Source organism: Gossypium hirsutum, chromosome A01 (assembly GCF_007990345.1).
Source record: "Gossypium hirsutum isolate 1008001.06 chromosome A01, Gossypium_hirsutum_v2.1, whole genome shotgun sequence".
In the NCBI taxonomy this organism is placed as follows: Eukaryota; Viridiplantae; Streptophyta; class Magnoliopsida; order Malvales; family Malvaceae; genus Gossypium; species Gossypium hirsutum.
In genome coordinates this window covers 67951956-68024044 of record NC_053424.1, presented here as the reverse complement: position 1 = coordinate 68024044, position 72089 = coordinate 67951956, and positions in this window count along the sequence as shown.

The window sequence follows — 72089 nt, the reverse complement described above, 5'->3', positions numbered from 1 at the left end:
ACCTTTTTATACCTTTGGTTCCTACCTCTCTATAGGTAACGGGTCAAGGTCCATCTTCAACAATCCATTTAATCCACCTTGAGCAATATAAGTCCCGGGGCAATACTTCATATAGTATTGAATCGTTCTTCGCTTGAGTTTTATTTTTCCATTCCATTTTAACTATTAAATTATAAACAATATTTCTTTATTTCACCGAGCCTATCAAACATCTATCCAAACCATCTTTTGAACCCATTTTCTCAACTTCCGCTATAAAAAATCATCTAACTCCATCTATCTACAAAATTGAACAAACTTCTCGTCGACGATCGGGCAATCAAGTGAATCGACTCAATCAACCGAGCTGGATCACATCATTTGGGCACACTTTTGGATCAGCTCCCTAAGCATTGTTTGCAAATCCATGCGAGCTGAATTAGTTCAATTTCATTTCGTTAAGCTCCGTTTAGCTCGTTTCTAGCTCACTCGAGCTCAAGTCAACTCACTCAAGCTCAATTCAGCTCAATCTTAACCCAATGAGCTTATTTTTAGCTTTCTTTAGCTTGCATTTGTTTTGCTGAAATAAACCATTTAATTTGTCATTAGTTAAATTAGTTGTTTATCTTAAGTTAGTTAATTTGTTAAAATCTGGACAAATAATTAATTAAGTGTTTTAATTATATCTAAATTAAATACTTAATTAATTATGATGTTTTAAATATGTCTAAAATTGTTAATATGTATGGCCAAATTTAATGTGCAAATTATTGAGTTCATATGCTGCTAATTTAATGTGTTTGAAATGCATTTAACTTGCTGATTTAATTTGCTGCAGGTTCATGAACGGATTGGTGCAATGTATGGGAGTGTGCATGCACAATTGAGGTTCAATGGATGGCATTTAAAGGAGCACATGCATTTGGGACGTTCATGCAAGAGGGAGTTGCTGAAAGTTCATGTATTTGAAGATTCATGGATCATATTTATGGGGGAAAATACATGGGACGTTTCATGCATGATTCATGCATTTTCAAGATGACCATTCAAGTATTTTAGGCACATTAATGCCTCATTCAGCCAAGGGAGATGTAGGATCATTAAAGAGCTGCACATTCATGGAATTATGGAGATTCTTCAAGGCTAAGGATGCATGAATGCATCAAGTGAAGCATCATGATGGTTCGGCCAATTCATGTACCATCTTCAAGCATGAACTGGATTTTAATGCTATTTGTGTGAACATGTTAAATACCTGTGTAAACAGAATTTATGTTAGTGTGAACAACATAGATGTCGAATATCAATAGGCATTTTAGGCTTATAAATAGCTTACTTGTTTATTGTAAAAGGTTACAGAATTTGATTATTGAAAACTTGATTGTGAGGTTTTGATACGAGTCACAAAAGCCCAAATTCTTGAAGGCGAGGCCCAATAAGCAAATTCCCAGCCCAATCAAGAAATCCATCTATACTTAGTTGAAAATCAGGCCAAATTGTCAAAGTGGCCCAAGTTGTAAAGTTTTATTTTTATTTTTATTTATTTATTTATTTATTTACTTAGTTTAAATTTTTATGTCAATATTCAGTCCAAGAGTCCCAGATAAAATGACCTTTGACCGAATTTCCATATTAAAATAATTAGGAGTTTTTTTATTTTAGTTTTCTAATTAGATTAGGACTAGTTATAAGGCCTATTTAAAGGCATGGCTGTCCACCTTGTTAAACACTTATCATTATTATTAAAATTTCAGATTTGTTGAGAGTAGAATTTTCTTTGAGTTTTCTCCAAGATTTTTCTCTTGAGTTTTCTTTAGAAGTTGTTTTAACAATCTTGTGATTGTGGGAGCCATCTTCAACCTTCTTCTTGCCATTGATATTCTTTGGAGGGGAGATTAGAGCCGTTTGAAGGGAGTTGTGAGATCTTTCGAGATTTCAAGGCTTCTTAGGACTTATCTTTTAATTTCTTACTATCAATTCTTTCTTTATTTCTGCTTGTGCCAAATCTTTATCTAATTTATTTTCTGTTCTTATTGTGTTTTCAGCCTTTTTCTATCTTAAGGAATTAGCCCAAAAATCCCCAATTTCTAGGGTTCTTGTCGATTCATCCATACTCTTTTTGGGAGAAATTAGATTGCCGAAATTTGGGGAAAACTATCTGGGTGTTCAATTGGGCAGAATCGCAACCTCTTCTAGGGTTTCAAGATTCCTTATTAACACTTATTTCTATTCTCTATTTGATTCTTTACTGTTTTGGGGATTTTATTTCATATCTGAAAATTCAAAAATCTAATCTTTTAATTTTCTGTTTCGTTTCAGATCTAATTGTTTAGGGTTTTCGTAGGAGTTTCTCGTGACTTGGCAACTCGATCTTGGTCCGCGCGCAACCCCGTATCATTTGGTATCAGATTTTGGGCGTTTTGGGTGTTCTTGGTTGATTTTTAAACTGATCTCTATTTTTTAAAGCATAAATGGCAGTTTTACCCAGAAAAATTGTTTAAAAAAAATTCATTTGAGTGGGTAAACGTTGTCCGATTGATCTGAAATTTTACATACATATTTTTGGCACTGTGATTGAATATAAAAAAATTATTCCCGCAAAAAAATCAGTCAAAAAAGTCAAAAAAATCAAAAAATACGAAATTCAATAAAAATTTAAAAAAAGATTTAGCGGGTTGAATTTGGTGCCCAAAATTTCCAAATCAAAAATTCAATATATAAGGACACTCCAGATTTAATTTCGTGATTTTTGGAGATCGGGAACACCTCGAACGAAGTTGTCAAGTTACTCCGCAGTTTTTCGGGTTTTCTGTTTTCAGCAATTTTTATTGATTCTTAGCTGTAGGTTTTCATTTGTTTCCCTTTATTCTTCCTTTACGTTATCTAACACCTTCTTGTTTCTTGTGTTAGTAGGATTTAAACGTGTGCACAACTTCTTCCTCGGTGCAACACGAATCAATTGGTGTCTCGTCAGTTTTTGGCATCCTAGTGCAAATTAGGATTCTTTGGTAGTTTGGTTCACACTCTCTAATTGGTTGATATAAACTCTGATAAAGAACTCACAAGATTGAATTCGACCTCATTGAGAATTTGATTTTTTCTTTTTGAGTGATTAACGGTGAGGTTTGATAACTTTTATTTTTGAGTGTTGAGTGTTTTGCAGGTTTTAAAAAAAATGTCTACAGGTGATAATACTAGTGACATATTTAAAAAATTCCAACAACAGTTGGACGAACAGGCTGCTGCACTTCGAGCGTTGACTGCTACTATCAATGAGGTGCGGTTGAATCAAGAGCCTCAATATCGAGATCAAATTAAAGACGATGTGGATAACCAGCCTCCTGCTCATAGGCGCGCTCCTCGGCGTGTCCCTAGAACTGATTATGATCTTCATGATCGTGGACAACCCTCTTTGGCAAAACCAAAGAGCGAGCAGCAACGAGAACATCTCTTTCATACTCGCTGCCATGTACAAGGTAAGCTTTGTAGAGTTATTATTGATGGTGAAAGTTGCTCGAACGTAGCCAGCACGACGATGGTGGAAAAGCTTTGCTTAACCACTACCAAGCATCCACGACCTTATCAACTACAAGGGCTTAGCAACGAAAGCCAATTTAAGGTCACTCAACAAGTGCGCATCGCCTTTTCTATCGGTAAATATCAAGACGAAGTCGTGTGCGACGTAGTACCTATTCAAGCCTGCCATTTATTGCTAGGAGAACCATGGCAACTGGATCGAAAAGTCACTCACGATGGTCGTACCAATAGGTATTCTTTCAAGCATCAAGGAAAGAAACTTACCTTAGTGCCGCTCACTCCGGAACAAGTCCATGAGGACCAAATCAAACTGAGAAATTCTGTTAAAACAAGTGAGAAAAAAGAAAAAAAGAATGAAAAAGAGCAAAAAGAGATTGAGAGTGAAAAGGAATGTGAAACAGAAAAGAAATTTGAAAAAGAAGTTGAAGAAAGAAGAGAAAATGAGTTAGAAAAAGAAACAAAAGAAAAAGACGAGGAAAGGCTAGTGAGGAATGTTTCCACTAACCAAGATATGAATTTTTCTTGTGTTGCTACTTTTCAGGTTCCTGAAAGATCGAAAGATAACTTTCAACTTCAATACCTCTCAAATGAAAGACGCTTTCATACGATCAACTTAGGCAAAGATGAAATCACACTACATAATCCCGAAGGTAAGCGAGGTAAGGAAATTTTAGAAACTGAGTCCAGTGCAGATTTGAAAATTATTGATAAAACTTTTGGTGACTTAGTTCTTAAAAGATCCCCTCATTTTGATCTGATTAATTGTTACTCTTCGATTGTGGTTGATAAAGTCATTACGAAAAGAAGCGTGATTTGTTATTCTCTTGATTTACCTTGTGTAAAATCCTCGAATTTGTCCAAATCTGTTTTGGAGAATAAGGTAACGAAATTTTTCAAATTTGTTTTCAATTTATATTCGTGCCTTAAACAGTTTATGTGGTTGTACATGAAGTTTGAGTTCCATTTGACAAAGGTTAACTCAACAACGGAGATTCGACTACACTATGCCCCCGATGAGCGAAGGTTTGTTTTAAATGAAAAAGGTAAAATCGACCCTTATTCTTCTGCTTATTGAGGTAAGATGCTTGAAACCTTTGAAACACTTTTGTACTCCTCGGATAGTGATAAAGATCGTGTTGATGAACACTTAGATCGAAACGTGCTTGACTGTCCTATTTTATTTATTCTATCTGTTTTGATGGTTGATAAAAAGATTCTTGTTTTTGATAATGCATGTGTGAGGGAATCTATAGACCGTCGATTAATGCATGGTATGATTATGCAACTCTGTGAACCATGTGAATCTTTTCAAATACCTACTTGTGACGATTATGTTTACCATTTGATTTATTACTCGCAATTTATTCATGGTTTGTGGGAACAATGTGAGACGACTGAATGCCTTAAAACATGTCCATCTTTGTTTCAAATATTTGACGAGGCAGTGGTGAGTAAATTAGATTGTTTGCATGGTAATCTGAATCTGTCCATTCACATGCGTTATACCTGTTCTGTTATGCTTATGATTGGACTACAAGCTTGTTTCCGTTGCTATTTACTATCTCATGGCTATTCTTTTCAGTGGACTCAATTGCCATTAGTCCCGTTCGATAGAGGAAAGTCGAGTTCATTTGATTTTTCAGATTCGAGGACGAATCTTTTTGAGGAAGGGGGGAATGATACGAGTCACAAAAGCCCAAATTCTTGAAGGCGAGGCCCAATAAGCAAATTCCCAGCCCAATCAAGAAATCCATCCATACTTAGTTGAAAATCAGGCCAAATTGTCAAAGTGGCCCAAGTTGTAAAGTTTTATTTTTATTTTTATTTATTTATTTATTTATTTACTTAGTTTAAATTTTTATGTCAATATTCAGTCCAAGAGTCCCAGATAAAATAACCTTTGACCGAATTTCCATATTAAAATAATTAGGAGTTTTTTTATTTTAGTTTTCTAATTAGATTAGGACTAGTTATAAGGCCTATTTAAAGGCATGGCTGTCCACCTTGTTAAACACTTATCATTATTATTAAAATTTCAGATTTGTTGAGAGCAGAATTTTCTTTGAGTTTTCTCCAAGATTTTTCTCTTGAGTTTTCTTTAGAAGTTGTTTTAACAATCTTGTGATTGTGGGAGCCATCTTCAACCTTCTTCTTGCCATTGATATTCTTTGGAGGGGAGATTAGAGCCGTTTGAAGGGAGTTGTGAGATCTTTCGAGATTTCAAGGCTTCTTAGGACTTATCTTTTAATTTCTTACTATCAATTCTTTCTTTATTTCTGCTTGTGCCGAATCTTTATCTAATTTATTTTCTGTTCTTATTGTGTTTTCAGCCTTTTTCTATCTTAAGGAATTAGCCCAAAAATCCCCAATTTCTAGGGTTCTTGTCGATTCATCCATACTCTTTTTGGGAGAAATTAGATTGCCGAAATTTGGGGAAAACTATCTGGGTGTTCAATTGGGCAGAATCGCAACCTCTTCTAGGGTTTCAAGATTCCTTATTAACACTTATTTCTATTCTCTATTTGATTCTTTACTGTTTTGGGGATTTTATTTCAGATCTGAAAATTCAAAAATCTAATCTTTTAATTTTCTGTTTCGTTTCAGATCTAATTGTTTAGGGTTTTCGTAGGAGTTTCTCGTGACTTGGCAACTCGATATTGGTCCGCGCGCAACCCCGTATCAGGTTTCCTCCTATCCTATTTCGTACGAGTCTCGTTCTGACTTATCTAGCTCGCTAGTGGCGTCAACCCGACTTCTTGAACTTATCACCATCCTGGTGTGGCGTTCATCCACCTTTTTATACCTTTGGTTCCTACCTCTCTATAGGTAACGGGTCAAGGTCCATCTTCGACAATCCATTAAACCCACCTTAAGCAATATAAGTCCCGGGGCAATACTTCATATAGTATTGAATCGTTCTTCGCTTGAGTTCTATTTTTCCATTCCATTTTAACTATTAAATTATAAACAATATTTCTTTATTTCACCGAGCCTATCAAACATCTATCCAAACCATCTTTTGAACCCATTTTCTCAACTTCCGCTATAAAAAATCATCTAACTCCATCTATCTACAAAATCGAACAAACTTCTCGTCGACGATCGGGCAATCAAGTGAATCGACTCAATCAACCGAGCCGGATCACATCATTTTCTCTAAGCAAATTTTGAACATGTTTGATCAAAGTCTGTCACGTAAAAATTCTCATGTGTTTGACCCTGCAATCTTTTTGAACTCATGTGTTAAATCTTTATGTTTAAATATGCCTGCTCAATTGATTTGTGATAAATCTGCCTGTTTGAAAAGTTGCATGTTCGTTAAAAATTCTTTGTTTGGCATCCATGTTAAAAGATCTTCACATGATATGTGCAATTGTGTTCTTCATGAACAATCTTTGAGTTTTTGTGAAAAATTTCCATGTAGTGATTTGCATTCCCGATTAATGCTCTTGAAGTATAAACCTTTGCATTTTGGTATGCTCGGTTTTGTCAAATCAACATGTGTGTTTAAACTAGTGAAATATAATTCGTGTGGTGAGTTGATTATATCTTTTTCTAATATGTTGCTTGTTGGAATTCCTAAACAAGTTCGTGTGTTCAAGCCTGGTATTTGCTACATGAATTCGTTTTATGGAAACATTAAGCACTTTGCATCATTTGCAATCAAAATATGTTTGCTTGATGTTCAAACTTTTGATAAGAAGGTGAAATTCAATGATTTGGGTTTCAATTTTGATTCATTTATTAATCACCTTGTTTGGCCACATCTGAAATTTTCGTTTCATTTCGAGAAGGTAAGGCCAACCTATGTTTTTGGAATTGAATCAAATTTCCATGGTAACTTTCCTTTTCCATTTAAGTCCATAGTTTTCGATAATACTAACCATTCTTATTTTTGTGAATTCCACCCCTCGAGGAGCAAGACATGTCATGGTGCGTCACCACCTATTCAAATTTTTCGGAGTAATAGGTTTGTCTTACGTTATCTATCCAAAGAGAGAAGATTCATTTTGACCGAGAAAGGTAAACCCAATCCTCAATTGTCTTCTCTTCATATTCGTCAAGTGATACGAGTCATAAAGGCCCAATCCAAGTTTAAGAACGTGATGGGCTCAAATTGCCACAAGGCCCAATAACGAGATCAAAGGCCAGACAAATGCGGTCCAAACTAAATGGGACCATTCAAGAGCTTGTTAGCAAGGCCTTAGATGCATACACGAGAGAACAAGAAAATCAAGATTCACTTTCTTGTTTTCAAGAAAATCAAGAAATCGAATCTTGGTCCAATTTTGCTGTTCGAAGAGATTTCAAGAATCAAGAAAATCAAGATTTCAAATCTTGGAAATCTTGGTCCAAGAAACCAAATCTTGCAGCCAAAACGCATTGGATCTCCATTACGAGCGTCAACGACCCAATTTTGGTAGGAGATGGATCACGAGCCCAAATTCTTGAAGGTGAGGCCCAATAACCAAAATCTAGCCCAATCAAGAAATTTCTTCATACTTAGTTGAAAATCAGGCCAAAATGTCAAAGGGCCCAATTCGTAAACATCTTACTTGTTTAATTTAATTTTTTAATCTTTAGGAGCATTACATGTAAAATTCGGCCCAAAACAGCCCATATAAGTGCATGGCCGAATTTACCTTGTTATTTTATTAATTAGGTTTAATTTTTTATTAGTTACTTGTGAGATTAGGATTTGTTGGAGGCCTATATAAGCATTGGCCAGCCACCCTTTGTAAAAACATCTTATTATTATTTTTTTCTATCAAATTTCAGATTTGTTGAGTGCAGAATTTTCTTTGGGGTTTTTCTCCAAGAATTCTCTCTTGAGTTTTCTTTAGAAGTTGTTTTAACAATCTTTTGATTGTGGGAGCATCTTCAACCTTCTTCTTGCCATCGATATTCTTTGGAGGGAAGATTAGAGCCGTTTGAAGGAATTTGTGAATTCTTTCGGGAATTCAAGGGTTCTTAGGACTTTTCTTTATTTCTTGCTGTTTCGATTTGTTTCTTTATTCCTACTTGTGCCGATTCATTATCTAATCTTTTTTGCTGTTCTTGCTTGTGTTTCAGCTTTGTTTAACTCCAAGATCCTTCCATTTAATCGGTCTACTTTTGGGCAGTAAAGTTTCGAACCAAAATCCCTAAATCCTAGGGTTCTTGTCGATTAATACATTCTGATTTTGGGGAAATCAAGTTGCTGGAATTTGGGGTTTTTATTGTCGGTTTGTTCTTGGGCAGATTCGGCTGGTGGGATTTCACTATTGGAGTTCGACTTCATCTTCTTGAACTCCGAATACATTTATTCATTCGTTCTTTGTTCCTTGCTGCTCATTTTAATTGAATTTGGGAATTTTAAATTCAAATCTGATTCGGTTTAATCTTGTTCTTTGTTTTGATTTCAGATCTGATTTGTCTAGAGCTTTCATAGGAGTTTCTCGTGACTTGGCAACTCGATCTTGGTCCGCGCAAATTCCTCTATCATTTGGTATCAGATTTTGGGCGTTTTGGGTGTTCTTGGTTGATTTCTAAACTGATCTCTATTTTTTAAAGCATAAACAGCAGTTTTACCCAGAAAAATTGTTCAAAAAAAATTCATTTGAGTGGGTAAACGTTGTCTTATTGATCTGAAATTTTACATACATGTTTTTGGCACTGTGATTGAATATAAAAAAATTATTCCCGAAAAAAATCAGTCAAAAAAGTCAAAAAATAAAAAAAGATGAAATTCAATAAAAATTTAAAAAAAGATTCAGCGGGTTGAATTTGGTGCCCAAAATTTCCAGATCAAATATTCAATATATAAGGACACTCCAGATTTAATTTCATGATTTTTGGAGATCGGGAACACCTCGAACGAAGTTGTCAAGTTACTCCGCAGTTTTTTGGGTTTTCTGTTTTCAGCAATTTTTATTGATTCTTAGCTGTAGGTTTTCATTTGTTTACCTTTATTCTTCCTTTACGTTATCTAACACCTTCTTGTTTCTTGTGTTAGTAGGATTTAAACGTGTGCACAACTTCTTCCTCGGTGCAACACGAATCAATTGGTGTCTCGTCAGTTTTTGGCATCCTAGTGCAAATTAGGATTCTTTGGTAGTTTGGTTCACACTCTCTAATTGGTTGATATAAACTCTGATAAAGAACTCACAAGATTGAATTCGACCTCATTGAGAATTTGAATTTTCTTTTTGAGTGATTAATGGTGAGGTTTGCTAACTTTTATTTTTGAGTGTTGAGTATTTATTTTTTACAGGTTTTGAAGATGTCTAAAGATGACCATAATGATACACTTATGGAAGTCCAACAACAGTTAGAAGGACACGCTGCTGCAATCACACAAATAAATGCTACCCTTCAAGCATTGAATACTACTTTGAATGAGGTACGAATGAATCAAGAACTTCAATATCGAGATCCAATCAGGGAAGATAGGAATAACCAGCCCCATCGGCGGGGCCCTCGACGTGTCCCTAGAATGGATGATGATTTTCATGATCGTGGACAACCTTCTTTGGCAAAACCGAAATTCACAATTCCCCAATTTCGTGGTAAGAATGATCCTGACGCTTATTGTGAATGGGAATCTAAGATTAAACTCATGTTTCGGTATTATAAATGTCCGGATGATGAAAAGGTAGCATTAGCAACACTGGAATTTTCTGATTATGCATTAAGTTGGTGGACTCAACTTGGGGTAAACCGCCATCGGAATTATGAAGGTGAGATTTCGACATGGGATGAGTTGAAACAGATTATGCGTAAAAGGTTTATTCCACCTCACTACTATAGAGAAATTAAAACAAAGTTGAGAAGACTTATCCAAGGTAGTAGGACGGTGGATGAATATTTTAAAGAGATGGAGATGCTCATTCAGAGAGCTAATGTGGAGGAAGATGAAGAAACAACTATGGTTCGATTCATTGATGGTTTGAACAGGCCGATAGCTAATACATTGAGGCTACAAACTTACATTGATTTGGAAGAAGCAGTTCACAAAGCCATTGAGATCGAGCAACAATTAAAGGAACAACGGTTTGGTTCCTTCTCGACTTCGCAATATTACCGAGGTAACAATTCCAATTCTGATTTTAAGAGCTCAAAATCACCTTTCGTTACTAACAAGCCTTCTTTGAGTAATGGAAGCAAGCAATCAGATTGGAAAAAAGGGGCTCCTGTTAAAACGCAAACACCTTCTAAGCAGCCCAATTTAGGAGATTCGAGTGCGAAGAGGACTCGTGAGATTGAGTGCTTTAAGTGCAAAGGGCGTGGTCATTATAGTAGGGAATGCCCTAACACGAGATTACTTCTTCTGAAAGATAATGGTGAGTACACTTCCGACTCTGATAAAACAGATCCAGATATGCCAGAACTTATGGATGACAGTGATAATGGCGAAGAGTTGGTCAAACCACCAAAAGAAGGGGACTTTGCTAATTTCCATTGCTTTGTAGTTCGCCGAACCCTTAACATTCAGATGAAAGATGATGAGAGCCAAAGGACCAATATTTTCCATTCTCGGTTGATACGAGTCACAAAAGCCCAAATTCTTGAAGGCGAGGCCCAATAAGCAAATTCCCAGCCCAATCAAGAAATCCATCCATACTTAGTTGAAAATCAGGCCAAATTGTCAAAGTGGCCCAAGTTGTAAAGTTTTATTTTTATTTTTATTTATTTATTTATTTATTTACTTAGTTTAAATTTTTATGTCAATATTCAGTCCAAGAGTCCCAGATAAAATGACCTTTGACCGAATTTCCATATTAAAATAATTAGGAGTTTTTTTTTATTTTAGTTTTCTAATTAGATTAGGACTAGTTATAAGGCCTATTTAAAGGCATAGCTGTCCACCTTGTTAAACACTTATCATTATTATTAAAATTTCAGATTTGTTGAGAGCAGAATTTTCTTTGAGTTTTCTCCAAGATTTCTCTCTTGAGTTTTCTTTAGAAGTTGTTTTAACAATCTTTTTGATTGTGGGAGCCATCTTCAACCTTCTTCTTGCCATTGATATTCTTTGGAGGGGAGATTAGAGCCGTTTGAAGGGAGTTGTGAGATCTTTCGAGATTTCAAGGCTTCTTAGGACTTATCTTTTAATTTCTTACTGTCAATTCTTTCTTTATTTCTACTTGTGCTGAATCATTATCTAATCTATTTTCTGTTCTTATTGTGTTTTCAGCCTTTTTCTATCTTAAGGAATCAGCCCAAAAATCCCCAATTTCTAGGGTTTTTCCATACTCTTTTTGGGTGAAATTAGATTGTCGAAATTTGGGGAAAACTATCTTGGTGTTCAATTGGGCAGAATCACAATCTCCTTGAGGGTTTCAAGAACCCTAACACTTATTTCTATTCTCAATTTGATTCTTTGCTGATTTGGGGATTTATTTCAGATCTGGAAATTCAAAGTTCTAATCTTTTAATTTTTCTGTTTCGTTTCGGATCTGATTGTTTAGGGTTTTCGTAGGAGTTTCCCGTGACTTGGCAACTCGATCTTGGCCCGCGCGCATCATCGGTGTTTTATTAAAGGTAACTTATGTTCACTCATTATTGATAGTGGGAGTTGCTCGAATGTAGTGAGTAGTTATTTGGTGGATTCTTTAAAGTTGCCTTGTACCAAACACCCTAAGCCATATCACCTTCAATGGCTTAATGAATGTTCCGAAGTTAAAGTTACGAAACAGTCCTTGGTCACTTTTAAACTCGGCAATTATGAGGATGACGTATGGTGTGATGTAGTCCCCATGCATGCGGCACACTTGCTCCTTGGACGACCTTGGCAATTTGATCAAGATGTTACACACCAAGGTAAACTTAATCGATACTCCCTTGTATTTAAAGGCAAGAAATTCACTTTTGCTCCTTTAAATCCTACTGATGTATATAAAGATCAAGTGAGGATGATAAAATTTTGTGAGGGGGTAAGGGAGAAAGAGCAAGTACAAAAGACAGAGAGAAAAGAGGCTAATAGTAGTGGAAAAAGTCAAAATTTAAAAAGCCCAAAGGTGAGTGAATCCTCTAGTGGTAAAATGAGCGGAAAAAATCTTTTGGCAACAAAAAAAGATGTGAAGAGAGCCCTACTTCATAAACAGCCTTGTATCCTTGTGAGGTTTAGGCAAAATTATTTATCTTTATCTAACATTAACGAAAAATTGCCTAGTGTGTTTCAATCTCTTTTGCAGGATTATGAGGATGTTTTTAGTGAGGCCCCTAAAGGTTTACCACCTTTACGAGGGATAGAACATCAAATTGACTTAGTACCCGGAGCTTCAATCCCAAATCGACCAGCCTATAGATGCAATCCCGAGGAGACAAAGGAATTGCAAAGGCAAGTGGAGGAATTACTAGACAAAGGGTACATTCGTGAGAGCCTAAGTCCTTGTGCTGTTCCTGTCTTATTGGTGCCAAAGAAAGATGGTACGTTTCGTATGTGTGTTGATTGTCGCCCAATCAACAAGATAACGGTAAAGTATCGACACCCAATCCCTAGACTTGATGATATGCTTGATGAATTACATGGTTCAATAATATTTACAAAAATTGATTTAAAAAGCGGTTATCATCAAATTCGAATGAGGGAAGGGGATGAATGGAAAACAGCTTTTAAAACAAAATTTGGATTGTATGAATGGTTAGTTATGCCTTTCGGCCTTACTAATGCACCTAGTACATTTATGAGATTAATGAATCATGTTTTGAGGCTACATTTGGGTAAATTTGTAGTAGTTTACTTTGATGATATTTTAATTTACTCAAAGTCATTAGATGATCATGTTTTCCATGTTCGAACCGTTTTGGATATTCTACGAACTGAAAGATTATTTGCCAACCTTGATAAATGCACATTCTGTTGTGATAAACTAATATTCTTAGGTTTCATAGTTAGTGCTCAAGGTATTCATGTCGACGAGGACAAAGTTAAGGCAATTAAGGAGTGGCTGACTTGGTAACTGAGGTGAGATCTTTCCATGGTTTAGCCAGTTTTTATAGACGATTTGTGAAAGATTTCTCTACTATTGCTGCCCCATTGACTGAAGTTATAAAGAAATCAGTGGGTTTCAAATGGGGTGAAACCCAAGAAAAAGCTTTTCAAACTCTAAAAGCTAAGTTATGTTCTGCTCCTTTGCTTAAATTACCTGATTTTGCTAAAGCTTTTGAACTTGAGTGTGATGCTTCAGGAATTGGAATCGGCGCTGTTTTAATGCAAGATAAGCAACCTATATTGCTTATTTTAGTGAGAAATTGAACGGTGCACAGTTAAATTACTCGACTTATGACAAAGAACTATTGGCATTAGTTCGTGCACTTCAAGTATGGCAACATTATTTGCTGCCTAATGAGTTTGTCATACATACAGATCATGAGTCTCTTAAATGGTTAAAGGGACAAGGTAAGTTGAGTAAAAGACATGCCCGATGGGTAGAATTCATTGAAACATTCCCTTATGTGATTCAATATAAAACAGGTAAAGATAATGTAGTCGCAGATGCTTTGTCTAGACGATATACTTTAATAACTACATTGAATGCTAAAGTCTTAGGGTTTGAACATATTAAAGAGTTATATGATGATGATACTGATTTCAGCCATATCTATAAGAATTGTGGACATACTGCATTTGAAAAATTTTATCTTGTAGATGGCTTTCTTTTTCGTTTAAACAGGTTATGCATACCAAAGTGTTCCATGAGAGAATTGTTGATTCATGAAGCCCATAGTGGGGGATTAATGGGACATTTTGGAGTGGCCAAAACACTAGACATATTGCAAGAACACTTCCATTGGCCACATATGAAGAAGGATGTGGAAAAGGTATGTTCCAAGTGCATTACATGCAAACAAGCAAAATCTAAGGTAATGCCTCATGGCCTTTACACTCCTCTACCGATTCCTACTTCACCTTGGGTAGATTTATCCATGGATTTTATTTTAGTTTTGCCTCGAACAAAGAAAGGAAGAGATAGTATATTTGTTGTTGTTGACAGGTTTTCAAAGATGTCACATTTTATTCCTTGTCACAAAACAGATGATGCTACACATGTGGCAGACTTATTCTTTAAAGAAGTGGTAAGACTTCATGGCATCCCTAAAACAATTGTTTCTGATAGAGATGTCAAATTCCTTAGCCACTTTTGGAAGGTATTGTGGGGTAAGCTTGGTACTAAATTGCTTTATTCTACTACATGTCACCCCCAAACTGATGGTCAAACTGAAGTAGTTAATTGAATCTTAGGGACTTTATTACGAGCTGTTGTGGGAAAGAACATTAGAAATTGGGAAGAATGCCTACCATTTGTTGAATTTGCATATAATAGATCTATTCATTCTACAACTGGTTATTCCCCATTTGAACTTGTTTATGGTTTTAACCCACTAACAGTACTTGATCTTGCGCCATTACCTCTTGAACACGTTATGAATTTAGATGGCGAACAGAAAGCTGAGTTGGTGAAATCCTTACATGAGAAGGCTAGACAGCGAATAGCCAAAATAAATGACGCCAACACCAACAAAGCAAACAAAGGGCGCAAACGGGTTGTACTAGAACCCGGAGATTGGGTTTGGGTCCATTTGAGGAAAGAACGATTTCCTACAAAAAGGAAGACTAAGTTGGACCCAAGGGGCGATGGGCCTTTCCAAGTACTCGAGCGGATCAACGATAATGCCTATAAAATTGATCTACCTGGTGAGTACAATGTAAGTTCTACTTTTAATGTGGCTAACTTGTCCCCATTTGATTTTTTAGATTCGAGGACGAATCTTTTTGAGGAATGGGGGAATGATACGAGTCATAAAGGCCCAATCCAAGTTTAAGAACGTGATGGGCTCAAATTGCCACAAGGCCCAATAACGAGATCAAAGGCCCGACAAATGCGGTCCAAACCAAATGGGACCATTCAAGAGCTTGTTAGCAAGGCCTTAGATGCATACACGAGAGAACAAGAAAATCAAGATTCACTTTCTTATTTTCAAGAAAATCAAGAAATCGAATCTTGGCCTAATTTTGCTGTTCGAAGAGATTTCAAGAATCAAGAAAATCAAGATTTCAAATCTTGGAAATCTTGGTCCAAGAAACAAAATCTTGCAGCCAAAACGCATTGGATCTCCATTACGAGCGTCAACAACCCAATTTTGGTAGGAGATGGATCACAAGCCCAAATTCTTGAAGGCGAGGCCCAATAACCAAAATCCAGCCCAATCAAGAAATTTCTTCATACTTAGTTGAAAATCAGGCCAAAATGTCAAAGGGCCCAATTCGTAAACATCTTACTTGTTTAATTTAATTTTTTAATCTTTAGGAGCATTACATGTAAAATTCGGCCCAAAACAGCCCATATAAGTGCATGGCCGAATTTACCTTGTTATTTTATTAATTAGGTTTAATTTTTTATTAGTTACTTGTGAGATTAGGATTTGTTGGAGGCCTATATAAGCATTGGCCAGCCACCCTTTGTAAAAACATCTTATTATTATTTTTTTCTATCAAATTTCAGATTTGTTGAGTGCAGAATTTTCTTTGGGGTTTTTCTCCAAGAATTCTCTCTTGAGTTTTCTTTAGAAGTTGTTTTAACAATCTTTTGATTGTGGGAGCCATCTTCAACCTTCTTCTTGCCATCGATATTCTTTGGAGGGGAGATTAGAGCCGTTTGAAGGAATTTGTGAATTCTTTCGGGAATTCAAGGGTTCTTAGGACTTTTCTTTATTTCTTGCTGTTTCGATTTGTTTCTTTATTCCTACTTGTGCCGATTCATTATCTAATATTTTTTGCTGTTCTTGCTTGTGTTTCAGCTTTGTTTAACTCCAAGATCCTTCCATTTAATCGGTCTACTTTTGGGCAGTAAAGTTTCGAACCAAAATCCCTAAATCCTAGGGTTCTTGTCAATTAATACATTCTGATTTTGGGGAAATCAAGTTGCTGGAATTTGGGGTTTTTATTGTCGGTTTGTTCTTGGGCAGATTCGGTTGGTGGGATTTCACTATTGGAGTTCGACTTCATCTTCTTGAACTCCGAATACATTTATTCATTCGTTCTTTGTTCCTTGCTACTCATTTTAATTGAATTTGGGAATTTTAAATTCAAATCTAATTCGATTTAATCTTGTTCTTTGTTTTGATTTCAGATCTGATTTGTCTAGAGCTTTCATAGGAGTTTCTCGTGACTTGGCAACTCGATCTTGGTCCGCGCGAATTCCTCTATCATCAAGGCAAGTCATCTAAAAATTTTCAAATATCTTTGCTCAATTCGATTGAAGTTGAAAATTCCATTGATTGGTTGTTTGGAAATTATTTATACTTTGATGTGATGGATTTTTCCTTTTGGCATTGTGATGATGTGATTATTACGTTGGAATTTGGAGACTCCCCTCATGTTGTTCAAAAACGAAAGGAAGAGTTAGCATACCTTTGGCTATGGCATACCTTGCATGAGCAAGACAAGGGACCAAATGAGTTACTATATTCGATTAAAGAAATTAAAATGTTTTGGATGAGGAATAATGTGTTTAAGTGCCTACCATCATTTTCAACCAATTATCCCTTGATCCAACTTAGTTTTTATGTTTGTAACAATGGTCTAACGAAACTCTTTGATAAATTTACGTATGCTTGCTTTGTCCAATTGAGATTTTTGGCATATGTTCGATTGAATGAATATTTTATGAACTATCGAACACATTTGAATTTGACTCCTTTGAGTTTCTTTTTACCGGCTGTGGTAAGAATTTTTCAGGTTTGTGTGACATCTTCCATCCCATTTGATCGAGGAAAACCATGCACGAGTCAAAGTTCTCCCATGGATAAATAGCTCGACTTGAGGACAAGTCGCCTAAAAGAGGGGGGAATGATACGAGCACGCCCCGCAAACTTTATCGAGCAAGTCTGTCAAGTCGAGCAATGACATGTTGGCAAGCTGATCCAAGCTCGTTTCCAGCTCCACGAGCTCCGTCCAGCTCAAATCTAGCTTATTCGAGCTCAATCCATCTTGCCTGAGCTAAACCGAGCTCACTCCTAGCTCACTTTCAACTCACGAGCTAAACCTTAGCTCAACTTCAGCTTAGGAGTTTAGCCTCAGCTCAACTTTAGCTCACGAGCTAAAGCTTAGCTCATTTTAGTTTAAACTCGGTTTTGTCTTTAATGCATTAAATAAAAATTTGCACATATTTATTTAAGCATTAAACTTGTCTTATATTAATATTTGTTATTAATATGTCATTGTTGATACGCCCCGGCCTCGTTGATTAATCCGAGTCGTTTTCGTTGCCCGATCGTCCAAACGATGAAGTTTTGTTCGTCTTGATTCAAAGAGTTATATTTGTTCAATGAAGATGTTTATGGTTCATTTAAGGTTAAAAAGGAATTGGTTGGTAAGGTATTTCGGCTAAGAAGAAGGAAAAACAAATATTAAAGGTAGGGAATTTTTCGGTTTAAGGTGAAATGGAAAGAAAGGCTTAAAAACAAGAATGAACCAACACTAAGGAAAATGTTGACCCGAATCTTATATGTCTTTAAGGTGGATGAAACGGATGAAAAAGGACCTCGACCCACTATCTATCAAAGATAGGAACCTCGGTATCAAATGAACGCCACACTTTGGGTTGAAAGTGATAAGTTCGAGTTTTGCAAAGAGCAAGGTTGACGCCACTAACTAGTAGATAAGCCAACGAATCTTTGACGAAATTGAGAGAAGAAAATCTCACAAATCTTCAATATATTATCAAAATGGCAAAAAAAGTCCCTTTACAAGAAATTCAGCAACTATTTATAGCTTGAGTGACTAGTAGCCGAATAGACAAGTTCAAGACTTAATATCTAAGCAAACATTGAAATAAATTCAGCTTAAATCCATGTATATTGGCCAATGTAGATTCGGCTGAATGGTGACCAAAAATTAAAGCTTCCAAATTGATCAAATGAATTTCGGAGATTCATGTAGCAGCCAAGTTCACCTAATGAGTTCAATTGACTCATTCATTAGGCAACTCTTGATGAAAAACGACCAGCATTAAAAGAGGACTTGAGCAGCCTTTTTGGGGTGTGAATGGAAGGTTTTGAAGAGTCCCCATGGTGTGAACATGGCTGAACCGAACAGCCATGGTGTGAATAGCCTTTATGCTCCCTTGAGAAGAGAATCGGCCAAGCTTGGAGGGATGAACAACTTGGACACTTTTGGCCGAATAGTTGCCTTGAAAAACACTAAAATTAATCAACTTTAATGCATTAAACCAGCTGCACATGCACCTTCACATTCATTGAATCTACATGCATGAATCTGCCCAATGTATCTTCAAATTCGGGTGCACCTACATAAGACAAATGAACTTAATTAAAAACATAATGTGAACATCCTAATTAACATTGTGACAACTTGAATATTAATAAACATGACACATAAATTCGGCTGGACAGATTTAATGCATGTATAAATTTAGACAAACTAAATAAAATCAAGACATCTTTAATTTAACTAGATCAAGACAAATTAATTAACTCAACTTATTAATGCCGAAAATAATAAGACACATTAAATGACTTAAAGGCACAATTAACACCTAGTTAAATTAGTTAATTAGCTTAAACTAAATTAACTAAAATTTATTCCAGCAAAATAAAAAATGCAAAACTAAAGGAAACTAAAATGAGTTTATTGAGCTAGTTCGAGCTCATTGAGGTTGTAAAGAGCTGGAAACAAGCTAATTGAAGCTCCACAAAATAAAATTGAGCTACGTAGAGCTTGCAAACACGATGAGCCTCGCTTGTAGGCTGAAACAATAGCCGTTCCCGGGGGCGGGTCGTATCAATTGTCATTATATAAATTGATTATGTTCACATAGCTGAATTAATGCATGACATTAATGTGTTCACATCATGCCGAATTTATGAGTGTTCATGAGATGTCTTAATGACTTGTTTATTTCATGTAGGTACATTCCTTTGGACGGTACAATGTATGGATGAAGAAACATCTCTTTTGGGCATTCCACACTCATGAATGAAGAAGTATTAAATGCTGGTGCATGTACGGCTAGATGCAATGTTTCTACAAATTCATGCATGTGTCGAATGCATGTATGGACATTAAAGGCTAGTCCATGAATGGATCAAATGCATGGGATGATAGAATGCATGAATGGCTTAAGTGCATTTATGGTGGCTGTCTCTTAACTTTCCAAGGCACTTATTTGGCCAAGAAGTAGCTGCTAACTAATTCTATGTTGACCATAGAGCTCCTTGAACATGTTCACACTTTGAATTGACCTATAGGCTACTACACATGCATGGATGGGTTCAAGAACGTCCAAGGGAAGGAATTAACTCAATAATTCAACACATTGATTGAATTAAGTGCGTGCACAAAGGGGAGAACGAATTTACTAGGCTCATGCTGCCATTTATGAACTTACATGCCATTAAAGTGTTTAATTATGAAGATACATGTTCCATACAAGTGCATGAACGTCCCAAGGAGATGAATGCAACCTTTTGGTGCACATACAAGTCACTTGAAGCCTTTCTTTATGACTAAGCATTCATGCGCAAACCAAGGGGGAAGAAAGTGTCCATTCAGCTAGTGCATGAATCTGCCGAATTTATGAACTATTTTAATACATTAGTGTGAACGTTTTTATTATTGTGTGAACACCTAGATGCCGAATTTGAATGGTCATCTATGTGCCTATAAATATTTGTTTTCTTTCATTTGTAAAGGACTTTTGCCAAAATTGTTAATGAACATTTGTTCTTGTGAGGTTGCTTCCTCTCATATCTTGTACAAGTTTCGAAAGACTTATCTGGCTTGTGCTAGTGGCGTCAATCGTCTTGTTTGAACTTATCACCAATCTTGGTGTGGCGTTCACCTATCCATCTATCCATCTTTTCACCTTAACAATATAGGAACTGGGGTGACACTTCTTAGTGTTGAATCATTCCTGACGTTGAGTTTGTTTTCCATTCCCATCCTTCGAATTATTTTCTTGTTATACCAAACCGACCCATTTATCCATCACCCATCTTTGCTACACATAACGAACCTATTACTAAACTTACCCTTCTTGAAACCTTCCGCTTATTCTAATCCATTATTTTACTTTTATTACTAAAATCCGAGACACGAACGACTCTCTCGAACTACGATCAGGCAACTATGTGAATTCGACTCATCTACCTGGGCCGGATCACATCAAATAATATGATTATTCTTAAAAAGTCTTAGTCAAGTATTATTTTTTACTAGGACAACAATAATGCATGAAGACTAACATGTAGTTGATTGATGATAAAGAGTTTTCATTGATATGGAGTGTCAAAATCAATGCATGAATATGTGTGTTAGAGAACAACATATTGGACTGACCTGCTATGAGTATGTTTCTTGGATTATTATGTAATTGTCACAACACTACTCATAGTGATTAATATGTATATGATCCTCAGACTTGAGATCATCATTATCCCAACATCGTGAGCTGTATATTTTGATACAGTTAAATGTACACTGTAACTGGTTGTTTTATAAAGGTTGGTGTTGGATATACCACAATCTATGTAGAGGGATATGGTTGATCAATATAAGATAAGTCCCTCCTACATAATGGGAGTAATATATTAGGCCACTTGATTGAGTGAGACTAGAAATGCATGGCTATGCTCAAACAAGTTGATATGAGATGTCATACTTATTTGTGTATCAGTCTACTCAAGGTATCAAGAAACATGGGATGGATTATGCAAGTGTGACTATTCCATGACTTGTGTCCATTCTAGAGATAAAGGACTTAAGAATTAATGCATGAAAGGTTAATCACAAAAGGTTATGTCGAATCATGACTTCTTGTGACTTAGGTAGCAATGATGCATTGCTAGATGCCACTCACTGTTTGTAACATTAGAATCGTTCTAGTATTACTGCTAACATTACAAGAACCTACAGGGTCACACCCTATGGTTGAAATGAACGGAATAAAACATAGTTGGTATTGTGTTTGGTTGTCACATGAATCTTAATTTAATTGGGCAATCAAATACCGAACATATTATATGTACAAGGATGTTGTACACATAAGGGGAACGTAATTCTATTAATATATGAATTTGGTTCGTATATAAATTTAAATAAATATAGTTTACTAAAATCTTTATTATAATTAATGTAATTATAATTTTCGGTTAAAACATTATTATATTTATTTATTTTAATTATGATTATTATGTTCGGATTAAAATTTAATAAATTAAGAATTCATTATATACATACCAATTATAAGGGGAGTTACATATAGAAAGGGAGAAAAACCCTAAAAAGTGAATATATACACAAACCCAAAGCTTTGCTACGAGGTGTAGTAGCTGTCAAGCAAAATATCTCTAAAAATGGTTTTGGCGATTTCTTCCATTCATTTTCAACTGGGTGGATTACATAGAGGTCGAGATCATACAGATTGCGGCTTGGATTAGAAAGAAAAATAGTATTCTCATTACCGAGGCTTCACTGTCTACTTAGATTAAAGTTTCGGTAATTTTAAAACCTTTTTCACCCCGATTCGTTCCTCGCACATGGATCCATGGTTTGGATCGCCAGAATATATATTTTTTCCACTGTGCCATGGGGGTACCGGCGTTCCAATAGTGGTATCAGAGCCACTTGTGTGATATGGACTCGAGTTTAAATACTTGGGTGATGCAATTGTATGAGATATATGCTTTAATTTTATTACGATTTTTGACTGTTTATATCATCTAAGCATAAACTGATTACTGTTCCTTTCGATAATTGGTTAAATGTTAATCATGGTGTTATGGCCTATTCAGTTTTATGTTATTACTGTTAACTTTAAAAATCTGTAATGATGCGACGGTGGTATTTACAGTTTTCAGTAAGAGTTAACTGGCTAATGGAACAAGGGTTGTTTCGATATGAAACCTCAAGGATTCAAATCCTAAAAACACGATTTTGTTGATAAAAGTTATCAAATCATGAGGTTTCATTTGACTGGGGTACACGGTTCGTATTAGGGGGCTTCGCCCCCACACTTCTGGTGCTCCTTCCGACCACCTCAAATCCCCATCATCTTTCAGTATGTTTTGTAATAAATAAAACTTGATGGGCCATAAAAGGTTGAAAGGATATTTTATAACTCATTTAGCAAAATGTTGAATGATGTATGCTATTTTTGAAATGCACGGTGTTTGAAATGCTTAGTTATAGCTCGATGGCCCATTTGACAAAAGGTTGTAATTTTATAAATATGGCCTGCGTGTCGTGCCTTACTACTATTCTCTTGTATTTCTTTTCTCATCTTACTCCCTCATATAAAAAATGAGTTTCTGAATATTGTAATTTGCTAAAGTTACGTGGACTAGACGAGAAGGAAGATGGGCCAACTAATGTGGACCGACAGCTTGTGAAACGGCTTACACCTTTAGGTTTCCTTTTGGTTCTCCCATTGGCTTAGGTTGAACCACCATAGTTTATGGGCTATAACTATTTTATTTATTTATTGCTTTATCTATTCATGTATGAGATGCTATGGATGTCTAAAGCATGCAAATTTGGTAATAATAAACCCCATTAATTGATGAGATCAATTAAAAGGTTAAATGGACTGAAGTAGACCATAATTTGTGAGATACAACAGCTTTAATAAAATCCCTCTATTAAAATATTAAGTCAACATGGCCTTCCAATTTTTTCCCTCGTTAAGGCCTCGATCAATACTATGTAGGTTCTGCCAAAGCGAAGTACTAGTATTTATCTTGGTTAAATGCAAAGAATAAACAAGTGATATTCGCTGGTTAAAAATTGGTTAATGACTTAACTAGGTTACTCTAATAGGATTAGAAACCTAGAGGCAAGTAATTTGGATAAATCATAAGATGATTAGAACAAGAGTTGTTCACCAAATTGTAGGAGTTACATATGATGTAATTAGCAAGTGTTGCTTACCTAAATAACCATAATCTTGATTGTAAAGCCAAAGCTAACTTAAGAGGAGGTGAAATATGGATCCTTAACCCACAAGAAATACCTTCAAGAAAGTCTTTCCGAAATTAATATATGAGGGTTATTAATTTTGAAATAAAATAGTGGGAACATCATATAATAAAGTCCTTTTAATGATTGATATAAACTTGGTAAATTTATTCACATGCATATTTTATTGTTGTAGATATATTATGGCTGCAAACACTAATACACTCTCATTGCAATCAGTCCTTGAGAAGGACAAATTGAATGGTTTGAACTTTCTTGACTGGTTTCATAACTTAAGGATTGTCCTTAAACAAGAACTAAAATTATATGTCACTAAACAACCACCCACTAATGCCTCGAGGGCTGATAGAGATGTTTACAAGAAACATCTTGATGACATGGTAGATGTTGGATGTCTTGTGTTTGCTACTATAAATCTTGAGCTTCAAAAGCAACATGAGGACATGGTTGCTTATGATATGATAGAGCACCTGAAAGAACTTTATCAGGGGCAAGCATGGCAAGAGAGGTTCAATATCTCTAAGGCCCTATTCCAATGTAAGCTAGCTGAAGGAAGCCCAGTAGGACCTCATGTCCTTAAGATGATTGGTTATATTGAAAGCCTGTCTAAGCTTGGGTTTCCATTGAGCCAAGAGTTGGCCACTGATGTTATTCTGCAATCGTTGCCGGATAGCTACAGCCAGTTTGTCCTCAATTTCAATATGAATGAAATTGACAAGACTCTACCACAGTTGCTTAGTATGTTGCGAACTGCTGAAGGCAACATGAAAAAAGGTTGGACCCAAGCCCATACTGATGGTCCGTAACAACAAGGGCAAGGGAAAGGCCAAATTTTAGACAAAGCCCAAGGGCAAAGGTAGGCCCAATCCTAGAAAAGGAAAGGCTGCACTGAAACCTAAAGGTGGGGTGTCTAAGGAAGGAAACTGTTTTCATTGTGGTGTGACTGGACATTGGAAGCGGAACTGCCCTATCTATCTTGAGGAAATCAAGAAGGCCAAGGCAAGTGGAACGTCTGCTTCAGGTATTGATACAGGGTTGCGCGCGGACTAAGATCGAGTTGCCAAGTCACAGGAAACTCCTACGAAAGCTCTAAACGAACAGATCTAAAATCAAACAAAGAACGAGATTAAATCTGGAAAATTAAAATCTGGAATAAGAACCCTAAAAATTAGCAAGATCTAATCAAGGAACGAAACACTTATGAAAGAGGTTTCTTGAAACCAAGAACATGAAATTGATTCCCAAGAATGAACTCCCACAAGCTGAATCTGTCAAAGAACACCAAATCAGCAAGCAAATTAGATCGACCAGAATTTCTTGAAACAAATTAGGGTTTATGCGTCAATGAGAAAGAAAGAAATTGAAGGCATAAAACGGCTATTGAGGCTGAGAAAGTGAGGGCGATCTGCTCAATTGACCACCACGAAAGTTTCCCCTAAGTTTCCACAACCAAATTCACCCAAGAAGAATAAGTGTGCATTCGGCAAGAACCCTAGAATTTGGGGATTTAGGGCTGATTGTCGAACTCCAGCAAAGAGTGGAATTGATCAATTCTTTAAGATAAACGAGGGCTGGAAACACAAATAAAACAGCAAATATATTAGAATTGAGATTCGGCACAAGTAGAATTAAATAAAAGAAATTGAACAGCAAAAATTAAAGGATAAGTCCTAAAGATCCTTGAAATCCCAAAAGATTTCACAAATCTCTTCAAACGGCTCTAATCTCCCCTCCAAAGAATATCGATGGCAAGAAGAAGGTTGAAGATGGCTCCCACAATCAAAAGATTGTTAAAACAACTTCTAAAGAAAGCTCAAGAGAGAATTCTTGGAGAAAACCCCAAAGAAAATTCTGCACTCTAACAAACTGAAATGTAATGTATTGAATGATAATAAGATGTGTTTACAAAGGGTGGCTGGCCAATGCTTATATAGGCCTCCAACAAATCCTAATCTCATAAGTAACTAATAAAAATTAAACCTAATTAATAAAATAACAAGGTAAATTCGGCCATGCACTTATATGGGCTGTTTTGGGCCGAATTTTACATGTAATGCTCCTAAAGATTAAAAAATTAAATTAAACAAGTAAGATGTTTACAAATTGGGCCCTTTGACATTTTGGCCTGATTTTCAACTAAGTATGAAGAAATTTCTTGATTGGGCTGGATTTTGGTTATTGGGCCTCGCCTTCAAGAATTTGGGCTCGTGATCCATCTCCTACCAAAATTGGGTCGTTGACGCTCGTAATGGAGATCCAATGCGTTTTGGCTGCAAGATTTGGTTTCTTGGACCAAGATTTCCAAGATTTGAAATCTTGATTTTCTTGATTCTTGAAATCTCTTCGAACAGTAAAATTGGGCCAAGATTCGATTTCTTGATTTTCTTGAAAACAAGAAAGTGAATCTTGATTTTCTTGTTCTCTCGTGTATGAATCTAAGGCCTTGCTAACAAGCTCTTGAATGGTCCCATTTAGTTTGGACCGCATTTGTCGGGCCTTTGATCTCGTTATTGGGCCTTGTGGCAATTTGAGCCCATCACGTTCTTGAACTTGGATTGGGCCTTTATGACTCGTATCATTCCCCCTTCCTCAAAAAGATTCATCCTCGAATCTAAAAAATCAAATGAACTCAACTTTCCTCGATCAAACGGGACTAATGGCAATTGAGTCCACTGAAAAGAATAGCCATGAAATAGTAAATAGCAACGCAAACAAGCTTGTAGTCCAATTATAAGCATAATAGAACAGGTATAATGCATGTGAATGGACAGATTCAGATTACCATGCATTAATCGACGGTTTATTGATTCACTCACACATGCATTATCAAAAACAAGAATCTTTTTATCAACCATCAAAATAGATTTATCATCAATAAATAAAATAGGACAGTCAAGCACGTTTCGATCTAAGTGTTCATCAACACGATCTTTGTCGCTATCCGAGGAGTACAAAAGTGTTTCAAAGGTTTCAAGCATCTTACCTTGATAAGCAAAAGAATAAGGGTCGATTTTACCTTTTTCATTTAAAACAAACCTTCGTTCATCGGGGGCATAGTGTAGTCGAATCTCCGTTGTTGAGTTAACCTTTGTCAAATGGAACTCAAACTTCATGTACAACCACATAAACTGTTTAAGGCACGAATATAAATTGAAAACAAATTTGGAAAATTTCGTTACCTTATTCTCCAAAACAGATTTGGACAAATTCGAGGATTTTACACAAGGTAAATCAAGAGAATAACAAACCACGCTTCTTTTCGTAATGACTTTATCAACCACAATCGAAGAGTAACAATTAATCGGATCAAAATGAGGGGATCTTTTAAGAACTAAGTCACCAAAAGTTTGATCAATAATTTTCAAATCTGCACTGGACTCGGTTTCTAAAATTTCCTTACCTCGCTTACCTTCGGGATCATGTAGTGTGATTTCATCTTTGCCTAAGTTGATCGTATGAAAGCGTCTTTCATTTGAGAGGTATTGAAGTTGAAAGTTATCTTTCGATCTTTCGGGAACCTGAAAAGTAGCAACACAAGAAAAATTCATATCTTGGTTAGTGGAAACATTCCTCACTACCCTTTCCACGTCTTTTTCTTTTGTTTCTTTTTCTAATTCATTTTCTCTTCTTTCTTCAATTTCTTTTTCACTCTCAATCTCTTTTTGCTCTTTTTCATTCTCTTTTTCTTTTTCCTCACTTGTTTTAACAGAATTTTTCAGTTTGATTTGGTCCTCATGGACTTGTTCCGGAGTGAGCGGCACTAAGGTGAGTTTCTTTCCTTGATGCTTGAAAGAATACCTATTGGTACGACCATCGTGAGTGACTTTTCGATCCAGTTGCCATGGTTCTCCTAGCAACAAATGGCAGGCTTGAATAGGCATTACGTCGCACACAACTTCGTCTTGATACTTACCGATAGAAAAGGCGATGCGCACTTGTTGAGTGACCTTAAATCGGCCTTCGTTGCTAAGCTCTTGTAGTTGATAAGGTTGTGGATGCTTGGTAGTGGTTAAGCAAAGCTTTTCCACCATCGTCGTGCTGGCTACGTTCGAGCAACTTTCACCATTAATAATAACTCTACAAAGCTTACCTTGTACATGGCAGCGAGTATGAAAGAGATGTTCTCGTTGCTGCTCGCTCTTTGGTTTTGCCAAAGATGATTGTCCACGATCATGAAAATCATCATCCATTCTAGTGACACGTCGAGGGCCGCGCCTCTGGGGTTAGTTATCCCTATCTTCTTTGATTGGATCTCGATATTGAGGTTCTTGATTCAATCGCACCTCATTGATGGTAGCAGTCAAAGCTCGAAGAGCAGCAGCCTGTTCATCCAACTGTTGTTGGAATTTTTAAATATGTCACCATTATTATCACCTGTAGATATTTTTTTTAAAACCTGCAAAACACTCAACACTCAAAAATAAAAGTTATCAAACCTCACCGTTAATCACTCAAAAAGAAAAAATCAAATTCTCAATGAGGTCGAATTCAATCTTGTGAGTTCTTTATCAGAGTTTATATCAACCAATTAGAGAGTGTGAACCAAAATACCAAAGAATCCTAATTTGCACTAGGATGCCAAAAACTGACGAGACACCAATTGATTCGTGTTGCACCGAGGAAGAAGTTGTGCACACGTGTAAATCCTACTAACACAAGAAACAAGAAGGTGTTATATAACGTAACGGAAGAATAAAAGCAAACAAATGAAAACCTACAGCTAAGAATCAATAAAAATTGCTAAAACCAGAAAACCTGAAAAACTGCGGAGTAACTTGACAACTTCGTTCGAGGTGTTCCCGATCTCCAAAAATCACGAAATTAAATCTGGAGTGTCCTTATATATTTAATTTTTGATCTGGAAAGTTTGAGCACCAAATTTAACCCGCTGAATCTTTTTTTAAATTTTTATTGAATTTCGTCTTTTTTGATTTTTTTGACTTTTTTGACTGATTTTTTTGCGGGATTAAATTTTTTATATTCTATCATAGTGCCACAAATATGTATGTAAAATTTCAGATCAATCGGACAATGTTTACCCAATCAAATGAATTTTTTTCGAACAATTTTTCTGGGTAAAACTGCTGTTTGTGCTTTAAAAAATATAGATCAGTTTAGAAATCAACCAAGAACACCCAAAACACCCAAAATTTGATACCAAATGATACAGGGTTGCACGCGGACCAAGATCGAGTTGCCAAGTCACGGGAAACTCCTACGAAAGCTCTAAACGAACAGATCTGAAATCAAACAAAGAACGAGATTAAATCTGGAAAATTAAAATCTGGAATAAGAACCCTAAAAATCAGCAAGATCTAATCAAGGAACGAAACACTTATGAAAGAGGTTTCTTGAAACCAAGAACACGAAATTGATTCCCAAGAATGAACTCCCACAAGCCGAATTTGTCAAAGAACACCAAATCAGCAAGCAAATTAGATCGACCAGAATTTCTTGAAACAAATTAGGGTTTATGCGTCAATGAGAAAGAAAGAAATTGAAGGCATAAAACGGCTATTGAGGCTGAGAAAGCGAGGGCGATCTGTTCAATTGACCACCACGAAAGTTTCCCCTAAGTTTCCACAACCAAATTCACCCAAGAAGAATAAGTGTGCATTTGGCAAGAACCCTAGAATTTGGGGATTTAGGGCTGATTGTCGAACTCCAGCAAAGAGTGGAATTGATCAATTCTTTAAGATAAACGAGGGCTGGAAACACAAATAAAATAGCAAATATATTAGAATTGAGATTCGGCACAAGTAGAATTAAATAAAAGAAATTGAACAGCAAAAATTAAAGGATAAGTCCTAAAGATCCTTGAAATCCCAAAAGATTTCACAAATCTCTTCAAACGGCTCTAATCTCCCCTCCAAAGAATATCGATGGCAAGAAGAAGGTTGAAGATGGCTCCCACAATCAAAAGATTGTTAAAACAACTTCTAAAGAAAGCTCAAGAGAGAATTCTTGGAGAAAACCCCAAAGAAAATTCTGCACTCTAACAAACTGAAATGTAATGTATTGAATGATAATAAGATGTGTTTACAAAGGGTGGCTGGCCAATGCTTATATAGGCCTCCAACAAATCCTAATCTCATAAGTAACTAATAAAAATTAAACCTAATTAATAAAATAACAAGGTAAATTCGGCCATGCACTTATATGGGCTGTTTTGGGCCGAATTTTACATGTAATGCTCCTAAAGATTAAAAAATTAAATTAAACAAGTAAGATGTTTACAAATTGGGCCCTTTGACATTTTGGCCTGATTTTCAACTAAGTATGAAGAAATTTCTTGATTGGGCTGGATTTTGGTTATTGGGCCTCGCCTTCAAGAATTTGGGCTCGTGATCCATCTCCTACCAAAATTGGGTCGTTGACGCTCGTAATGGAGATCCAATGCGTTTTGGCTGCAAGATTTGGTTTCTTGGACCAAGATTTACAAGATTTGAAATCTTGATTTTCTTGATTCTTGAAATCTCTTCGAACAGCAAAATTGGGCCAAGATTTGATTTCTTGATTTTCTTGAAAACAAGAAAGTGAATCTTGATTTTCTTGTTCTCTCGTGTATGAATCTAAGGCCTTGCTAACAAGCTCTTGACTGGTCCCATTTAGTTTGGACCGCATTTGTCGGGCCTTTGATCTCGTTATTGGGCCATGTGGCAATTTGAGCCCATCACGTTCTTGAACTTGGATTGGGCCTTTATGACTCGTATCAGGTATTTATGTTATTGATATTAATTTATCAACTACTACTTCTTGTGTAATAGATACTGGTTGTGGTTCTCATATTTGTACTTCTGTACAGGGACTACAAAGGAGTAGGACTTTGGCTAGAGGAGATGTGGACCTACGAGTTGAAATGGAGCAAGAGTTACTGCATTAGCTGTGGGAACATATACTTTATCTTTGCCTAGTGGACTTGATTTATGTTTAGAGGATTGTTATTTTGTGCCCAGTTTGACTAAAAACATTATTTCAATTTCTTGTTTAGACAAAATTGGTTTTGAGATAATTATTAAGAATAATTGTTGTTCCTTTTGTCTCAATAATGTTTTCTATGGTTCGGCACCAATGATAATGGCCTCTATATTTTAGATCAAATGAATCCCATTTACAACATAAATACTAAAAGATCTAAAATAAATTACTCAAATCAAACTTATCTTTGGCATTATTGTTTGGGCCACATAAGTGAGAAACGCATATCCAAACTCCATAAAGATGATATCTTGGATTCATTTGCTTTTGAACAATTTGAAGTATGTGAATCTTGCTTATTGGGAAAAATGACTAAATCTCCCTTTACTGGTAAAAGTGAACGAGCTAGTGATTTATTGGGCTTAGTACATTCTGATGTATGTGGACCAATAAATACATAGGACAGAGGTGGATTTCACTACTTCATTACTGTCACTGATGATTTCAGTAGATATGGGTATGCTGATCTCATGCGCCATAAGTCTGAGGCCCTTGAAAAGTTCAAGGAATTCAAAAATGAAGTACAAAATCAACTAGGCAAAACTATCAAGACACTTTGATCTGATCGAGGTGGAGAGTATTTGAGCCTAGAGTTTGATGATCTTTTGAAGGAATATGGGATTGTCTTACAACTTACTCCTCCTGCTACTCCTCAATGGAATAGAGTTTCTAAGAGAAGAAATCAAACTCTATTAGACATGGTTCGATCCATGATGAGTCATGTTGATCTACCAACTTCCTTTTGGGGACATACACTTGAAACAGCTACTTTCACACTAAATTGTGTTCCATCTAAATCAGTTCAAAAGATGCCATATGAGATGTGTACTGGAAAACGTCCCAGTATGTCTTTTATGAAAATTTACGGATGCGAAGCTTATGTTAAACGTCAGACGTCTATTAAGCTTGAATCCAAATCTGAAAGGTGTATTTTTGTGGGGTATCCGAAAGAAACCAGAGGATATTATTTCTTTAATCCCACTAAGAACAAAATGTTTGTTGCTTGGACTGGTGTCTTCTTAGAGAGAGAAAGATTAAACTTGAAGAAATTTGAGAATCACGAGATACCACTAAACCAGAGATAGAACAACAGTAAATTCCACAAGAAATTGAGGAACAAGTAACTGTTGTAGATACATAACCACCGCGCAGATCTTTAAGAGAACGGCATACACCTGAGAGATATGGATTTCTCATTACAACTCATGGTGACGTTCTTCTTATAGATCAAAATGAGCCTAGAAATTATGAAGAAGCAGTGACGAGCCCAGACTCTAAGAAATGGCTTGAGGCCATGAGATCTTAGATGGATTCCATGTATGAAAACCAAGTATGAACTTTGATTGACCCACCCGAAGGGGTTAAATCGATAGGGTACAAATGTGTTTTCAAAAAAAAATTGACATGGATGGTAATGTACAAACATACAAGGGGCGATTAGTCGCTAAAGGTTTTCGCCAAATTCATGGTGTTGACTATGATGAAGCCTTTTCTTCTGTAGCTATGTTTAAATCCATCAGGATCTTGCTCACCATAGCTGCATTTCATGATTATGAAATCTGGCAGATGGACGTCAAAACAGCTTTCCTTAATGGGAAACTTGAAGAGGATGTGTACATGACACAACCTGAAGGTTTTTGTCAATCCAAAGGATGCTAGAAAGAGATGTAAGCTACAAAGATCGATTTATGGATTAAAGCAAGCTTCTCGAAGTTGGAATCTTCGTCTTAACGATGCAATCAAAGAGTTTGGTTTCATCAAAAATGAAGATGAGCCATGTGTTTACAAGAAAGATAGTGGGAACACTATCACATTCTTGGTACTGTATGTGGATGACATACTTATCATGGGAAATAACATACCTACCTTGCAGTCTATTAAGACTTGGTTAGGAAGTTGTTTTTCTATAAAGGACTTGGGCAAAGCCACTTACATATTAGGAGTCAAGATCTATAGAGATAGATCAAGACAACTACTAGGTCTAAGGCAAAGTACATACATAGATAAAGTATTGAAAAGGTTCAACATGGAAGAATCTAAGAGAGGATTCCTACCTATGAGACATGGTATTTCACTCTCGAAGGAAATCTGTCCTTCAACTCTATAAGAGAGAGAGTGTAAAATTCTATATGCTTTTGTTATTGGATCTATCATGTATGCCATGTTATGTACCCGTTCAGATGTCTCATATGCCTTAAGTATGACGAGCAGGTACCAAGTAGTTCCCGGTGAAGGTCACTGGACCACAATCAAGAATATCCTTAAGTACTTGAGAAGAACTAAGGATACTTTCGTAATGTATAGAGGTGAGGAAGAGTTAAGTGTAACAGGTTACACTGATGCCAGCTTCCAAACCGACAAGGATGATTCCAGATCGCAATCAGGTTTTGTGTTTTGCCTTAACGGTGGTGCTGTGAGCTGGAAGAGTTCAAAGTAAAGTACAGTAGCCGATTCTACAACAAAGGCCGAGTATATTGTAGCCAGTGAGGCAGCAAAAGAAGCGGTTTGGATTAAGAATTTCAGTACTGGACTAGGGGTTGTGCCTAGCATATCAGATGCTATAGAACTCTGATGTGATAACAATGGAGCCATTGAACAAGCTAAAGAACCTAGATCTCACCAGCGATCCAAACATATGCTTAGGCGCTACCATCTTATTCGAGAGATTATCAATCGAGGGGATGTAGAGTACCTACGATGATAACATTGCTGATCCCCTGACCAAGCCTCTAACACAGTAGAAGCATGATCATCATTCTAAGTCACTTGGTATTAGATATATGAGTGATTGGTCTTACTGCTAGTGGGAGATTGTAAGAGTATGCCCAAAGATCAATCATGAGATGGTTGTAATAACATACTTGATTTACAATGTTTATTAATATAAGGCGTTGCCATTATTATTTCAGTTTCTTTTCTATGTGTATAAATAAACTATTTTATAATAATGTCCTGAGAATAATATGATTATTCTTAAAAGGTCCTTAGTCAAGGATTATTGTTGACTAGGACAATAATAATGCATTAAGACTAACATGTAGTTGATTGATGATAAAGAGTTGTCTTTGATATAGAGTGTCAGAATCAATGCATGAATATGTGTCTTAGAGAACAACATATTGGACTGACCCACTATGAGTATGTTTCTTGGATTATTATGTAATTTTCACAACATTACTCAAAGTGATTAATATGTATATGATCCTTAGACTTGAGATCATCATTATCCCAACATCGTGAGCTATATATTTTGATACAGTCAAATGTACACCGTAACTGGTTGTTTTATAAAGGTTGATGTTGGATATACCACAATCTATGTAAAGGGATACGGTTGATCAATATAGGATAAGTCCTTCCTACATAATGGGAGTCTTAGGCCACTTGATTGAGTGAGACTAGAAACGCCTGGTGATACGAATCCCGATGTATCATGGTTCGACACAATTCGACAATATCAAGCATGGCCTAAGTTCAGGGGCCCAAGTTCAAAATGAAGCCTGATCTTAAATTTCAACGAGCTCAATTCAGCCCGATTTTAGCTCAATGAGCTCGTTTGCTCATTTTTCTAGTTTATTTTAATTTAAGCATTTTATTAGTTGCTGGAATAAATTAATTGAGTCTAGTTAAACTTAATTAAATCAGCTCAATAATTTGGTTGTGTTATTTTTAATAAATTAAAATCTGAGCATTTTTAATTATGTTTAAATGTGTTAGTTAAATTAGTTAATTTGCTTAGCTCATAATTATGTTTAGCTTAATAATTGCGTTTTAATATGTTCCATCCGAAATTAATATGTCTGAATTGGGACATGTTTTAATTTGTTTTAGTACAGCCATTTAACTTGTCTTAGTTTAGGACACATTTATTTCTTGTCCAGCCGAATGTGGTTTAAATTTGCTGTCAATTTAATATGTTCAAAGCTGATTAATTTTGGTTTAAATGTGCAGCTATTTTCAACATTAAAGGAGCAAGCATAACAAATTCAATGTGCTTATTGCTACAGCCGAATTAATTAGTGAACAAGGCATGGACGGCACATTAAAGAGCTGCTGGTGCATAGGAGCATGAAACGTGATTAATGCATTAAAAAGCTACTGGTGCATGAATAGCCTAGGAGCATGAAACGTGATTAATGCTTGAAGGCTGCTGGTTGGTGTTCCCAAATGGCCATTCAGTCAAAAGATGGCTGAATATTCAATGTTCCAAGCTGAATTAAAAGGCCAGCTACTGTTTAAGTTTCTCTAGGTGCTTTTTCGGGAATAACAAGGGCCATGGCTGATTATAATTAATCCCATTCAGCTGCTCACATTCAGCTTCTATATCTATTGTCCATTGGCGTCCTCAAGGAGCATTTAAGCTGCCCAAGCCTATCCAGTTGGTCAAAGCAATATATTTAATATCATGCACTCTCTTTGGCTGAATATTACAGATTTTTCAGCTCATTTAATTCTCCAGCTGATGAGGAAACTTCTAAGAAAATTCTCAACTCTTCTAGTTGAATTACAAAGTGACCATTCGGCTTTCTAGGTGGCTGATTAGCTCACCTTTATTTTAAATGAAACCAGCTGCATGAAGACACCTTGGAAGCTGTCCAAATACGTTCTTAAGGCTGGAGGAAGCATCCTAGAATTTCCTAAATTTTTCTGGAAATTTCAGCTCATTTAAAGGTTTAATTAAGTGACCATTCAGCTACTTTTTGAGGCCATTCGGTTGACCATGTTTTAGGCTATAAATAATTGTTAAATTTCATTTGTAAAAGGTTAGACATTTTTTTTAGACTTTTCACTTAATGAAACTTTGTTAAACTTTCATAGAATTTGTGAGATTTCTTTCTCTCATATTTCGTTGAGGACTTCGTTGGCTTATCTAGGAAGCCTAGTGGCATCAACCCTATTCTTCACTATCCCGAACTTATTACTATCAAATAGTGTGGCGTTCACCCATATACCGAGGTTCCTACTTTGCTAAGTAGCGGGTCGAGGTTTATCACTTTCATCCTCCACCTTGAAAGCCTATAAGCATTTGGGTCGATATTTTCTAATATTGGTTCGTGCTTGTTTTCAAGAACCCTTTTCTTCCATATCCATCATCGATTTACTTCTTTCACTTTCCCTTCCAATTTAGTCGAACCTATACATATTATTCTTATCCATAAACCATCATAGAACCATTATACATAGCTTCCGTCCTATTTTTAATCAACTTCATTTCAAAAGTGAATTGAACGATACTTTCTCGTAGACGATCGGGCAACTCAGCATACGACTCGACTCTCCCCGAGGCGGTTCGTATCATTTGGTATCAGAGCTACTAAAACGAGAAGATCGTGCAGCGAAATTAATCCCGAGTTAGTCCAAGTGTACGCAAGTAAGTAGGATCCAGAAAAAAAAAAGTATAGAAAAGAAAAAAAAATTCGTATACCGAAGTTTTCTCATTTTGATTGGTTTGTTGCTGTTATTATAAAAGCAAAAATCTACGCAGCCGAAGAAAAAAAACATGTACAAAAGTGCTTCTATTGTATTTAGTTTGCTGATATAGTACAAAAAAAAGTTATACAAGTTTGAAAAAAAATTCAAAAAAAAAATTTTTTAAAAAAAATCGAAAAAAAAATTCAAAAAAAATTCAAAAAAAAAGTGATTTATGCAATTCAATTGTTATTTGATCGTCAAGCTTTGATCTAATATAGTTTCCCGATCCATCTTCTGTTCTAAACCCCCTAATCATATGCACGCCACACTTTCTTACCCAATTCCCTGTTCTTTCAGCCAACCTTAAACCTATACGCATTTCCCCTGTTACCCTATTGAAACCGACCCCTAAGCCTACGATAAAGCCTTGGCAAGTCCGACTACGAAGTTGCGAGAGAAAATATTGAGAGGTAAAAGGCATGAGCGAGTGAGATCATTCGAGTGGAGGTAAAAGCCAAACGAGTGTAAACACGAGCGGGAGTGACACCTTTTTTTCTTCTTCTTTCCCAGCAAAATTGTGAGGTTTGTGGTGAGGTACTTAATTTTTTTTATTTTGTTTTGTGATCTAACGTTTTCTTTTTAGCAACAAAAATCATGTCACGCGAAGAGTTCACCGAATCGGAATACCAATACTTGGTTCAAGAAATGCGAAGAATGGCGACTAAACGAGACCAAAGTGATCGAGTTTCTTCAAGTCGTAAAACGGAACCAAGAACCCCAGGGAGATATACCCCGACTACTACCTAAAAAAAAGTTCCAATCGTGACTCCTTTTCACCATCTACGACGAGACAAAGAGATTCATACTATGACTCATATTCATCAGTGAATTCGAGAAGTGACTTTGATCGAAAGTCCTTTTCATCAAGAAATTCGAGAAGACGAGAAGCTGATTACGATTTTGATTCGTTCCAAGATGGCGTTCGGAGAGAAAGACATACTCCTAGTATATCTTCAAAGAAATCATTCAAGGAGTATTCTTCACGAAGTTTTGATTGTGAATCATACGCAAATAGTTCTTCATCTTTCGAACAAGATTTGTATTCTCATCGTTCTTTTGTACATTCTTGTAAAGAGAAAACAAAGAAAAGAAAAGAAAAAGCAAAAGAAGAAAAAGAAAATTAAATAAAAAGAAAAGAGAGGCAAGAGGCAAGTAAGAGAGAAAATGAGCGAATCTTGAGAGAACTTGAAAAAGCCTTTGAAAAGCAAAAAGAAAAAGAACTTGAACGAGAAAATAAAATTGAAAAAGAGATTGAGAGTGAGTCTTTGAAAGAAACAATTGAAAAAGAAAAAGAACTTGAACATGAGATTGCAAAAGAATTGAGAGGAGAAGACGAGAGAACAAGAAAAAGCGAGGAGTGTTTTAACTAATCGTTCTATGAGTTCTCCTTGTATTGTTTCTTTTCAGGTTCTTGAAGATTCCAATGACAAGCTACAACTTCAATATATTTCCGAAGAGAGACGATTTTGAATGATCGAGAAAGGTAATATCAAAAATGAAATTCTCCCTCAAGAGCTTAAAGGCAAGCAAGGTAAGGAGTCTTTAACAATTACATCACGGCAAACTGATTTGAACATTGTTGAAAAAGGTATCGATGACTTAATCTTCGAAATATCTCTGCTCACTTTGTCGATTAATTGCCATTCTCTGATTATTGATGATTTTGTTTTTAAAAGTGGTAAGAAAAGTTTTTCTTGTAATGAGTACGGTGTTGGCAAGCTTGTTGATGAAGTACGACTAAGTAGGTACGAACAAAATTTGATCTTATGTGATAAAGAATTGTCACGTAAAATGCCTAATTCGTTTGTTTATGATGGTAATGTGAATTCTCTATATCGTTGTGCATGTTTGTGTAAGTCTGATCAAATGTGAATTACTATGTATGAGTGTTTGAAAATATGCATGCTCAAATTTTCTTTGTCTCACTTGTGTGAGTTGTTGATGAAAGAAAGGCCATTGTCTCTTGTAACAATGAATGACCAAAATTGTGTGTTTAAGCCCGGAGCAAGTCGCTTTGAAGATGGGGGGAATGATGTGAGCACGCCCGAGGCATCTTCGAATGCAAACCAAGATCTAAACGAGCTGCCTAAAGGACCTATAACTCAAGCTCATGCTAAACATTTCCTAGAAGCTATTTTAGCTTCTAATGCAAAACCTTGGTTCGAAACAAGGGCCAATGCTCACAAAATCAACTTGAAGCAACTATCCAAAGGACCCATGCATTGTTGGCAAGCTGATCCTAGCTCATTTTCAGCTCCTCGAGCTCCGTCCAGCTCAACTCAGCTCATTTGAGCTCGTTTCAGCTCGTTTGAGCTCAACCGAGCTTACTTTCAGCTCCTTCTTTCTTCCTTTCAATAAACTAAGTCTTAATTTAGTTTATAATTAAGTTTACTACAGCTCATGCCGAAACCCCTAGCTCAATTTCAGCTTATTAAGTGTTTTGACTATTTTTGAGCTAGCCGAATTTACTTCACAAGTTGACTTATAATTATTATGTTTGAATTTAGTTAATTTCATTAAATTGTTTAATTATTAATTATTATGACTTTTATGAATAGTTATATTTTAATTAATTGTGTGTTAATTCATGTAGGTTAGCCGAATGTGGAAGGTACATTCATGAAGAGATGCATGAACGGGAAAGTTCAATGAATGGGAAGATTCATGCACGGCCTGGTTCAATGCTTGGAGGGAATTAAGTTCATATACATGGGAGGTTATTTACATGCATGTGGATTAAGAAGATACATTCACTTTGGACGGCACACATGCATGAATGAAGGCATTTATTGCATGTTCATGTATGGCCAGATTCAAGCTCCCTTCTAGTTCATGCATGGCCGAATGTATGTGGGTGAAATACATGAATTGTTTGCTGTCCAATTGACTTCCCTAGGTGTCTATTTGGCCAAGAGACACTTTTTGAATGATTCATTCATCCTATGGCCGAATTTAGGCAAGCTATTGAGTTCCCAAGACATCACATTCATCCAAGATGCTTTGCTTACACATGAAGCTGTCCAATGGAGTTCCCATCAGCTGAATTTAGTCCTAGCTAATTAAAGACTTGCTCTAGATTATTCTAGTGCATTCATAGCTGAATTTATTTAGTCTTTAAAGCTATTAGTTTGTCCATTCAGCTACTACTTGTTAGCCTATAAATAGTTTGCACATTTCATTGTAAAGGGACTTTTGCCAAATTTGTTAATGAACATTTGTTCTTGCGAGGTTGCTTCCTCTCATATCTCGTACAAGTTTCGAAAGACTTATCTGGCTTGTGCTAGTGGCGTCAATCGTCTTGTTTGAACTTATCACCAATCTTGGTGTGGCGTTCACCTATCCATCTATCCATACTTCACCTTAACAATATAAGAACCGGGGTGACTCTTCTTAGTGTTGAATCATTCCTGACGTTGAGTTCGTTTTTCCATCCCCCATCTTTCAACTTTCCTTCTTGTAACCAAACCGACCCATTTATCCATCACCCATCTTTGCTACACATAACCGAACCTATTACTAAACTTACCCTTCTTGAAAACTTCCGCTTATTCTAATCCATTATTTTACTTTTATTACTAAAATCCGAGACACAAACGACTCTCTCGAACTACGATCGGGCAACTACGTGAATTCGACTCATCTACCCATGCTCAAATAAGTTGATATGAGATGTCATACTTATTTGTGTATCATAGTCTACTCAAGGTATCAAGAAACATGGGATGAACTATGCAATTATGACTATTCCATGACTTGTGTCCATTCTAGAGATAAAGGACTTAAGGATTAATGCATGAAAGGTTAATCACAAAAGGTTATGTTGAATCATGACTTCTTGTAACTTAGGTAGCAATGATGCATTGCTAGATGCCACTCATTGTTTGTAACATTAGAATCATTCTAGTATTATTGCTAACGTTACAAGAACCTACAGGGTCACACCCTATGGTTGAAATGAACAGAATAAAACATAGTTGGTATTGTGTTTGGTTGCCACATGAATTAAATTAATTATAGAGTTAATTTAATTGGACAATAAAATATCGAACATATTATATGTACAAGGATGTTGTACACATAAGGGGAACATAATTCTATTAATATATGAATTTGGTTTGTATATAAATTTAAATAAATATAGTTTACCGAAATCTTTATTATAATTAATGTAATTAAAATTTTCGGTTAAACATTATTATATTTATTTTAATTATGATTATTATGTTCAGATTAAAATTTAGTAAATTAAGAATTCGTTATATACATACCAATTATAAGGTGAGTTATATATAGAAAGGGAGAAAAACCCTAAAAAGTGAATATATATACAAGCCCAAAGCTTTACTACTAGGTTTAGCAGTCGTCAAGCAAAATATCTCTGAAAATAGTTTTGGGGATTTCTTTCGTTCATTGTCAACTGGGTGGGTTATGTAGAGGTTGGGATCATAAAGATTGTGGCTTGGATTCGAAAGCAAAACAGTATTCTCATTGCCGAGGCTTCATTGTCTACTCAAATTGAAGTTTCGATAATTTCAAAACTTTTTTCACCCTGATTCATTCCTCGTACATGGATCCATGGTTTGGATCACCGGAATATATAAATATTTTTTCCGCTGTGCCATGGGGGTATTGGTGTTCCAACAATACTTTCCCTCGGACTTGGCACAGTGTAAGGAAAATGTTTTCCCATTGCTGTTCATTCTCCACACATTGGAGAATTAGACTCCTCTTGACGACAAGGAGTTCGCCATCAACAGCATGCTCCAAGTCTTCCTCCTTGTTGGATGTGGCTTCGGGATCATTTTTAACTTCTTCCTCTGACTCAATTTCTCCATTCGCTTGCACCACCATAATGCTTTAGTTTGGGCATTGACTAGAATTATGCCTCCTCTCGAGGCATTTGAAGCACTTGATGTCCCTCGAACGGTTGGGAAAACTCTCGGTAGCCTTACCTTTGCTTGTTTCGCCTAAGGGCTTATTCGTCTTGGCTGGCACCGTTAGCTCTTTGGCTCGACTTCATGTAGCATTTTTGCTAATGCCTTGGTTCCATTTGGATGTGTTCGTGGTGGAATAGCCTCGACCAACACCTTTGCACTTCAATTGTTTCTCCACCTTGATGGCCATGTGCACCATGTCAGTGACTTCGACGTAATGTTGTAGCTCCACGATATTGGCAATGTCTCGATTGAGACCGGCTAGGAAGCGCGCCATTGTTGCCTCACTGTCTTCTTGGACATCCGCTCGAATCATCGCGATTTCCATCTCTTTGTAATAATCTTCAACACTCCTCGATCCTTGGGTAATGTAACAGTCTAGTTTTGGCCCTAGTCGGAATAGTAGTTTTGGGACTGTAAATCTGTGTCTGAAAAATATTTTAATATTATTTTTTGTGTCTGTGATATGTGAATTTATGTCTGTGAAATTTTTGTGATTTAATTTGTCTGTTTCTGTGCTTAATTATGAAAAAGGATAAATCACGTAAAGTGTAAAAATTGTCTGCTGTCTGTTAAAAGTGCCTATTTGTTTTGGCTCATTAAAGATAAGGTCCTTATGATGGAATAAATCCAATTATATGATAGTGGAATATATGGTTTGGCATAATGGTTAATATGGTTATTTTTAAAGGGTGGTTAGGTAAATGGTTTATTAATGTATATTATAATAAAACCAAAGCATAAAATATTTCCATTATGCTTCATCTTTGCCAAAAATTAGATGAAAAAGGAAGCCATTGATGCTTCAAGGTATTCAGCCATTGCATGAGTGAATAGGTTAGTCTATTTTGTTCGGTTTTTTATGATTTTTACGTTTCTGTGATTGTTGCTTTGTGTTCTTCAAAACCCATGTTTGAATTTCTATTTCTGTTAAAGATTTCATGAAATGCCATTGTTGATATCATCAGTTTTGTGATGTTTTTGGATGAATTATAAAGGCTTGGTAGATGGTTTATATGTTTTGTCTTTGAATTTTGATGAAATAGAGCTATTTGGGCTAATTTGTGAAAATGAGGTTTTGAAGGACTAAATTGTGAATTAAATATGTTATTTGGGCCGGTATGGAAGCGATGTATATTCGTCCAAGCTATAGTCTTGGCGAATTTTGCATATTTGTGATTTTGTGAAAAATGGATTAAATTGTCAAAGTGTGAAAATGTAAGGGCTAATACGAAAAGTGTGCTAAATATGTGTTCATGGATTATTTTGAGTGAAATGAATGATCGAATGGTTGAATTTAAATTGTATTAGATCAAGAATAAAAAAATCGGACTTAGATCGAGGGAAGTCCAAAATTGTTGAATAGTCGACTTGTTCCGTTCGAAATCCATACGAAGTAAGTCAAATTACAATTACGTATTAAACTGATTAAGTTCTACATATACAAACTTTAATTTGTATTGGATGGCATTGAGAGCCTGATGAATACCTTTGAGTAAATTCTGTTAATATGTTGGCATCCAAAAAGCTCTGTATGCTTCTAAAGGAACGTCACATCTATCTGAGATATCATGTAAGATCGTGTCTGGGACATAGGCCTCGATTGATATTTACGTATAAGACCATGTCTGGGATAGAGGTATCAATATTGAATTACATGTAAGACCACGTCAGGGACGTCAGCATTGTCCTTGTTTGTGAGTATCGGTATCGTATCTGAACTGTCTGATGATAGAGTACGAAATATGAGAATGATTATATGAAATGTATAACCTATACAGGTACGTTTGTAATGTATTAAATTTATGAATATAAAAGACTGTCTCTGTGAAATATGTATGGAATTTGGAAATGAGGCACGACATATAAGCAAACAAAGGAGCATGGTTAAGTTTATGAATTATTCTATGAAATAGTTATGAATCTTTATGGTTGAATTGTACTTATAAGCTTTAGTAGTTAGACCAATTGTATTTGGCTTACTAAGCTCCTTGTAGCTTACCCCGTGTGATACGACCCTGGCCAAGGATGCCCTTGATTTCAGCTTGAATTTAGCTCCTCAAGCTCCATTTAGCTTGGTTCAGCTCACCGAATCTTATTTTAGCTCACATGAGCTTAATTCAGCTCGTTTGAGCTCAACCGAGCTTACTTTCAGCTCCTTCTTTCTTTCTTTCAATAAACTAAGTCTTAATTTAGTTTATAATTAAGTTTGCTACAGCTCATGCCGAAACCCCTAGCTCAATTTCAACTCATTAAGTGTTTTGACTATTTTTGAGCTAGCTGAATTTATTATAAGTTGACTTATAATTATTGTGTTCAAATTTAGTTAGTGATATTAAGTTATTTAGTTATTATTTTAAATTATAATTATATGAATAGTTGTGTGTTATTTAATTATGTTATTTACTTTTGTAGGTTAGCCGAATGTGGAAGGTACATTCATGAAGAGATGCATGAACGGGAAAGTTCAACGAATGAGAAGATTCATGCACGGCCTGGTTCAATGTTTGGAGGACATACATTCATGTACATGGAAGATTAATGCATATTGAAAGGTGCATCTCCCTTGGACGGCACACATGCATGAATGGGGGGTAATCAAAGCAAGTGCATGTATGGCTAGGTTCAAGGCCCCTTCCAAGTTCCATGTACAATCGATGCATGTGGGAGGACCCTTGGAGTTTCCTAAGCACCTATTCGGCCAAGAGACACCCTTTGGGAGTTTCATGCATCCCATGGCCGAACCTAGACAATCCATTGGCTTCCAAAGTTTGCTCATACATGAAGCTGCCCATTCATCTCCCATTCGGCCGAACATGGACAAGGACACCATTGGTCATTTTTCTAGAAGGTTCATGTCTTAATTTAGGTTCATTACTTAATCATTAAGTTCATGAATGGACTATTCGGTTAGCATAAGAAACTAGTATAAATAGTTTGTTGATTTCATTTGTAAAGGACTTTTGACTTTTGACTTTTGATCATTTGAATGAACTTTGTTCAAAGAGTGAGTTTTCTCCTCTCTAAATTCGTACGAGTTTCGATCTGACTTATCTAGCGTGCTAGTGGCGTCTATCGTTCTCTTTTGAACTTATACCTTGCTTTGGTGTGGCGTTCAACCTTCTACAATTCCGCAATCCCACCTTGAACCGAATAGAAATCGGGGTGACACTTTTAGTGTTGAATCGTTTCTGGTGTTTAAGCTCATTTATCCATTCCACCGACTATCCTAGATTTTACCCAACTATAATATCTTTTTACAAAATTGAGCCTTCATTTATCAACTTCCATTTTTCTTATTTTTATACTTAAATCGAGCCTACTACCCTTATAAATTTACCATCACCTTAGCCAACCTTTAAAACCATTTGAAAGCTTCCGCATCTTTAGCCTTATTTCATCCTATTTCCGATAACTCAACTATTCCTCGTCGACGATCAGGCAATCAAGTGAATCGACTCAATCAACCGAGCCGGATCACATCACCGTGTGATTTATGTCTATTTTTTAGATATCGTAGCTACTGAAGTCTCGGGGATAGTCGAGGATCATCACCACACTATCGACTTCATTTTGGTACTCTTAAAAGTGTAAATTTTAAAGTATGGTATCTATAGGTTAGAATGTCTATGCAATTAAGTTTTGATTTGTATATATATGTTATGCCATGATAGTTGGCTAGCCAATGATAAGTTTGTGCATAATTTTGGTGTATGTTTGTAATATGCTATGTTCTAATGTGATTTGGCCATTTTGAACATAGAATTGGTTGAAAAATTTGGTATGATTGTTGTATATTATTGCTTGTAGAATTGAACCCAAAAGGGGGTGGTAAATTTGGCTTAAACCAAGCCTGCTTTGTTCCACACAGTCAAAGGCCACAGGCATGCTTTGTGGCCGTGTTTGTTTGGCAGTAACCTCTTAAAAATCATATGGCTTTGACACACGGGCATGTCATATGGCTGTGGGCCAGTAGCTAGCCAAGTATCACACGGCCATAGCACACGGGCGTGTCTATTGGCCGTGGGTGAAAGTTAGTATGCCTGCTCTGTTTTGGCCCGGTTGGATCATATGTGATACGGCCACGCCTCGGGCACACTTTTGGACCAGCTCCCTAAGCATTGCTTGCAAACCTATGCGAGCTGAATTAGTTCAATTCCTTTTCGTTGAGCTCCGTTTAGCTCGTTTCCAGCTCACTCAAGCTCAAGTCAGCTCATTCGAGCTCAATTCAGCTCAATCTTAACCCAATGAGCTTATTTTTAGCTTGCATTTTTTTGCTGAAATAAACCATTTAATTTGTCTTTAGTTGAATTAGTTGTTTATTTTCAGTTAATTAATTTGTTAAAATCTGGACAAATAATTAATTAAGTGTTTTAATTATATCTAAATTAAATACTTAATTAATTATGATGTTTTAAATATGTCTGAAATTGTTAATATGTATGGCCAAATTTAATGTGAAAATTATTGAGTTCATATGCTGCTAATTTAATGTGTTTGAAATGCATTTAACTTGCTGATTTAATTTGCTGCAGGTTCATGAACGGATTGGTGCAATGTATGGGAGTGTGCATGCACAATTGAGGTTCAATGGATGGCATTTAAAGGAGCACATGCATTTGGGACGTTCATGCAAGAGGGAGTTGCTGAAAGTTCATGTATTTGAAGATTCATGGATCATATTTATGGGGGAAAATACATGGGACGTTTCATGCATGATTCATGCATTTTCAAGATGACCATTCAAGTATTTTAGGCACATTAATGCCTCAGTCAGCCAAGGGAGATGTAGGATCATTAAAGAGCTGCACATTCATGGAATTATGGAGATTCTTCAAGGCTAAGGATGCATGAATGCATCAAGTGAAGCATCATGATGGTTCGGCCAATTCATGTACCATCTTCAAGCATGAACTGGATTTTAATGCTATTTGTGTGAACATGTTAAATACCTGTGTGAACAGAATTTAAGTTAGTGTGAACAATATAGATGCCGAATATCAATAGGCATTTTAGGCTTATAAATAGCTTACTTGTTTATTGTAAAAGGTGACAGAATTTGATCAATTAAACTTAATAGAACTTTTGTTCTTGTGAGGTTACCTCCTCTCTTCTTTCGTTCGAGTCTCGAAGCGACTTATCTAGCTTGCTAGTGGTGTCAATCCGAACTCCATTGAACTTATCACCGAATCGGTGTGGCGTTCAACCATCTTCCTATACCTTTGGTTCTTACCTCCATATAGGTAACGGGTCAAGGTCCGCTTCTATCCTTCATCAAAATTCACCTTAAGCAATATAAGACTCGGGGCAATACTTTTTAGTATTGAATCATTCTTAAAGTTTGATTTCTTTATCCATTTCCATTTATTTATCATCTTTGTAACTTAATTCTTTGTTAAACCGAACCTATCTTTCATCAAACCAAAACCCATCCTTTGAACCCATTTTGCCTACCTTCCGCTTATAAAACATTCAAACTCCATCTATCTACAAATTTGAACGAGCTTCTCATCGACGATCGGGCATCTTAAGTGAACCCGACTCAATTAATCGGGTCGGATCACATCAATATGGGCGTGTCTGGTGCCTGTGTGTCTCACACGGCTTAGTCACATGGGCATGTGACTTTAATAATTTTGAGAGATTTGAAGTTCTGAAAATTCTGAATGTGTTTGTTTTAATCCAAACCTTTCTTAAAAGTACATTTTAGGTCTCGTAGACCATCTTAAGAGATTATTGCTTATGAAATAATGTTATACGATATCTATGATTCTAAATTGGTTTGAAATGTTCTGTTTGTCTGGTAATGCCCCTTACCTATTCCGACAACGGATATGGGATAGGGGTGTTACATTTTTTTTATTGGTATCTGAAACTATGATAGTGTGATGAATCCTGACATTGAAATGTACTTTTATATAGCAATGGATCCCAATAGAGCTATAGCTGACGATGTTGAAAGCAATGCGCCTGCTCCCGCGTAAGGGACGGTGCAAGATGATTCACAATCGACTATGAGTAGCCGTGATAGCAAGGTTAAGCAAGCCTTCTATTAGATGATGAATGAATGGTTCACCCAATACATTAGAATTAATCCGGCTGTACAACAACCTCCACCCCCGGTTAATCCTTCTCAAATTCTTGCTTTGCCCTCGGTGAGTCCGGTTCAGCTAAGTAGACCACCAGTTGATAAGATTAGAAAGTATGGGGCTGAAGAATTTCGAGCTACAACAAATGATGATGCTAAAAGAGCCAAATTCTGGTTCGAGAATACAATACGAGTGTTTGATGAAATGTCTCTGAATCCTGAGGAATGTGTTAAATGTGTTGTATCATTGGTGCTAAACTTTAATATCTGTGGTTTCGAGTGAACGAGTTACTTGGGATTTCTTCCAAGCTGGGATTTCTTCCAAGCTGAATTCCAGAAGAAATACATTCGTCAGAGATTCATTGATTAGAAACGTAAAGAGTTTCTCGAGCTTAAACAAAGTCGTATGTTTGTTAATGAATACGAATGTGAATTTGTGAGATTGAGCCAGTATGCTCGGGAATGTGTATCAAATGAAGCAATAATGTGCAAAAGGTTTGAAGATGGACTAAATGAAGATATCCGTCAGTTAGTGGGGATTTTGGAGATTAAAAAAATGGTAGTGCTCGTTGAGCGAGCTTGTAAAGCTGAAGAATTAGGCAAAGAGAAAAGAAAAGCTGATTCAAAAGTCAAGGATGTTAGAAAGAGATCTACGAATAGATTATTTCAGTCTGTGTCAAAGAAATTTTGGGATATTTATAGCCGTTCAAATGCTGATGTAGGACATTTAAGTTGAGATCGAGCTAGATCGCATTTGAATTTCAGAACTCCTGCTACTTCATTGAAGTGTCAAGAATGTCTGATCTGAGAGACCTGAATGTAAACACTGTGGTAAAAGACATCCGGGAAATTGTAGATTGAATGACCGAACCTGTTTCCGATGTGGATCTCTAGACCATTTTGTAAGAGATTGTTCTAAACCTGCTGAGCAAGAGAATGTACAGAATCCAAGATCGAGCAACACCTCAGCTAGAGGTAAACCTTCTAGAAATACGGGAAATGTTAGCGGTGGTCAAAAGAGCTACTAGGGATACTCCTGTTAAATCTGAGGCCAGAGCACTTGCCAGAGCCTATGCGATTCGAGCTTGTAAGGAAGCCTCGTCTCCAGACGTGATTGCTGGTACTTTTACTCTTTATGATACTTCTGTGATTGCATTAATAGACCCTGGATCAAAGCATTCTTATATCTATATGAATTTATACACAGTAAGACTTTGCTTGTAGAGTCTACTAAATTCATAATTAGAGTATCAAACCTCTTAGGCAAAAGTGTCTTAGTTGATAAAGTCTACAAGAATTGCCCATTAATGATTCGAGATGTCTGTTTTCCTGCTGATTTGATGCTTTTTCCTTTTGACGAATTTGATATAATTTTGGGAATGGATCGGTTAACTCTGCATGATGCTATCGTGAATTGCAAACGAAAAGTCATTGATCTAAGGTGTAAGAATGATGAGATAATTCAAATTAAGTCTAGTGATCTGAATGGACTACCAGCTGTGATATCTGCAATGAAAGCACAAAAATTTGCGAAGAAAGGCTGTGAAGCCTACTTAGCTTATGTGTTAGACTCGAAAGTGGATGATAGGAAAGTTGAATCAATGCTCGTTATCTGCGAATTTTCTGATGTGTTTCCTAAAGAACTATCGGGTTTGCCTCCGATGCGAGAAGTTGAGTTTGGCATTGAATTAGTACCTGTTACTACTCCAATATCAATATCTCTGTATAGAATGGCTTCTGATACGAGCTCGTTTTGGATGTAAAGACGAGTCGTAATCTTTCCCGATCGAAATTAGGTAGTGTCGGAATTGAATCAAATTCAAGTCTTGGTGTTTGAAGTTGGATGGCTTTAGGAACAAAGGAGTTTGATGGGTTGTTGTTTGCTGGGTAATTCGATGAAACAAGATCGAACCCTTATTATCAAATAAGGACCCGGGCTTAAGGTTTCAAAGAAAGAAATGGAAATAGGATAAAAACCGAGACCCTCTATTTAGCAAAATAGGAACCTACGGTATGAAGAACGCCACACCAATGGGTGATAAGTTCGAACAAAGTCAGATTGACGCCACTCGTTGAAGATAAGTCAATTTGAGCTTTGGAGAATAAAGAGAGTGAATTTCTCACTAAAATTATATTTCATTCAGAAATTTGGCAAAAAGTCCTTTTACAAGAAATTCAAGAACTATTTATAGCTTAAGTGACTAGTAGCCGAATAGTCAAGTTCAATACTTAAAAACTAAGTAAACATTGAACTAATTTTGAGCTAAGATCCATGAATGGTCTTGAATCAATGTTCGGCTGAATATAGACCAAGGAAGAGCTTCAACGAACTTGGAAAATTGGCAGCAGCTACATTCGGCCAATGGAGTTTAATAAGGTCAATAATGAAGCAACTCTTGCTGAAAATTACCATCATTAATTAGCAACTTGAACAGTCATTTGGAAGTGTGAATGGACGGTTTGAATGACCATAAGGTGTGAACATCATGAACCGAATAGCCACAATGTACCCAGCAATGTGAAGGAAATAAATGGCAGCTTTGGAGAATGGAAAATCATCTCTTTTGGCCGAATGGTCACTTAGAGAACTTCAACAATCAGCACACCATCTTTAATATAGTCCATGCATGTATCATTTGGTGCATTGAACCCAACATGCATGCATCTTCACATCCATTGAATCTTCATGCATGAATCTGCCCAATGAATCTTCAAATTCGGCTGTACCTAAAAACACACATGAACTTAATTAATTTCAATCAAATTAAGCTGAACTAAGTAAATACATAATGTGAACATCCTAATTTAACATTGAAACAACTTAAATATTAATAAAGCATGACACAAATTCGGTTGAACAGATTTAAGACATGTAATAATTTAGACAAACTAAATGAAATCAAGACATCTTTAATGTAACTAAATTAAGACATATTAAACACTTATATTAAATAAAAAAATATTAATAAGCTGTAATAAGACTTAATTAAATGCTTATTTAAATGGTTTAAAATCCAGCAGCAATTTAATTAGCTAGAACGAATTTCAACTTCAAAGAAGTTGAAAATATTCAGCTCGTCTTTAAGCTCTTTGCTTTCATTTTCCTCAATCCGTTCCACCAATGCTAAAATAGCAACTTTAAATCGTTTAGCTCTAGCTCGCGTTATTGGACCAATGGGCAGCTTAATAGCTTCTTGTTCGTTCTCCATTTGGTTCGTAGGCAAGCTCACATCAGCTTCGACCGAATTAAAGGAATTGAAATCTCAGTTGCATGAATTATAGATCGAGGATTTGCTAGACCGAGCTTCTCACCATGGGGTGCTCCGGTTTTATTTGTGAAAAAGAAAGATGGAACAATGAGAATGTGTATTGATTACCGTCAACTTAATAAAGTGACTGTAAAGAACAAATACCCTTTGCCTAGAATTGATGACTTATTCGATCAGTTGAAAGGTGCTACTGTGTTTTCTAAGATAGATCTGAGATCGGGTTACTACCAGTTGCGAGTAAAGGATTCTGATATTCTGAAAACTACTTTTAGAATGAGGTACGGGCAATATGAATTTTAGTTCTGCCTTTTGGATTAACGATGCACCTGCTATCTTTATGGATTTGATGAATAGAATATTCAGGCCGTATTTAGATCAATTTGTTGTAGTATTCATTGATGACATATTGATTTATTCATGTGATGAATCTGAACATGCCAAGCATTTGAGAATAGTGCTACAAACTCTACGAAATAAATAATTGTATGCAAAGTTTAGTAAATGTGAATTCTGGTTCCAAGAAGTTGGTTTCTTGGGTCATATTGTATCAGTATCTGGTATTCGAGTTGATCCAAGCAAAATTTCCGCTATACTGGATTGGAAGCCCCCGAGGAATGTATTTGAAGTCTACAATTTTCTGGGACTTGCCAGTTACTACAAACGATTTGTAAAAGATTTCTCAGTGATAGCAACTCCATTGACAAAATTGCTTCAGAAAGATGTGAAATTTGAATGGTCTGAGAAATGTCAGAAAAGTTTTGATTGATTAAAAGCTCTGTTAACTGAAGCTCCGGTGTTGGTACAACCTGAGTTAGGTAAAGAATTCGTTGTTTATAGTGATGCCTCGTTGAATGGACTAGGTTGTGTTTTAATGCAAGAAGGAAAAGTTGTTGCTTATGCTTCGAGACAGTTGAAGCTGCATGAGAAGAACTATCCGACACACGATCTTGAGTTAGCTGCCATTGTGTTTGCTTTGAAGATTTGGCATCACTATCTGTTTGGTGAGAAATGTCACGTGTTTTCTGATCATAAAAGTATGAAGTATTTAATGATGCAAAAGGATTTGAACCTGCGGCAGAGAAGATGGTTAGAACTATTAAAAGACTATGAACTTGTAATTGATTATCATCTGGGAAAAGCAAATGTAGTTGCTTATGCTTTGAGTCGAAAATCATTATTTTTTTAGTACGATGAATTCTCATTTAGTTCTATTGATGATGTTTTAGTTTTAGCTGAATTAAAAGCGAGACCTTTGTTCTTACAACAGATCTGCGAGGCTCAGAAGATTGATAATGAGATTATGGTTAAACAAACTCAATGTAATTCTGATTCTGATTCTAAATTCTGAATAGATGTTGATGACTGTCTGAGATTCAGAAATAGACTTTGTATTCCGAGAAATCCGAAGTTGATTCAAATGATTTTGAGTGAAGCTCACAATAGTAGGTTCTTTGTACATCCGGGGAGTACAAAAATGTATAATGATCTGAAGAAGCATTATTGGTGGTCCGGAATAAAAAGAGATATCTCTGATTTTGTTTCTAAATGTTTAATCTGTCAGCAAGTTAAAGCTAAACATCAGGTCCCATCTGGGTTATTACAACCAATTATGATTTCGGAATGGAAATGGGATCGAGTGACCATGAATTTTGTTTCGAGTTTACCCCTGTCTCTGAGAAAGAAAGATTCAATCTGGGTTGTAGTTGACAGATTAACAAAGTTAGCTCATTTTATTCCAATACGATCTGATTTCTCACTCGATAAATTGGCTGAGTTATATATTTTTGATATTGTGAGATTGCATGGTGTGCCATTGTCGATAGTGTCAGATAGAGACCCGAGATTTACATCGTGATTTTGGAAGAAATTGCATTTTAACACTACTTTTCATCCGCAAACTGATGGTCAATCTAAACGAATTATTCAGATACTCGAGGATATGTTGAGATGTTGCATTCTTGAGTTTGGAGGTACGTGGGAACAATATCTACCTTTGATTGAATTCGCTTATAATAATAGCTTTCAATCGAGCATTAAAATGGCACCATACGAAGCCTTATAGGTAGAAAGTGTAGAACTCCGTTATACTAGACTGAACTCAGTGAGAATAAGATTTACGGTATTGATCTGATAAAAGAAACAGAACAGAAAGTGAAAGTAATCCGAGATAGTTTGAAAGTTGCCTCTGATCGTCAGAAATCTTATGCGGATTTAAAACGAAAAGATATCAAATTTAAGGTCGGTGATAAAGTGTTTCTAAAAGTATCTCCGTGGAAGAAACTGTTCCTATTTGGCAAAAAGGGCAAGTTGAGTCTGAGGTTCATTGGACCGTATGAAATCATCGAATGAGTTAGGCCGGTTGCTTATAGATTGAGGCTACCATCTGAGTTAGAAAAGATTCCTAATGTGTTTCACGTATCAATGCTTTGACGATACAGATCTAATCCTTCGCATGTAATTTCACCGTCTGAGATTGAAATTCAATCTGATATGACTTACGAAGAAAATTTGATCCGTATTTTAGCTCATGAGGTTAAAGAGTTGTGAAACAAGAAAATGCCATTGGTTAAAGTGATGTGGCATTGACATGGTGTTGAAGAGGCCATGTGGGAGTCTGAAGATGCTATGAAACAAAAATATCTGAATCTGTTTAATGGTAAGATTTTCGGGGATGAAAATCCCTAAGGGGGAAAATTGTAATAGTCTGGCTTTGACCCTAGTCGGAATAGTGGTTTTGGGACTGCAAATCTGAGTCTGAAAAATATTTTAATATTATTTTTTGTGTTTGTGATATGTGAATTTATGTCTGTGAAATTTCTGTGATTTAATCTGTCTATTTTTGTGCTTAATTATGAAAAATGATTAAATCGCGTAAAGTGTAAAAGTTGTTTGCTGTTTGTTAAAAGTGCCTATTTGTTTTGGCTCATTAAAGGTAAGGTCTTTATGATGAAATAAATCCAATTATATGATAGTGGAATATATGGTTTGGCATAATGGTTAATATGGTTATTTTTAAAGGGTGGTTAGGTAAATGGTTTATTAATGTATATTATAATAAAACCAAAGCATAAAATATTTCCATTATGCTTCATCTTTGCCGAAAATTAAAAGAAAAAGGAAGCCATTGAAGCTTCAAGGTATTCGGCCATTGCATGAGAGAATAGGTTAGTCTATTTTGTTCGATTTTTGATGATTTTTACGTTTCTGTGATCATTGCTTTGTGTTCTTTAAAACCCATGTCTGAATTTCTATTTCAGTTAAAGACTTCATGAAATGCCATTGTTGATATCATCAGTTTTGTGATGTTTTTGGATGAATTATAAAGGCTTGGTAGATGATTTATATGTTTTGTCTTTGAATTTTGATGAAATAGAGCTATTTGGGCTAATTTGTGAAAAAGAGGTTTTGAAGGACTAAATTGTAAATTAAATATGTTATTTCGGCTAGTATGGAAGCGATGTATATTCGTCCAAGCTATAGTCTTGGCGAATTTTGCATATTTGTGATTTTGTGAAAAATGGATTAAATTGTCAAAGTGTGAAAATGTAAGGGCTAAAATGAAAAGTGTGCTAAATAAGTGTTCATGGATTATTTTGAGTGAAATGAATGATTGAATGGTTGAATTTGAATTGTATTAGATCAAGAACAAAGAAAATCAGACTTAGATCAAGGGAAGTCCAAAATAGTTGAATAGTCGACTCGTTCCGTCCAAAATTCGTACGAGGTAAGTCAAATTACAATTACGTGTTAAACTGATTAAGTTCTGCATATACAAACTGATTAAGTAATGAACCTAAATTAAGACATGAACCTTCTAGAAAAATGACCAATGGTGTCCTTGTCCCTGTTCGGCCGAATGGGAGGTGAATGGACAGCTTCATGTATGAGCAAGCTTTGGAAGCCAATGGGATTGTCTAGGTTCGGCCATGGGATGCATGAAAATCCCAAAGGGTGTCTCTTGGCCGAATAGGTGCTTAGGAAACTCCAAGGGTCCTCCCACATGCATCGGTTGTACATGGAACTTGGAACGGGCCTTGAACCTAGCCGTACATGCACTTGCATTAATTACCCCCATTCATGCATGTGTGCCGTCCAAGGGAGATGCACCTTTCAATATGCATTAACCTTCCATGTACATGAATGTATGTCCTCCAAACATTGAACCGATCCATGCATGTATCCTCCCGTTCAATGAACATTCCCGTTCATGCACCTTGCATTAAATGCCATGAATGTATCTTCCAAATTCGGCTAACCTACATAATTAAATAACATAATTAAATAACACATAACTATTCATATAATTATAATTTAAAATAATAACTAAATAACTTAATATCACTAACTAAATTTGAACACAATAATTATAAGTCAACTTATAATAAATTCAGCAGCTCAAATAGTCAAAAACACTTAGTGAGCTAAATTGAGCTAGGGAATTCGGCATGAGCTGCAACAAACTTAGTTATAAGCTAGATTAATACTTAATTTATTGAAATGAAAAAAGAATGAGCTGAAACGAGCTAAATTCGAGCTAAATTCGAGCTCAAACGAGCTAAAACGAGCTCAAGTGAGCTGATGGGAACTGAATGGCGCATGGGGGAGCTGAAGAGGAGCTGAGGTCGGATTGCAAAATGGTGCATGGAGTCTTCAAGGAGTTATTCTTAGCTCCTCCAACATTATAGAGCTGGTTATCTTCCCAAATGCTCATCACAAAGGCTGATATAGCATCTTGAAGTTGCTTGGTTCGAGCTCGGGTCATGGGACCTTTTGGCAGCTTAATAGATCCTTGGTGTGCATTCGAGGATGCCCCGGGTGTGCTCACATCAGAGCCTGATGAATACCTTTTGAGTAAATTCTGTTAATATTTTGGTATCCGAAAAGCTCTGTATGCTTCTAAAGGAACGTCAACATCTATCTGAGATATCGTGTAAGACCGTGTCTGGGACATAGGCCTCGACTGATATTTACGTATAAGACCATGTCTGGGACATCGGCATCATATCTGATTTCATGTAAGACCCTGTCTGGGAGAGAGGCATCGATATTGAATTACATGTAAGACCACGTCAAGGACGTCGGTATTGTACTTGTTTGTGAGTATCGATATCGTATCTGAACTGTCTGATGATAGAGTACGAAATATGAGAATGATTATATGAAATGTATAACCTACACAGGTACGTTTGTATTGTATTAAATTTCTGAACATTAAAGACTCTATCTCTGTGAAATATGCATGGAATTTGGAAATGAGGCACGACATATAAGCAAACAAAGAAGCATAGTTAAGTTTATGAATTATTCTATGAAATAGTTATGAATCTTTATGGTTGTATTGTACTTATAAGCTTTAGTAGTTAGACCAATTGTATTTGGCTTACTAAGCTCCTTGTAGCTTACTCTGTGTGATTTCTGTCTATTTTTTAGATATCGTAGCTACTGAAGGCTCGGGGATATTCGAGGATCGTCACCACACTATCGACTTCATTTTGGTACTCTTGAAAGTGTAAATTTTAAAGTATGGCTTGTATAGGTTAGAATGTCTATGTAATTAAGTTTTGATTTGTATATTGATAAATCGTAATTTATATATATTCCTATTCCATGCTTAGCACATTTTATGAATGATTTTCCCTTAGATTTGGTGAATTCGATGCTCTTAATGCCTTAATTTCATATTTTATACTTAGGTGAGCATAGAAGAGTGAAAGGAACGAGAAACAGGCCAAAAATGGAGAAAATGGTCCAACGTATAAAATCAACACGGCCTGGACCGCCTCACACGGGCAGACCACACAACTGTGTCAATTTGGTAGAATCGAAGCACGACTCACATGGGTGGACCACACGCCCGTGCCTATTTAACAGGCTTGACCACAGCCTGAAGTAATCGCACACGGGTGTGTCCCTTTCGAGCCCAAATTGAGTCCAATTCAGAAAAGGCCAATTTTGAGGGTTCTTAGGCATTCTAAAGCCTATAAATACACCCTAGAGGAGGAGGAAAAGGGGGGACACAAAGAAAGAAGCAGGGAACTACTTAAGGAAAGCCGATTGATCCATCTCAGCAAGTCAGATTCATCATCAAGACTGAAGATCTCCCCTCAATTTCCCTTCAGGAGGTTTGGGTTTCTCTTTATGTTTTGTATTCATTATTCTTTTGAGATGTTTACCTTTTTAGTTATGAACTAAAACCTCTAAATACCTAAGGGGAATGAAACCTAAGATAGATCTTGTTATTATTATCTGAATTGTATGATAAATATTTGACTTGTTCTTAATTATGTGTTCTTAATTCTTGTTTTGATATTCCAGGATATTGATTCAAGTTAAGCTCTTATTCAGAGGAGGAATAGACCCTGTCTAAGAGTACATTTGTCATAATTAATCGGAGTTGATTGCGCACCTAGTGATAGGGTGACAAGATTTTGCCGGATTAAGGTGAAACCTAATAAGGGGATCCATAGATCGAGTTAATGCAACCCTAGGGAGTTAATTAGAAAGAGATTTCAATTATTCAACCTAGGGTTAGACGTTGTTAGTCTCAAGAGGGATAATAATATAACTTAGGGATTTCTACAAATCAAGTCAAATGAATAAATCATCCGATTTAGAGTCAAATAACAATTTGAACGTACCTGAATCGGATACATATTCACTTATTCATTCATTTTCTCGGAATGCCCTTTGAACCGTTCAAAAACGTAAACATACGCGGATAGCTCAAAGAACATATACAATGCCAACGTTCCAAACCTGGTCTTACATGTAATCAAACATCGATGCCACTGTCCCAGACAGGGTCTTACACGAAATTAGATACGATGCCGATGTCCCAGACATGGTCTTACACGTAAAACAGAAGTTGATGCCAATGTCCCAGACATGGTCTTACATGAAATCACAAAACGCAATCCTATGTCATGACATATGTATCCTAACTATTCCTAAGGTTTGTACGTGGCTTTTTAGATGTCGGAACTTTGTTGATACTTTCTCGGATAGCATATATTTAGGTCGGACATTCATTCATCACAATTCAATATCAAATGAATAATAATAATTCAATTTAAACACGTTTATTGTATATTGACTTGTACAGATTCGAATGAATGAAATCAGTTACTGGACAACTTTCGACTTTCCCTGATCTAACTCCGTTTTCTTTAATTCTTGATCTATGTAAATTCAAATTTAACTTATTCAACCATAAATTCATTCAAAACAATCCATAAACACTTATTTAGGGTAATTTGCAAAGTAGCCCTCACATTTTTACATTTTGACATTTTAGTCCCTAATACACAAAATCACAAAATACACATAATTTTCTTGTACACAAGCTTAGCCAAATTTTCATAGCTCTCATACAAGTCCATACATTTCATTTATTTCACATTTTAGTCCCTCAAAATAACATTTTTACAATTTAGCCCATTTTACTCAGAATCATCAAAAATCCAAAGACAAAACATATAAACCCAACATCAAACTTACATGTTTCATCAATTAACAACATAAAGCTCATGAATTTATCCATGGCACATTTCAAAATCATTATCAAAATCAGTAATTAAGATATGGGCTTGATAATATATGAAACAATGATTACAAAAATGTAGAAATTATCAAAAATCAAGTTAAAACGTACCTTCAATCAAGCTAGATATTGGCCGAATGCTTCAAACACATAAACCCTAGCTTTTGTTTCTTCAATTTCAGTAAACAAGATGATAAAATGCACCCTTTCCATGTTTTGTTATAATTAATAAACATTTATATTCATTTTACCATTTTAGCCTTACTATTTTTATTAGAATTCCACCATCTAATGTTCAACTATGTCATTTAATTCATTTAATGGTCAAATAACATCATAAGGACCTCACAATTATAAAGCCAAATCAAATAAGCATTTTTAACATATAGCAGACAACTTTTACATTTTACGCGATTAGGTCCTTTTTCAAAATTAAGCACACAAACATTCAAATTTCCATACGAGATATTCACACATGCTCATTCACATATCATAAGCACAGAAAATAATATTTAACTATTTTCTCACTCAGATATGTGGTCTCAAAACCACTATTCCAACTAGGGTCAAAACTGAACTGTTACAATTCTCCCCCCTTAGGGATTTTGTTCCCGAAAATCTTACCGTTAAATAGATTCGGATATTGTCGTCTCATAGAATCTTCAGGGTCCCACGTGGCCTATTCAATACCATGTCGATGCCACATTACTTTTACTAACAGAATTTTCTTATTTCACAGTTCTTTAACCTCGTGAGCTAAGATACGGATCGACTTTTCTTCGTATGTCATATCGGACTGAATTTTAATCTCAAAAGGAGGAATCACATGTGAAGGATCGGATCTATATCGTCAAAGCATCGATACGTGAAACACATCATGGATATTTTCTAACTCTGGTGGCAACAACAATCTATATGCTACCGGCCCAATACGCTCGGTAATCTCATACGACCCAATGAATCTCAGACTCAATTTGCCTTTTCTACCGAACCGAAGTACTTTCTTCCACAGAGATACTTTCAAAAACACTTTATCGCCGACTTCAAACTCAATGTCCTTTCTTTTCAAATTCGCATAAGATTTTTGATGATTGGAAGCTACTTTCAAACTATCTCGGATCACTTTTACTTTCTGTTCGGTTTCTTTTATCAAATCAATTTTGTGAATCTTATTTTCCCTGAGCTCAGTCCAATACAAAGGTGAATGGCATTTGCAACCATATAAAGCTTTGTATGGTTCCATTTTAATGCTCAATTGAAAATTGTTATTATAAGCGAATTCAATCAAAGGCAAATATTGTTCCCACGTACCTTCAAACTCGAGAATACAACATCTCAACATATCCTCAAGTATCTGAATGACTCGCTCAAATTGACCATCTATTTGCAGATGGAAAGCAGTGCTAAAATGTAACTTAGTACCTAGTGCATCTTGCAATTTCTTCCAAAACTGTGATGTAAACCTTGGATCTCTATCTGGAACAATAGAAATAGGTACACCGTGTAATCTCACAATCTGAGAAACATATAACTCAACAAGCTTGTCAAGCGAATAATCTGTATGGACCGGAACAAAGTGAGCCGATTTAGTCAATCTATCCACAATAACCCAGATTACATCTTTCTTGCTCGGTGTCAATAGTAGATGATACGACCATGCCCCGGGCACACTTTTGGATCAGCTCCCTAAGCATTGTTTGCAAATCCATGCGAGCTGAATTAGTTCAATTTCATTTCGTTAAGCTCCGTTTAGCTCGTTTCCAGCTCACTCGAGCTCAAGTCAACTCATTCAAGCTCAATTCAGCTCAATCTTAACCTAATGAGCTTATTTTTAGCTTTCTTTAGCTTGCATTTATTTTGCTGAAATAAACCATTTAATTTGTCATTAGTTAAATTAGTTGTTTATCTTAAGTTAGTTATTTTGTTAAAATCTGGACAAATAATTAATTAAGTGTTTTAATTATATCTAAATTAAATACTTAATAAATTATGATGTTTTAAATATGTCTGAAATTGTTAATATGTATGGCCAAATTTAATGTGCAAATTATTGAGTTCATATGCTGCTAATTTAATGTGTTTGAAATGCATTTAACTTGCTGATTTAATTTGCTGTAGGTTCATGAACGGATTGGTGCAATGTATGGGAGTGTGCATGCACAATTGAGGTTCAATGGATGGCATTTAAAGGAGCACATGCATTTGGGACGTTCATGCAAGAGGGAGTTGCTGAAAGTTCATGTATTTGAAGATTCATGGATCATATTTATGGGGGAAAATACATGGGACGTTTCATGCATGATTCATGCATTTTCAAGATGACCATTCAAGTATTTTAGGCACATTAATGCCTCATTCAGCCAAGGGAGATGTAGGATCATTAAAGAGCTGCACATTCATGGAATTATGGAGATTCTTCAAGGCTAAGGATGCATGAATGCATCAAGTGAAGCATCATGATGGTTCGGCCAATTCATGTACCATCTTCAAGCATGAACTGGATTTTAATGCTATTTGTGTGAACATGTTAAATACCTGTGTGAACAGAATTTAAGTTAGTGTGAACAACATAGATGCCGAATATCAATAGGCATTTTAGGCTTATAAATAGCTTACTTGTTTATTGTAAAAGGTTACAGAATTTGATCAATTAAACTTAATAGAACTTTTGTTCTTGTGAGGGTACCTCCTCTCTTCTTTCGTTCGAGTCTCGAAGCGACTTATCTAGCTTGCTAGTGGTGTCAATCCGAACTCCATTGAACTTATCACCGAATCGGTGTGACGTTCAACCATCTTCCTATACCTTTGGTTCTTACCTCCATATAGGTAACGAGTCACGGTCCGCTTCTATCCTTCATCAAAATTCACCTTAAGCAATATAAGACTCAGGGCAATACTTTTTAGTATTGAATCATTCTTAAAGTTTGAGTTCTTTATCCATTTCCATCTATTTATCATCTTTGTAACTTAATTCTTTGTTAAACCGAACCTATCTTTCATCCATTCTCCAAAACCCATCCTTTGAACCCATTTTGCCTACCTTCCGCTTATAAAACATTCAAACTCCATCTATCTACAAATTTGAACGAGCTTCTAGTCGACGATCGGGCATCTTAAGTGAACCCGACTCAATCAACTCAGATATGTGGTCTCAAAACCACTATTCCAACTAGGGTCAAAACTGAACTGTTACAATTCTCCCCCCTTAGGGATTTTTGTTCCCGAAAATCTTACCGTTAAATAGATTCGGATATTGTCGTCTCATAGAATCTTCAGGGTCCCACGTGGCCTATTCAATACCATGTCGATGCCACATTACTTTTACTAACAGAATTTTCTTATTTCACAGTTCTTTAACCTCGTGAGCTAAGATACGGATCGACTTTTCTTCGTATGTCATATCGGACTGAATTTTAATCTCAAAAGGAGGAATCACATGTGAAGGATCGGATCTATATCGTCAAAGCATCGATACGTGAAACACATCATGGATATTTTCTAACTCTGGTGGCAACAACAATCTATATGCTACCAGCCCAATACACTCGGTAATCTCATACGACCCAATGAATCTCAGACTCAATTTGCCTTTTCTACCGAACCGAAGTACTTTCTTCCACAGAGATACTTTCAAAAACACTTTATCGCCGACTTCAAACTCAATGTCCTTTCTTTTCAAATTCGCATAAGATTTTTGATGATTGGAAGCTGCTTTCAAACTATCTCGGATCACTTTTACTTTCTGTTCGGTTTCTTTTATCAAATCAATTTTGTGAATCTTATTTTCCCTGAGCTCAGTCCAATACAAAGGTGAATGGCATTTGCAACCATATAAAGCTTTGTATGGTTCCATTTTAATGCTCAATTGAAAATTGTTATTATAAGCGAATTCAATCAAAGGCAAATATTGTTCCCACGTACCTTCAAACTCGAGAATACAACATCTCAACATATCCTCAAGTATCTGAATGATTCGCTCAAATTGACCATCTATTTGCAGATGGAAAGCAGTGCTAAAATGTAACTTAGTACCTAGTGCATCTTGCAATTTCTTCCAAAACTGTGATGTAAACCTTGGATCTCTATCTGGAACAATAGAAATAGGTACACCGTGTAATCTCACAATCTGACAAACATATAACTCAACAAGCTTGTCAAGCGAATAATCTGTACGGACCGGAACAAAGTGAGCCGATTTAGTCAATCTATCCACAATAACCCAGATTGCATCTTTCTTGCTCGGTGCCAATAGTAGACCATATACAAAATCCATTGTGACTTTAACCCACTTCCATTCAGGTATCTTGATCGGTTGAAGCAACCCAGAAGGTACCTGATGCTCGACTTTTATTTGTTGACAAACTAAACATTTTGAAACAAAGTTAGAAATGTCTCGTTTCATACCTTGCCACCAATAAAGCTGTTTTAGATCATTGTATATTTTCATACTTCCCGGGTGAACAAAAAACCGACTGCTGTGAGCTTTATTCAAAATCATTTGAATTAACTCTGGATTTCTCGAAACACAAATTCTATCTCAGAATCTCAGACAATCATCTTTATCAACTCTGAATTCTAAATCAGACTTTAAATCACACTGAGCTTGTTTAGCTAAAATCTCATTATCAATCTTCTAAGCTTCGATAATTTGTTGTAAGAACAAAGGCCTTACTTTCAATTAAGCTAAAACTAAACCATCACCGGATAGAACCAATTGAGCATTCATCGCACGCAAAGCAAATAATGATTTTCGGCTCAAAGCATCAGCAACAATATTTACTTTACCTAGATGATAATTAATCACAAGGTCATAGTCTTTTAGCAATTGAAGCCACCTTCTCTGCCGTAGATTCAAATCTTTCTGAGCCATCAGATATTTCAAAATCTTACGATCAGAATATACATGACATTTCTCACCGAATAGATAGTGGCACGAAATCTTTAAAGCAAACACAATCGTGGCTAACTCAAGATCGTGTGTCGGATAGTTCTTTTCGTGTTGCTTTAATTGTCTTGAAGCATAAGCAATGACTTTGCCTTCTTGCATCAAAACACATCCCAGTCCGATCAACGAAGCACCATTGTAAATCAAAAATTCTTTACCCGATTTGGGTTGTACCAAAATCGAAGCTTCAGTCAACAAAGTTTTCAACTGATCAAAACTATTCTGACACTTTTCAGACCATTCAAACTTCACATCTTTTTGAAGCAGCTTTGTCAACGGAGTCACAATCATAGAAAAATCTTTTACGAACCTTCTATAATAACTGGCAAGTCCCAGAAAACTGCAGACTTCAGAGACATTCCTCAGAGGTTTCCAATCCACAATAGCTAAAATTTTTCTCGGATCAACTCGGATACCAGATACTGATACAATATGACCCAGAAAACCAACTTCTTGCAACTAGAATTCTCATTTCCTGAACTTTGCATATAATTGCTTATCTTGTAGAATCTGTAGCACTAGTCTCAGATGCTAAGCATGTTTGGATTCATCACGTGAATAAATCAATATGTCATCAATGAATACAATAACAAATTGATATAGATACGGTCTAAAATTCTATTCATCAAATCCATAAAGATAGTAGGTGCATTAGTCAATCTGAAAGACATAACTAAGAATTCATAGTGGCCATACCTCGTTCTGGAAGCAGTTTTCTAAATGTCTGAGTCTTTTACTTGCAACTGATAATAGCCTGATCTCAAATCTATTTCGAAAACACAGCAGCTTCTTTCAATTGATAAAATAAATCATCAATTTTGGGTAGGGGATATTTATTCTTGATAGTCACTTTGTTTAACTGACAATAATCTATACACATTCTCATTCTACAGTCTTTCTTTTTCACAAATAGAACAGAGCACCCCAAGGTGAGAAACTTGGTCTAACAAATCCTTTATCGGTCAACTCTTGCAACTGAGATTTTAATTCTTTTAATTCAGTCGGAGCCATTCTGTATGGAGCTATCGAAATCAGAGTACTATTAGATAATAATTCAATGCCAAATTCAACTTCTCTAACCAGAGGTAAACCCAGAAGTTCTTCAGGAAACACATCAGAAAACTCGTGTACAATAGACACTGATTCAACTTTTTTCTGACACTTTCAAATCAATTACATAAGCAAAGTAGGCTTCACAACCTTTCTCACAATACTCAAAGCTTTCATCGAAGATAACACAGCAGGGAATCCATTCAAATCACTAGATTCAATTCTGACTATTTCATCATTTTTGCATCTTAAATCAGTAGTTTTCCGTTTGCAGTTCACAACAGCATCATGCAAAGTTAACCAATCCATGCCCAACATTATATCAAATTCATTAAAAGGTAATAGCATCAGATCAGCTGGAAAACAAGTGTCTCAAAATATTAACGGATAATTCTTGCAGACTTTATCAACCAAAACAGATCTGCCTAGGGGGTTCGAAACTCTAATTACAAATTCAGTAGACTCTACAGGCAAATTCTTACTGTTCGCTATGTTCATGCATACATACGAATGTGTTGATCCAGGATCTATCAAAGCAATACATACGAATGTGTTGACCCAGGATCTATCAAAGCAATCACAGAAGTATCATAAAGAGTAAATGTACCCGTAATCACATTTGGTGACGAAGCTTCCTTACGAGCTCGAATAGCATAGGCTCTAGCAGGTGCACGAGCCTCGGATCTAATAGCCGTATCTTTTGCCCCTCTCTGACTGCCACTTACATTTCTCGTATTTCTAGGAGATCTACCATGAAAAGCATTGCCACTCGGTCTCAAATTTTGTACACTTTCTTGGTCGACAGATTCAAGGCAATCATGAATAAAATGGTCTAACAATCCACATCTGAAACAAGCCCAATCATAGAGTCTACAATTACCAGGATGTCTTTTACCACAATGCTTGCATCAAGGCGATTAGATTTAGCATTTCCAACACTGGCAACAGATGTAGCTGGAGCTTTGAAGTTCGACTACGATCTAGCACGATCTCTATTCGAATGCCCCATATTAATCTTTGAGCGGCTATTATCATCTCTGAATTTCTTTGATGCTGACTGAAATGATTTGCCCGATGATCTCTTTCGTACTTCTCTAGCTTCTAAATTAGCTTATCTTTTCTCTTTCTTGAGATCTTTATCTTTACATGCTCGTTCAACAAGCACAACAAATTCTTTGATTTATAGAATCCCGACTAATAGATAAATATCGTCGTTTAAGCCATCCTCAAATCTTTTGCACATTATTACTTCTGTAGATACACATTCACGAGCATACTGACTTAATCCTTCGAATTCTTGCTCGTATTCTGTAACAGACATACGACCTTGTTTAAGCTCAAGAAACTCTTTATGTTTCTAATCGATGAATTTTTGACAGATATATTTCTTCAGAAACTCAGCTTCGAAAAAATCCCAAGTAACTTGTTCACTCGGAACCACAGATGTCAAAGTCTTCCACAATGGTATGCCATATCTCTCAGAAGGGAAACATCACATTTTATGCATTCCTCAGGATTCAAAGACAATTCATCAAACACTCTAATCATGTTCTTTAACTAGAACTCGGCCTTTTTAGCATCATCATTTGTTGTAGCTCGGAACTCTTTAGCCTCATACGTTCTAATCTTATCTACTAGAGGCTTACTTAACTGAATTGGAGTCACTGATGGCATAGAAGCAGTTTGTGAAGGATTTACCCGGGGTGGAGGTTGTTGAACAGCCGGATTGGTTCTAATATATTGGCTAAACCAATTGTTCATCATCTGATAGAAGGCTTGTCTAGCCTCACCATCACGGCTACTTGTAGCCAATCTAGAATCGGACGGCACTGTCCCTTGCGCACGAGAGCAGGCGCATTACTTTCGACATCGTTCGCTATGGCTCGATCGGGATCCATTTGCTATATAAAAGCACATTTCAGTGTCAAGATTCATCACACTATCACAGTTCACAAATATGGCATCTATAGCTAGACTCACATATGCTATGGTAGTCCTAGAACTGACTAAACCATAGCTCTGATACCAATCAAATGTAACACCCCTAACTCGTATCCGTCGCTAGACTAAGGTTAAAGGCATTACCAGACGAGTCAGAACATTTAACTTTCATTTCATAACATCAAAGCATCAGAGATCAACATCAATTTAAAGTCCCTTATATAGGTCTTCAAGATCTAATACATGCGTCAGAAAAGAGTTGGGACTAAACCGAAGACATAAAAAATTTTCCCAAAACTTAAACATTTTTTAAACAAGTACAGGTCATCCGCCCGTGTAATCAGACTGTGTGCTATACACGGCATTAGACACGCCCGTGTGTCTAGGCCGTGTCAAAACAAGGCATACATACTGACTTGCTCACATGGCCACAAGACACGCCTGTGTGCCTTGGCCGTGGTCGAATCTGACTTGAGCCACACGGCTAGCCACACACTCGTGTGGACAAAAATAGGCCATTTGAATAGCCAACTTGCCACCCCAATTGGGTCAAACCTACAAGCACCAAACCAAGCATATTTGCACAACATTTTATAATCAATTCACAACCAAAATATAAGCCATTCATGACATAACATCGCCAACCAAATTTCCATCTCCATACATCAACCAAATCATAACAAATCTAAAATAAAATCATACCAGAAATATTTTCAATTTCATGATCAAAACTTATGAATTACTATAGCTAACACATGCCAAAAGTTTACCAATCTTACCATTTCTTATATTCATACATAAACACACCAAATATATCATATTGCCTCATAATTCATATACCAAAACCATATCATAATCACATCCATACCAAGCCATATCACATGGCTAAATATATATACAATTACAAAACATAATCTAGACAATCTAGCCTATACATGCCATACTTTAATATATACATTCATACTTTAATATATACATTTTCAAAGTACCAAAATAAGGTTCAATAGTGTGGTGACGATCCTCAACAATCCCCGAGGTCACAGTAGTTTTGATATCTAAAAATAATGCAAACACTCACAAAGTAAGCTTTCAAAATCTTAGTAAGCGATATACAATTAAACTTATCATTTAAAGCATATAAACTTCATCAATTTACTTATACTTTGAAGCCAAATACCAACACAAACCTCATATTCATATACTTGAATCACAGATCATCATTTACACATATACCTACCTTTCATTTTCTGATACAGAGTTACGCGCGGACCAAGATCGAGTTGCCAAGTCACGAGAAACTCCTACAAAAGCTCTAAACGAACAGATCTGAAATCAAGCAAAGAACAAGATTAAATCTGGAAAATTAAAATCTGGAATAAGAACCCTAAAAATCAGCAAGATCTAATCAAGGAACGAAACACTTATGAAAGAGGTTTCTTGAAACCAAGAACACGAAATTGATTCCCAAGAATGAACTCCCACAAGCCGAATCTGTCAAAGAACACCAAATCAGCAAGCAAATTAGATCGACCAGAATTTCTTGAAACAAATTAGGGTTTATGCGTCAATGAGAAAGGAAGAAATTGAAGGCATAAAACGGCTATTGAGGCTGAGAAAGCGAGGGCGATCTACTCAATTGACCACCACGAAAGTTTCCCCTAAGTTTCAACAACCAAATTCACCCAAGAAGAATAAGTGTGCATTCGGCAAGAACCCTAGAATTTGGGGATTTAGGGCTGATTGTCGAACTCCAGCAAAAAGTGGAATTGATCAATTCTTTAAGATAAACGAGGGCTGGAAACACAAATAAAACAGCAAATATATTAGAATTGAGATTCGGCACAAGTAGAATTAAATAAAAGAAATTGAACAGCAAAAATTAAAGGATAAGTCCTAAAGATCCTTGAAATCCCAAAAGATTTCACAAATCTCTTCAAACGGCTCTAATCTCCCCTCCAAAGAATATCGATGGCAAGAAGAAGGTTGAAGATGGCTCCCACAATCAAAAGATTGTTAAAACAACTTCTAAAGAAAGCTCAAGAGAGAATTCTTGGAGAAAACCCCAAAGAAAATTCTGCACTCTAACAAACTGAAATGTAATGTATTGAATGATAATAAGATGTTTTTACAAAGGGTGGCTGGCCAATGCTTATATAGGCCTCCAACAAATCCTAATCTCACAAGTAACTAATAAAAAATTAAACCTAATTAATAAAATAACAAGGTAAATTCGGCCATGCACTTATATGGGCTGTTTTGGGCCGAATTTTACATGTAATACTCCTAAAGATTAAAAAATTAAATTAAACAAGTAAGATGTTTACAAATTGGGCCCTTTGACATTTTGGCCTGATTTTCAACTAAGTATGAAGAAATTTCTTGATTGGGTTGGGAATTTGCTTATTGGGCCTCGCCTTTAAGAATTTGGGCTTGTGATCCATCTCCTACCGAAATTGGGTTGTTGACGCTCGTAATGGAGATCCAACGCGCTTTGGCTGCAAGATTCGGTTTCTTGGACCAAGATTTCCAAGATTTGAAATCTTGATTTTCTTGATTCTTGAAATTGCTCCGAACAGCAAAATTGGGCCAAGATTCGATTTCTTGATTTTCTTGAAAACAAGAAAGTGAATCTTGATTTTCTTGATTTGAGCCCATCACCTTCGTAAGCTTGGGTTGGGCCTTTGTGACTCGTATCATTTTCAAATATAGTACACAATTCCAACGTACCTAAATCGGGTACATATTCACTTATTCATTCATTTTCTCGGAATGCCCGTTGAATCGTTCAAAAATGTAAGGATACATGGATAGCTTAGAGAACATATACAATGCCAACATCCTAGACGTGGTCTTACATGTAATCAAACATCGATGCCGTTGTCCCAGACAGGGTTTTATACGAAATCAGATACGATGCTGATGTCCCAGACATGGTCTTACACGTAAAATAGAAGTCGATGCCAGCGTTCCAGATGTGGTCTTACAGAAATCACATAACGCAATCCTATGTCATGACATATGTATCCTAACTATTCTTGAGGTTCGTAGAAGTTAGAACTTTATTAATACTTTCTCGGATAGTATATATTTAGCTCAGACATTCATTCATCACAATTCAATATCAAATGAATAATAATAATTCAATTTAAACACATTTATTGTATATTGATTTACCTCGTACGGATTCAAATGAATGAAATCGGTTACTCAACAACTTTCGACTTTCCCCGATCTAACTCTGTTTTCTTTAATTCTTGATTTATATAAGTTTAAATTTAGCTTATCATAAATTCATTCAAAACAATCCATAAACACATATTTAGGGTAATTTGCAAAGTAGCCCTCACATTTTCACATTTTAACATTTTAGTCCCTAATTCACAAAATCACAAAATACACATAATTTGCTTGTACACAAGCTTAGCCAAATTTTCATAGCTCCCATACAAGTCCATACATTTCATTTATTTCACATTTTAGTCCCTCAAAATAACATTTTTATAATTTAGCCCATTTTACTCAAAATCATCAAAAATCCAAAGTCAAAACATATAAACCCAACATCAAACTTTCATATTTAATCAATTAACAACATAAAGCTCATGAATTCATCCATGGCACATTTCAAAATCATCAGCAAAATTAGAAATTAAGGCATGGGCCTAATAATATATGAAGCAACGATTACAAAAACGTAGAAATTATCAAAAATCGAGTTAAAACGGAACTTTAATCAAGCTAGATGTTGGCTGAATGCTTCAAACACATAAAAACTAGCTTTTATTTCTTCAATTTTGGCAAACAAGATGATAAAATGCACCATTTCCATGTTTTGTTATAATTAATAAACATTTATATTCATTTTACCATTTTAACCTTGCTATTTTTATTAGAATTCCACTATCTAATGTCCAAATATGTCATTTAATTCATTCAATGGTCAAATAACATCATAAGGACCTCACAATCATAAATCCAAATCAAATAGGCACTTTTAACATATAGCAGACAACTTTTACATTTTACGCGATTAGGTCTTTTTTCAAAATTAAGCACACAAACATTCAAATTTTTGTAAGAGATTTTCACACATGCTCATTCACATATCATAAGCATAGAAAATAATATTTAAATATTTTTTGACTCGGATATGTGGACTCGAAACTACTATTCTGACTAGGGTCAAAACCAGATTGTTACAGTCTTACCCCACACTTGGTTTACTAAGGCTAAAATGGCCTCTTTGAATTGCTTAGCTCGTGCTCAGGTGATAGGTCCTTGTTGTAGCTCTAAAGGATCCTTGCTTGAGCTTGGTGTGACTCGAGGCATGGTCGCATCTTCCCCCCTCTTCAAAGCGATTTGTCCTCAAATCGGAGCGTGCATCAAAAGGAGACAAATCAGACACATTAAAGCTCACACTTATATTATACTCACTTGGTAATTGATTTGTTCCAAGACTTGAAAGGGTCCATCTCCACATGGTAGTAACTTGGACCTACATTGGGCTAGAAAGCGTTCTTTTCGCATATGAACCCAAACCCAATCACCGAGTTCAAACACAACTCTCTTTCAGCCTTTGTTTTGTTTTTTGAACATAGCTCTCAGTTCTTGATTTGATATTGGCTCGAACCTTTTGGTGCAACTCTGTAATGCCCCAAAAATCCCAAAATCCAAAAATCCTGAAATCTCGAATTTTCTTTATTTTTGATTTTGATAAAATTGTGTTTAATATTCTTATCCAAGCGATAATTTTAGTAGGTCTTAGCTAAGGTTGAGTTCAAATTAAGGGGTAGAAGAAATTATAATTTAATTATTAAAAGAATCAATGCTGACAAATAGGTGGGCTTTTGAATAAATGAAGAAACAATTGGACACAAAAGGAGCCTGTCATGGAGTGGCTAAGTGATGCCACATATGGTGTAGTGAGGTGGCGTTAGTAGCTAGCAAGGGGGTCCAAGGTTCGAATCCTAGCTTAGTATTTTTAGAGTTTAATTTTGGCCTTTTAGAAGGATGGAAGAGGCGTGAAGATGGACTCCAAGGGGAGTGTTTAGAAGAGAAAATTAAGGAAAGGATCAAGGGGTTATTAGGGAGAAAAACGAGGAGATGAGAAGTGAGGAGTAGTGGACCCGAATTAGATCGATGCATTCATATGTTGCATGCAATAAGACTAAGTCTTTGGGTGATATGTTTGATATTATTGTGAATGAGATGACTGTGATAAGTCCGTTAGGGAAGTTAGTAGGAGTGAATAAGTTGTTTAGGGAAATACCCTTAATGGTCCAAGGGGTTACCTTTTTAGCGGATTTGATGGAACTGCCGTTTAGCAAATTCAACTTATTCTTAGGTATGGATTGGCTGGTGAAGCATTGAGCCACTTTGGATTGCACTGCAAAGTGAATGGTGTTAAGAACAACAGAGGATAAGGAACTGGTGGTGTTTGGTGAACGCTGGAACTACCTATCGAACATGATTTCAGCATTAAGGGCTGAAAAGTTAGTACGAAAGGGATGCAAAGCCTTTTTGGCTTATATTAGTGATACGGAGGCTAAGAGCCTTACTGTTAAGGAGTTGAAATGGTTAGGGAATTTTTGAATGTCTTTCCCGAGGAGCTGCCAGGGTTGCCACCCAACAGGGAAGTAGAATTTAGAATCGAGTTGCTACCTAGGACGGCACTAGTGTCTATCGCTCCTTATCGGATGGCACCAAAAGAGTTGGTGGAACTTAAGGCACAGATTCAGGAATTGTTGGATCGAGGATTTATCTGACCAAGTGTGTCCCTATGGGGAGCACCAGTGTTATTCATGAAGAAGAAGGATGGAACCTTACGAATGTGCATAGATTATCAATAGTTAAACAAGTTAACTGTTAAAAACAAGTACCCTTTACTGAGAATCGATGATCTTTTTGATCAGTTTAAGGGAGCTTCTATTTTCTTAAAGATTGATCTACGTTTGGGATATCGCCAATTGAGAGTAAAGGAGGCAGATATTCATAAGACGGCTTTTAGAACTCGTTATGGGCACTACGAGTTCTTAGTGATGCCATTCAGGCTGACGAACGCACCTACCGCTTTCATGGATCTCATGAATCGGATCTTTCAACCCTACTTGGATTGGTTCATGGTAGTCATTATAGATGACATTTTGGTGTACTCAAAAGATGAGGATGAGCATGATGCACACTTAAGGATTGTGTTGCAGACTTTGAGTGAGAAGCAGTTGTATACCAAATTCAGTAAGTGTGAATTTTGGCTAAGGGAGGTTACTTTTTTAGGACATGTGGTGTCAGCCGAGGGGATTAAGATGGATCCTCAAAAAATTGAAGCAGTGTTAGACTGGAAAACACCCAAGTCGGTATCGAAAATCTAAAGTTTTC